Consider the following 72,089-nt stretch of genomic DNA (forward strand, 5'->3'; position numbering starts at 1 on the left):
CAGTGTAAGCATAAAGCTTAGTGAGTTCCCCAAAATACCACTCTAACACATATTAGCCACTCGAGGCTATAACTCTGTCTGAACCTCTGGTCAATGTGTCTCAGTGGGACCCTCCAGTCCTAACTCTTTGTGGGCCCTCTGGCCCAGACTCTATGGACCCAAAGGTCCTAACTCTTTGGACCCACTGGTCCTAACTCTATAAACTCTGAATCATGCATATCACATATCACAATATTCATAACACATAAATAGCATGCAATACATTGGCACCTAACTCTGAAATACACTGTCACATACTCTAGTAAAGTATAGTGAGAAGACTCACCTCAGATGTCTCGGTAAATCTCTGACTCGGTAGAAATACGATCTAGCCTCCGCTTAATCACATAAAGTAAATATTCTCATAAATATAACTCTCGGGACTAGACTCAATCCTCTCTAGGCACCCTCAGCAGGTAAAAGACCATTTTACCCCTCTTTTAGCTCAAAGGCTACATTGTTGACCAAATCCTACAAGTCAACAAAGTCAATGGTCAAACTTTGACCCGACTCGTTGAGTGCACTTGGGCAACTCGGCGAGTCTACACGTGTCCACTAACCCTCTAGTCTCGCTTGGCACGTCGAGTTCCTCCCCTTGCTCGACGAGTCACACCTGGCATGAATCGCGGGGCCACCCCGACTCAACTCGCCGAGTCTCAAGATCAACTCCGCGAGTTCCGCTATGAACTCCAATCCTCTAATCCCCCTCTGACTCACTGAGTTATTCCCCCAACTCGGCAAGTCCACTCACCGAGTGATTTACGGGAAACCCTAACCCTACTCGCCGAGTCTGCCCTTGGAATCGGCGAGTTCATGCCATGCACAAACTCAAATGGTCTCCTGAGGTCAGATCTGTTCCTTGGATCCATAGATCTGACCTTCCCAAGCCTGATACACATGTAAAGTTCGAATCTTCACACTCATGGGACGTCTAGGAGGCTTCTCTTGGTGATTTAGCCCCAAAAGTAACATCCTTAGCTCAACACCTCCATAGCTCAACATAAAGCAAACTGAGATAAGCTCTTTAGACCACTATGGGTCCAGATCTGAAGTCTCAAAGTGAATAGGGGCCATATCCACACAATTTTCTTCCAATAAAGGTCATAAAACTCAACATCTATGGATTCCTTCAACAAAACAGATAAAGGGGCGATATAATACCTCAAAGATGAAGTCTCTTGCTCGAAATCCACAGATGCACAACCTCCTTGGCCTCCTCTAATCTGGAAACACCTCCTTCTTGCAAGAATCAACCACAAAGATCAAGAAATGGCTCCTATCCTCTCACAAACGCTCTAGCTCCTTTAGGGTTTCTCTCTGGGGTTTGGTAGCCGCAAATGACGGCCCTAAGGGCCTTTAAATAGGTCCCAAACCCAGGAAATTAGGGTTTCATTAAATAGCATGGACTCGCCGAGTCCACTCATGAACTCGCCGAGTCCAACCATGAACCCGGATAAGAATCCGCGACCCTACTCAGCGAGTCTAAGCACCAACTCGCCGAGTCCCTTCACATCCTCCAAAAATAAAAGAATAGAATAATATACCTGGGAGTCCGGATGTTACAATTCTCCCCCACTAGAATCAGACTTCACCCTCGAAGTCTTACTCTGCAAACAACTCTGGATGTTGCTCCCGCATCTCTCGCTCCGGCTCCCAAGTCAACTCTGACTTTTTTCGATGCTGCCACTGGACCTGCACCAGAGGCACCTCATTGTTCCTCAAAACCTTGATGTTCCGATCCCTAATCGCCACCGGTCTCTCAACATAGTTCAGGCTCGCATCCACCTGAATATCCTCTAATGGCACCACTGTCGACTCGTCGGCTATACACTTTCTCAGCTACGACCGTGGAAGGTGTCATGAATCTGACCCAACTCTGCAGGTAGCTCCAATAGATAGGCTACCCTTCCTACTCTCACGGTCACCCTGAAAGGTCCAATATATCGGGGCCCCAACTTGCCCCTCTTCCTGAATTGGATCACTCCTTTCCAAGGAGAGACCTTCAGGAGCACAAAGTCGCCGACCTGAAATTCGAGCTCGGACCGGTGCTTGTCCACATAACTCTTCTGGCGACTCTGGGCGGTCAACAACCTTTTTCTGACCTGCTGTATCTACTCTGTCGTCTGAAGCACGATGTCAGTACTACCCATCACACGTTGCCCTACCTCTCCCCAGCAAATGGGGGTCCGACACCTCCTCCCATACAACAACTCAAAGGGTGGCATACCAATGCTCGAATGATGGTTGTTGTTGTTGTAGGAAAACTCTGCCAAGGGCAAGTACGTATCCCAACTCCCGCCGAAATCCAACACACATGCTCGGAGCATATCCTCGAGCGTCTTAATCGTCCGCTCACTCTGCCCGTCAGTCTGTGGGTGGTATGCGGTACTAAAATGTAGCCTCGTACCCAATTCCTCATGAAATTTCTTCCAGAATCTGGAAGTGAAACGCACATCTCGATTTGAGACAATCGAGATCGGCACTCCATGTCACGATACCACCTCTCTCACGTACATCTCTACCAACCTCTCTGCGGAAGAGCTCTCACTGATAGCAAGGAAATGAGTGCTCTTCATCAACCTGTCCACAATCACCGAAATTGCATCGACACCTTTCGCAGTCCTTGGCAATTTGGTGATGAAATCCATGGTAATCTGTTCCCATTTCCACTCGGGAATCTCTAACAGCTGCAGCTTACCATGTGGACGCTGGTGCTCGGCCTTAACCCTGCGACAGGTCAAGCATCTCTCTACAAACCATGCGACATCCTTCTTCATACAGGGCCACCAATACTCCTTCTTCAGGTCCAAATACATCTTAGTGGCCCCGGGATGGATCGAGAACTTCGATCGATGAGCCTCTTCCATCAAAATGGTGCATGTCCCGCCCACAAACGGTACCCATATCCGACCCTGAAATGTCATAAGCCCCCGGCTATCGGTAATGAACTCCGATACCAGCCCGACAACTCGCTCTCTCTTCTGGCTTTCTGGTCTCACGGCCTTAGCCTAGACCCCACGAATGGTGTCCAACACCGGAGTCATCACCGTCAATCTCAAACAAACATCTCACATTGGGGCACCCTCCGCCCTATATCTCAGTGCATCGGCTACAACATTAGCCTTGCCCGGGTGGTACAGGATCTCATAATGGTAATCCTTCACCACATCCAACCATCTCCTCTGGCGCATATTCACATTAGGCTGATCCATTAGATACTTCAGGCTCTTGTGGTCTGTGTATATGGTACACCGAACCCCATACAGATAGTGACGCCGGATCTTGAGGGCGAACACCACTGCCCCCAACCCTAGATCGTAGGTGGGATACCTCATCTCATGAGGCTTCAGCTGCCTCGATGCGTATGCTATCACATGACCCCTCTACATAAGCACCGCTCCCAACCCCGATATCGACGCGTCACAGTACACTATGAAGTCCTCCATCCCTTCCGGAAGGGCTAACACTGGGGCTTCGCATAATCTCTGGCGAAGTGTCTCGAAGGAGGCCTGCTGCTCTGGACCCCATGAAAAAGCAACACCCTTCCGGGTCAACTTGGTGAGTGGCACGACGATCTTGGAGAAATCCATGATAAATCTCCGATAATAACCAGCCAACCCTAGGAAACTCCTGATCTCGGTTGGTGACCTCGGCACCTCCCAACTCATCACTGCCTCAATCTTTGTCGGGTCGACCAATATCCCTTTTTGGTTAACGAGGTGCCCTAGGAACTGGACCTCTCGCAACCAGAAATCACACTTGGAGAATTTGGTATAAAGCCTCTCCGATCTCAGAACTCCGAGGATCTCCCTCAAATGCTCCTCATGTTGCTCTCTGGATCTCGAATACACCAATATGTCGTCGATGAACATGATCACCGAGCGATCCAACATCAGCCTGCACACTCTGTTCATGAGATCTATGAACACCGTCGGTGCGTTGGTGAGTCCGAAAGGCATCACCACGAATTCGTAATGCCCATAACGAGTCCTGAATGCTGTCTTCTGGATGTTGTGACCTCGCACCCTCACCTGATTGTGACATCCCCAAAATCTCGGCCAGAAAAGACCGATTTTCATTTATGCTTTTAAAATATTTTCAGAGTAAATCCTTTTGATTTGAAAGAGTTGCGGAATTTGTTCCAAAAAAAAAACATGATAAAACAATGTTTACCAAAGCATTTCATAAAAGAAATGTATTTTTCATTATATAATCAAAACTCGGGGTGTCATGTTCTGATACAGACCAATAAGCATAAACGATAACATTACAAGTCATTCAACAAATATATACATATACAGACTTGTAAACAAAACAACTTGATGGTTCATCCATCTTATGCCCTCGCGCCACTTCCTGTAATACAAATAAAACTGAGTGGGTCAGGCTTGGGAGCCTGGTGAGCATATAGGGTTTTCAACCCACAATAAATAATTATATTTAATTTCCACCAACCAACAATAACCCAATTACCCATTCCCGTTATTCTCACTTTATGTCCCTAAGACAACTAACATAAGGGACCTAGTCTAAGAATATTTCATCGGGGCGACAACACATGCTTCAGGGGTTCCTCAGCAATATAAGTCAAATAAGGCAACCATGAGGGGGATGGAGTACAGCGAATGAACACCCAAGTTCATTAACACCTACAGGTGGCGAACCTGCTAATGTTTCCACAAGACTGTCTAGAAAAGTCTGTGGTCGTCATCTAAACTCCGCTAGATGACTAAATCAAACAACAACGAGGCCTCTCATCTGTTTATTACACACCAACTATCTACCCATGTTCTACCCAACATATTAGTAGATAAAAATATACATTTTTATACATAGTTTAAAAACCTGTATAGCATGCTTTAATCAATAAATATTCCACATAACAGATGAGGCGCACACACACATAACACGTATTTCATAGAGAATAATCATATCTATGAGATAGAAGAAAGTGAATACACATTCACACATATAAACAACAATATACTTAATACACTCAAACCATACTTGTATTATTATCGTGTTTATGAAAGGTAGTATACACTCACTTGATCAGAAGATGATCGGACAGCACTACGACTTGCAGAAGTAGTAAATGTCAGCAGATCTGGAAGATCTTCACAAAAATCGAACTTCTCGCGGACAGAGCTTCGGCTCGGAAACCGCACTTCTCGGGATCTTCGGGATCTCGGGACTTGCCTCGGGGCTCGAGAATAATACCGGGGCTTCGGGGTATTTCTGGCACGCAAATCGATGCAAAACGAGAGAGAGAAGAGAGAAAATAGCAAAAGAACTCGGCTTCCCTCGCATCCTATTTATAGGAGGCTGGAGCCTCGGAGTACACGGGGCGTACTGGTCCGAATTCGTCACTGCGTTCGTCATCCGAAGCCACTTGCTGCGAGTGTCGACATCTTCAGTGTACGCGGGGCGTACTTCGGATCGGATCGCTGACTCCCCTTCGGATAATGCCGGATTTTCCAATTAAAATTAAATACAAATTATTTAATAAACTTCGGAAGTTCATATCTTCTTCATACGAACTCCGTTTTCGACGTTCTTTATATCCACGCGAAGGTGAGACTACGCTCTACAACTTTCTTTTAGACTCCGTCGGCTAATTTTAACTTTATTTTTATTATTTATTTTTAATAGGCCGGGACAGAAAAACTTCGTTATAAATTCATAACTTCTTCGTTTGACGTCCGTTCTCGCCTAACTTTTCATCGCTTCGAGACCAACAACGAGACCTTCGATCCTCGTTTAGATTGTTTCGACTAAAAACCGCTCGATCTCAAATCGAGTATTTCGGGCTGCACACCGCTAAGCCGAAACTTCGATAAATCATAACTTTCTCATACGAAGTCAGATTTGGGCGTTCTATATATATTTGGAAACCTCGTTTCAACTACTACAACATTAACCAAAGATATCAAGTTTATTTTACACTCAAATTTTGACGCTTATTTTTATTCTTAATTAATCAAACCACATAATTAAGCAATTAAGCACAAAACACATAATACTCAAATAATATACTTCTATTATTTCAAAACGGGTTACAAAGGTTAACCTAGACTATTACATTGGTTAGTCCAAACGACATAACCAAGAACTCGTAGTGTCCATATTGCGTTCTGAATGCAGTCTTCTCTATATCTTGCTCTCTTACTTTTAGCTGATGATATCCTGACCTAAGATCGATCTTCGAGAAATAGCTCGAACCTTGCAATTGATCAAATAGGTCATCAATCCTCAGCAATGGATATCTATTCTTTATTGTTGCCTTGTTCAGCTCTCTGTAATCGATGCACATTCTCATACTTCCATCTTTCTTCTTCACAAATAACACCGGAGCTCCCCAGGGCGATGAACTAGGTCTAATGAAACCTTTGTCCAATAACTCCTGAAGTTGCACCATCAGCTCCTTCATCTCCGTCGGTGCTAATCGATAAGGTGCTTTTGCTATTGGCGTGGTTCCTGGTAACAAGTCTATTCTGAACTCTACTTGTCTATAAGGTGGTAATCCAGGAAGATCTTCGGGAAACACTTTTGGATAATCACACACTACTGGAATACTCTGCATCACCTTCTTTTCCTTCTTAGCATCGATCACGAATGCTAAATATGATGTACATCCCTTGGTCAAACGCTTTCTGGCTTTCATTAGAGAAATGATTCCAGAATTCACTTTGCGTTTGTCCCCATACACCATAAATGAATCCTTCCCAGGCGGGTTTACTTTAACTATCTTCTTCTTGCACAAAATTTCGGCATCATTGGCGCTAAGCCAATCCATTCCCAAAACGATGTCGAAACCATTAAGTTCGATAGGCAATAATTCCTCGTGGAACTTATTCCCATTCAGATCAATTAAGATGTTTTTCATACGATGGCTAACAGGTACAAACTTGCCACTAGCAACTTCGACTAATAAAGCATCATCTAGTCTATCAACAGGCAAAGCTAGTTTTCTACCAAACTCATGCGAAATAAAGGAGTAGTTGGCTCTAGAATCAAACAAAATTTGAGCAGGTAATTTGTTAACAAGAAAGGTACCTGAAGCGACATCAGCTTCATCTTTCGCAGCCTCAAGTGTCATCTGGAAGGCTCTCGCCTTCGGCTTTGGTCGAATGTTGGGCTTTGCTGCCTCCTTCTTCTTCGGACAGTCTTTCAAAATATGCCCCTCTTCATTACAACCAAAACACATCCTTTTGTTGTTCGGACACTCATTGGCAAAATGTCCAACCTTTCCACACTTGTAGCAGGTTACATCCTCGCTACATTTCCCAAAGTGCTTCTTCTTACACTTATCACACCACTTCGCTTCGCCTCCCTTTCCTCCAAACTTTTTTGAATCAGATTTCGAAAATTTGCCCTTCTTACCGGAACCAGATGTTCCCTCAAACTTTCTTTTCTCACCAACCTCAACCTTGTCATTGGTTCTCCCCTTAATCATGTTCTCAACAGACTTGGCAGCCCAGATAGCTGCCTCTAGAGTATGTGCTTGACGTACTGGCACCTCGTACTCCCATGGGAGTCCCTTCGCATACCGGTCCACCTTTGTCAACTCGTCTGGGATGATACACAGGGAAAACTCCATCTTATCGATGAAGTTATTGGTGTATTCATCAACTGACATGCTGCCTTTCGTCAATGTCAGGAACTTGTTCTCTAGTTCCAACAGATTTTGAGCCGAGCAGAACTTGCGCTTGAACTGCACCAAGAACTCTGCCCATGTCAATTGCAGTGGCTCATTAGGGCTCAACGTCTTTCCTAGAGTGTTCCACCAACGAACGGCTCCACCTTGGAATTGTCTCACTGCATAGATAGTCTGCAACTTGCCTATGCAGCCACATGTCATGAAAGCTAACTCCATTTCGGAGATCCAATCCATAACTCCAATCGGATCCTCCTTTCCATTGAAGGTCGATGGTTTGCAAGTTAGAAAGTCTTTGTACTTGCATCCTATTCCATCATTCCTTCCACCATGGTTGTCTTGCCTAACTATCGGTGGGTTGGCTTGACCAACAGACCCACTGAAGTTTCCACCTTCCGAGTGCCCTTCATTTAATTCAGGCTCCTCCACATGAATTGACAGTTCTTCACGATTCTGTTGAAGCAACCGTCTAGTTTAATCCATCTGACAATCCAACATCGTCTGAATCATCGTTTGCACACCAGCCATGGTTATTGGCTCAGGTGCTGCTGCTACGACAGGTATTTGTTCTATCACTGGTGGTTGATTCCTGTTTTCATCAGCATTTCCAACTCCACTTCTTGTTCTCACCATTTTGATCTACACACCGAAAAAGGTGAAATTAGATCCTCAATCACGATAGATATTCAAATCACCCTTATCGCTCCGAAATGTTTACATGCTAGTTCTAATATCGTAGACGTACGCTTAGAATCCTACACACATAAAGTTTCTAGATCCGGTCGGCAACAGACCATAGATCCGAACAAATAATATCATATATGACAACATATAACATTTAGGACATAAAGCATTTTAGGCAACTTTCCTAAAATAAAGTAGTGCTCGTGTCTAAAACATAACAGACACACATCTCAAAACTTCACTTAGCATTCTAAGTTTAAATCTAGAAATCCTACAAATTCCTAGTTCGCTTAAACTAATGCTCTGATACCAATTGTGACATCCCCAAAATCTCGGCCAGAAAAGACCGATTTTCATTTATGCTTTTAAAATATTTTCAGAGTAAATCCTTTTGATTTGAAAGAGTTGCGGAATTTGTTCCCAAAAACGAAACATGATAAAACAATGTTTACCAAAGCATTTCATAAAAGAAATGTATTTTTCATTATATAATCAAAACTCGGGGTGTCATGTTCTGATACAGACCAATAAGCATAAACGATAACATTACAAGTCATTCAACAAATATATACATATACAGACTTGTAAACAAAACAACTTGATGGTTCATCCATCTTATGCCCTCGCGCCACTTCCTGTAATACAAATAAAACTGAGTGGGTCAGGCTTGGGAGCCTGGTGAGCGTATAGGGTTTTCAACCCACAATAAATAATTATATTTAATTTCCACCAACCAACAATAACCCAATTACCCATTCCCGTTATTCTCACTTTATGTCCCTAAGACAACTAACATAAGGGACCTAGTCTAAGAATATTTCATCGGGGCGACAACACATGCTTCGGGGGTTCCTCAGCAATATAAGTCAAATAAGGCAACCATGAGGGGGATGGAGTACAGCGAATGAACACCCAAGTTCATTAACACCTACAGGTGGCGAACCTGCTAATGTTTCCACAAGACTGTCTAGAAAAGTCTGTGGTCGTCATCTAAACTCCGCTAGATGACTAAATCAAACAACAACGAGGCCTCTCATCTGTTTATTACACACCAACTATCTACCCATGTTCTACCCAACATATTAGTAGATAAAAATATACATTTTTATACATAGTTTAAAAACCTGTATAGCATGCTTTAATCAATAAATATTCCACATAACAGATGAGGCGCACACACACATAACACGTATTTCATAGAGAATAATCATATTTATGAGATAGAAGAAAGTGAATACACATTCACACATATAAACAACAATATACTTAATACACTCAAACCATACTTGTATTATTATCGTGTTTATGAAAGGTAGTATACACTCACTTGATCAGAAGATGATCGGACAGCACTACGACTTGCAGAAGTAGTAAATGTCAGCAGATCTGGAAGATCTTCACAAAAATCGAACTTCTCGCGGACAGAGCTTCGGCTCGGAAACCACACTTCTCGGGATCTTCGGGATCTCGGGACTTGCCTCGGGGCTCGAGAATAATACCGGGGCTTCGGGGTATTTCTGGCATGCAAATCGATGCAAAACGAGAGAGAGAAGAGAGAAAATAGCAAAAGAACTCGGCTTCCCTCGCATCCTATTTATAGGAGGCTGGAGCCTCGGAGTACACGGGGCGTACTGGTCCGAATTCGTCACTGCGTTCGTCATCCGAAGCCACTTGCTGCGAGTGTCGACATCTTCAGTGTACGCGGGGCGTACTTCGGATCGGATCGCTGACTCCCCTTCGGATAATGCCGGATTTTCCAATTAAAATTAAATACAAATTATTTAATAAACTTCGGAAGTTCATATCTTCTTCATACGAACTCCATTTTCGACGTTCTTTATATCCACGCGAAGGTGAGACTACGCTCTACAACTTTCTTTTAGACTCCGTCGGCTAATTTTAACTTTATTTTTATTATTTATTTTTAATAGGCCGGGACAGAAAAACTTCGTTATAAATTCATAACTTCTTCGTTTGACGTTCGTTCTCGCCTAACTTTTCATCGCTTCGAGACCAACAACGAGACCTTCGATCCTCGTTTAGATTGTTTCGACTAAAAACCGCTCGATCTCAAATCGAGTATTTCGGGCTGCACACCGCTAAGCCGAAACTTCGATAAATCATAACTTCCTCATACGAAGTCAGATTTGGGCGTTCTATATATATTTGGAAACCTCGTTTCAACTACTACAACATTAACCAAAGATATCAAGTTTATTTTACACTCAAATTTTGACGCTTATTTTTATTCTTAATTAATCAAACCACATAATTAAGCAATTAAGCACAAAACACATAATACTCAAATAATATACTTCTATTATTTCAAAACGGGTTACAAAGGTTAACCTAGACTATTACATTGCTAAAAATGGCAAGCCCGGAAATACAGGCGTTACACTGATGATATCCAGACCTCAAATCGATATTGGAGAACCAAGATGCCCCTTGCAACTGATCGAACAAATCGTCGATCCTCGGCAACGGGTAACGGTTCTTGACCGTTAGCTTGTTCAACTCCCAGTAATCAATGCACATCCGGTGTGAACCATCCTTCTTCTTGACAAAAAGGATAGGCGCTCCCCATGACGAACTGCTCGGCTGAATAAACCCCTTCCCCTATAGCTCCTGAAGCTACGAGGATAACTCCTGCATCTCTGGAGGCGCAAGGCGATAAGGCGCCTTGGCAATAGGCACAGCCCCCAGAACCAAATCGATACGGAACTCTACCTGCCTCTCGGGAGGCACACCCGGAAACTCCTCTGGGAAAACATCCGGGAACTCTCTCACTATTGGAACCTCATCAACTTTCCTCGATCTTTCTGAATCAACCCTCGCATCCAACACATACGCCACAACCCCACTACAGCCCTGCTGTAGACTCTGCCTCGCTCTAGCGGCTGAACAAAATGCCGACCCCGAATGTGTACCCTCGCCGTAGACAATAAGAACTCCCCCACTAGGGTCTCATATGGTAACCAGTTGTCGCTCGCAGTCGATAACCGCTCCTAATCTGCTCAACCAGTCCATGCCCACGATGACACATACATCTCCCATCGCAATAAGAACTAAATCAATCGAGAATTCAACACCAAAAATCTCGAGTACACACCCTCGGATCACCTCTGTGGCATAGACCGCCCTCTCTTCAGCTATGGAAACTCTCAGAGGTCGACTCAATGCCTCTCGACTAACACTGATGTGCTGATTAAAAGCCAAAGATACAAAAGACCGACTCGCACCCGAGTCAAATAACACCAAGGCAGGTACAAAACTTACAAGAAAAGTACCTACTCATAACATAATATAAGCACAATATCTCAACATCAAAATAAATACATGAAAGAATACATACCAGCCACGACACCGGGCGCTGCGCGGACCTCCTCCGCGGTCAACTGAAAGGCTCTCCCTCGTGCCTTTGGTGCCTCGGCCTTCACTGGCCGACTCTCAGTAGCTCTGATAGCAGCAGGGGCAGATCCCTAAGATGCTCCCTGTGCTGATCCCCGCAGCTGTGGACACTCTGCCTTCCGGTGTCCGGTCTGGTTGTAGTGAAAACATACTGCAAACCCCTTGGGGCAATCCTTAGCCATATGCCCCTCCTTGCCATATTTGCAGAAAGACCCTACTCTGCACACCCCATCGTGGCTCTTGCCGTACTTGCCACAAGTGCGACCCCTCTGACTCCTAGATCTCGAATCAGCGGGCTTGGCCTGCTTGGCTGCCGGCTGAGACTGCACCGGTCGCCAATCCCTCCCCTGAGACTCAGCCTCCTCCCTATCCTGGGTCTCCAGCTCTATCTCCCTCTTCCGGGCATTTGCCTGAATCTCAGTAAATGTCCGGTACGTCGAGTTCGCCATGAACTCCTGTATATCCCTCCTTAAAATGCTCAAATATCGGCTCATACGTGCTTGCTCGGAGGACACGTGCTCTGGGCAGAACATCGCCCACTCATGGAACATCCTCGTAATCATTGTAATAGACTCAATACCCTGCTTGAGGTTCAGAAATTCCTGGGCCAAACGCTGCCTCTCCACCTGGGGAACGTACTCATCTCGGAACATAGCAGTGAACCTCTCCCAGGTCACTGCGGCAAGCTCAACAGGCGAATAATGCGCCGTCACAAACTTCCACCAGTCCTTCGCTCCCAAGCGAAGCTGGTTCAACGCGAACCGTACTCTCAAATGCTCTGGAGATGAGCAAGTAAAGAAAACACCTCTATGTCTAAAATCCACCTCATCGCTGCAATCGGGTCCTGGGTCCCATCAAACTCTGGTGGTTTTGTGTTGCTGAACTCCCGGAACAGCAACGCATCACCACCTTGTGGTCTAGCCGCAGCTATAGTTGCAGTGGCCGCAACAACATCAGCATCAGAAAGAGCAGCGCATCTCTCGTCAAATGTCTCTATCAGGGTGGTCTTGATAGACCCAAACATCTCTGAAATCACAGCGTGGATGGCAACAACCACCTCATCATGAATCATCTGGCGGAGCTCCTCGTCGCGCACACCCCCTCCACTAGTCCCTGGTCTGTGGCGCGTCCCCACCATGATGTTTCTCTGAAATACAACACAAGATATTAGAGACTCGCTCGGGTGTACACACACTCGATACTCCCAATTCTACTTGGTATCTGGTACCCTAAGGATTCTTACTTGGGTTGCGCACTAACCCGGTGCCTTCGGTAGTACAAAACCAATACTACCGTCCACACCACATCAGCATTCATCCCAAGTCCTCCTCCTAGAGTCCCAAATCCCATGTACTCTACTCTCTCTACTTATATGCTACTCGCTAGCTGATCTCTCATAAGCTCCTCGCTGCTATCTAAACACTCTCAAGCATCCCTAGCAGCAAGACTCCTAGACTAAGGCATCATATATATTAGGCCACTCTAGTCCTAATAAGGATACCTAGTCTACTCTAGCATGCATAGTATAGCTCATCCGGAACGCGAGATGCGGGAGCAACATCCGGAACTATTTGCAGAGTGAGACTTCGAGGGCGAAGTCTAATCCAAGTGGGGGAGAGTTGTAACAGCCCGAAATCTCAGGTATTGTTTAATTATGTTTTTGGGGTGAGTTAAGAGGGGACTCGACAAGTCGGAGCCTAGACTCGCCGAGTAGGATCGCAGACTTGGTCGCGGGTCCGCGACTGGACTCGACGAGTCCAGATATGGACTCGGCGAGTCGACGCTGTTCAGCAGAAACCCTAACCGTTTGGTTTTGGATCGTATATAATGCTCTTATATGCCGTCATTGTCCGTCTTTAGTCGATTGAGAGGAACCCTAAACGGCTGTGGGCATCTAGAGCAAGATTGGAGGATATTAGGGCTTGAAGAAATTGTTGGGCAAGGAGGAGAAGGGTTTTGGCTAAAGGAACGGCAAGGGATTCGAATTCTGCGGTTTGGAGACACAGAGAGGGCATATTCCAGGTAATATTTCGGATTCCTTTCTGTTTGTTGATGTATGCATGGATTTAGGGTTTATGGAACCCATTTGGGTGATTAGATGAATTAGTGCCTTGTTACCCAACGACTATAATCTTGTATTAGGACCTTAAGGGTCCAGAGGGTCCCATGCTTGTGTATTTCGGGACGAGACTCATCTCAGGAAGCAGTTGATCGACTGCATGGCGTGGACTCGCCGAGTCCGATGAGCAGACTCGGCGAGTAGGTTGGAGAATTACTGGAACTCGTCGAGCTGTTCTTCAGACTCGACGAGTGGAGTCGGGGTGGCCCCGCGATTCTTCCAGGGGTAAATCGTCGGGTCGAGGAGGACACTCGACGAGTAGATAAGGAATCTCAGAAAGTTGGAGGACGTCTAGACTCGCCGAGTCGCCATGGTACTCGCCGAGTCCGGTCGAGTTGACCGTTGACCGTTGACCAGAGTTGACCTAAGTCTGACTTCTTAGGGATAGTCACACTTAGAAGATATGAGTGTTAATGAGATATGTGATGTTATAGGGAGGTTGTAGCTCGTCGGATTGTGCACGAGTCATTTCAGGATTTACTAGCTTTCAGCTTTTACGAGGTGAGTCTTCTCACTATACTGTACCCGGAAGGGTTTGACTGTATGACCGGAAGGTCAGATATGATATGTGATATGTATGATATATGTGATAAGTTATTTGTTATCTGTGAGCTATGTATGTTATGTGGGCCGGAAGGCGATTATGTTATGGGCCGGAAGGCGTTGTGTTAAGGACCGGAAGGTCAGGGCCTGGAAAGGCGTATGTGTGTAATTGTATATTGGGGAACTCACTAAGCATTTATGCTTACAGTTGTTGCGCATGTATTTCAGGTACTAGCGAGGACCGTGGGAAGGCGCCGGCGTGATCGATACACACTGAAGACTGCTTTTATGATCTTGGGATTTTGATTAATTGTATTTGACAGAATACTTAAATTATTTATGCCTTGTTTTGAATGGAAATACTTTATTTTTAAAATGAAAAATTTGTTTGAAAATTTGCGTTGTTACAATTGGTATCAGAGCCTTGGTTTGAGGGATTCGGGTGCACCTTCGGGAGTAACTGAACTCAAACCGAGGATTTGAGGAAAACTTTTTAAATAAAGGCATAAACTTTTGTAAATGGTTTTGTGGTAAGCAAGAAAGAAGCAGTGTGTACGATCAGTCAGCGCCCGAACGGTAAAGATCCCCAAAATACCTTACAATGTTATATGATATGAATTGTTATGCATGCTAGAAGACTAGGTATCCATGATAGGACTAGAGTGGCCTGATTTGTGATGCCTTAGTCTAGGGAAAATTTGCCTATATGGGATGCGTTGCTAGTATGCGGGTAGATAGTGCATATCAGAAGTAGAGTACTCACTATCCGGAGTTTGGGGAGGAAGACTTGGGATGAACGCTGATGCGGTGTGGTCGGTAGTATTGGGCCCGTACTACCGAGGACACCGGGTCAGTGGGAGACCCAAGTAAGAATCCCTAGATATCGGGGACTGAGTAGGGTTGCGTATCGAGTATGATTATACTCGATGGAGTCTCTGATGGTTTTATGTTGTATTTCAGAGACATTATGGTTAGACCACGCCACGGAGCGAGTACGAGCGGTGTGAGCGACGAGGATATTCGTCAGATGATTCACGAGGAGGTGGCGGCAGCGATCCGGGCTGAGATCCCGGAGATGTTTGGGTCTATTAAGACCACCCTGATGGAGACATTCAATGAGCGGTACGCCGCGTTGACTGAGGCTACAACCGCTGCAGCTACCGCAGCTGTGGCCGCTGCTAGGCCACAGGGAGGTGACTCGATGTTGTTCCGAGAGTTCAGCAACACGAAGCCACCGGAGTTCGATGGGACGCAGGATCCGATTGCTGCGATGAGGTGGATCGCGGACATAGAGGGGTGCTTCTACACGTGTTCATGCCCGGAGCACCTGAGGGTACGGTTCGCTTTGAACCAGCTCCGCCTGGGAGCGAAGGACTGGTGGAAGTTCATGACGGCGAACTTCACTTTGGCAGAGACTACAGTGGTGACATGGGAGGGGTTTACTACCATGTTCAGGGATGAGTACGTTCCCCCGGTGGAACGGGAACGATTGGTTCAGGAATTCTTAACCCTCAAGCAGGGTACTGATTCGGTGGCGGCGATCACGCGGAAGTTTCATGAGAGGGCAATGTTTTGCCCCGAGCTGGTGTCCACAGAGTAGGCTCGGATGAGCCGGTACTTGGGTGTCCTGAGGAGGGAGATCCGAGAGTTTGTGTCAAACTCCACTTACCATACTTTTACTGAGCTTCAGGCGAATGCCAGGAAGCGTGAGATCGAGTTGGAGACTCAGGCCAGGGAGGAGGCCGAGTCTCAGCAGGCAGACCGGCGGCCGGCTCAGTCTCAGCCGGCAGCCAAGCGGATCAAGTCTGCCGATTCGAGGACGGGAGGTTCGAAGAGCCGCAGTTGCGGAAAGTGCGGCAAGGGTCACGATGGGGCGTGTCGAGCCGGTGCTTGCTACAAGTGCGGCAAGGAGGGGCACATTGCTAGGGAGTGCCCCAAGGGGTTTATGGTTTGCTTTCATTGCAACCAGACCGGCCATCGGAAGGCCGAGTGCCCTCAGCTTCGTCAGGGATCTGCACCTACTGCCAAGACTACTGAGACTCGACCGGTGAAGGTCGAGGCCCCGAGGGCTCGTGGGAGAGCCTTTCAGCTGACTGCGGAGGAGGTCCGCGCTGCGCCCGATGTCGTGGCAGGTATGTTGTAATTCATGTATTTATTTTAAATGTCGAGATGTTATGCTTATGTTATTATATGCGTAGGTACTTTCCTTGTGAACTCTGTGCCTGCCTTAGTGTTATTTGACTCGGGTGCGAGTAGGTCCTTTGTGTCCTTAGCATTTAGTCAGCATATCAGCGTTAGTCGTGAGTCGTTGAGTCGACCTTTGAGAGTTTCTATAGCTGGCGAGAAAGTGATTTGTGCTACGGAGGTTCTTCGGGGATGTGTACTAGAGATTTTCGGGATTGAATTCCCGATTGACCTGATCCCTATTGCGATGGGTGATGTCTGCGTCATCGTAGGCATGGACTGGTTGAGCCAATTCGGCGCTGTCATCGACTGTGAGCGTCAGCTGGTGACCATACGAGACCATAGTGGGGGAGTTCTTTCGGTGTACGGCGAGGGTACCCGATTGGGATCAACTTTTTGTTCGGCCGCTAGGGCGAGGCAGTGTCTACAGCAGGGCTGTAAGGGTTTTGTGGCGTATGTGATGGATACGCGGGAGGTTTCCGAGAGACCGAAATCAATCGAGGAGGTCCCTGTGGTGCGCGAGTTTCCAGATGTTTTCCCCGAAGAGCTGCCGGGAGTACCTCCTGTGAGGCAAGTAGAGTTTGGTATCGATCTGGTTCCGGGGGCCGCGCCTATTGCTAAGGTGCCTTATCGTCTTGCACCTCCAGAGATGCAAGAGTTGTCCTCACAGCTCCTGGAGCTGTTGGGGAAGGGATTCATTCGGCCGAGCAGCTCGCCGTGGGGAGCACCTATTCTGTTCGTCAAGAAGAAGGATGGTTCACACCGGATGTGTATTGATTACCGGGAGTTGAACAAGTTGACGGTCAAGAACCGTTACCCGTTACCGAGGATCGATGATTTATTCGATCAGTTGCAGGGAGCGTCTTGGTTTTCCAAGATCGATCTGAGGTCAGGGTACCATCAGGTGAGAGTGCGGGACGAGGATGTCCAGAAGACAGCGTTTAGGACGCGATATGGGCATTATGAGTTTGTGGTGATGCCTTTCGGACTCACCAATGCCCCGGCGGTGTTCATGGATCTCATGAACAGGGTATGCAGACCGATGTTGGATCGGTCAGTGATTGTATTCATCGACGACATTCTGGTGTACTCTAGATCTAGAGAGCAACATGAGGAGCATTTGAGGGAGGTCCTTGAGGTATTGAGGTCGGAGAAGCTTTATTGAAAGTTCTCCAAATGTGACTTCTGGCTGCGAGAGGTCCAATTTCTAGGACATGTTGTCAATCAGAAAGGGATATTGGTCGACCCGGCCAAGGTTGAGGCGGTAATGAGTTGGGAGGTGCCGAAGTCACCTTCTGAGATCAGGAGCTTCCTGGGGTTGGCAGGGTATTATCGGAGATTCATCAAGGATTTCTCCAAGATCGTAGTGCCACTCACCAGATTGACCCGGAAGGGTGTTGCATTCTCATGGGGGCCCGAGCAGCAGATCTCCTTTGAGACACTTCGCCAGAGGTTGTGCGAAGCCCCGGTATTAGCTCTTCCAGAAGGGATGGAAGATTTTGTGGTATATTGCGACGCATCGATTTCGGGATTGGGTGCAGTGTTGATGCAGAGGGGTCATGTGATAGCTTATGCGTTGAGGCAGCTGAAGCCTCATGAGGCGAGATACCCTACGCATGATTTAGAGTTGGGAGCAGTAGTGTTCGCTCTCAAGATTTGGCGTCACTACCTGTATGGGGTTCGATGTACGATATATACGGACCATAAGAGCTTGAAGTATTTGATGGATCAGCCCAACCTAAATATGCGTCAGAGGAGGTGGTTGGATGTGGTCAAGGATTACGATTGTGAGATCCTGTACCACCCAGGCAAGGCTAATGTGGTAGCTGACGCGTCGAGCCGCAGGGCGGAGAGCACTCCATTGCGAGATGTATGCTTGAGACTGACTGTGATGACTCCAGTTTTGGATGCTATTCGTGGGGCGCAGGCCGAAGCTGTGCGACCAGAAATGCAGAAGAAAGAGCGGGTCGTGGGATTAATTTCAGAGTTCGTTAAGGATGGGCGAGGGCTTATGACATTTCAGGGTCGGATTTGGGTACCGTTTGTGGGCGGTACGCGTATTACTTTGATGGAAGAGGCTCATAGATCGAAATTCTCGATCCACCCCGGTGCTACGAAGATGTATTTGGACCTGAGGAAAGAGTATTGGTGGCCCTGTATGAAGAGGGACGTTGCATGGTTCGTCGAGCGGTGCTTGACCTGCCGTAGGGTTAAGGCTGAGCACCAGAGACCGCATGGCAAGTTACAGCCATTGGAGATCCCCGAGTGGAAGTGGGAGCAGATCACTATGGATTTCATCACCAAATTGCCGAGGACTGCCAGGGGAGTTGATGCAATTTGGGTGATTGTGGATAGGTTGACGAAGAGTGCACACTTCCTTGCCATCAGCGAGAGTTCTTCAGCAGAGAAGTTAGCAGAGATATATGTGAGAGAAGTGGTATCTCGGCATGGGGTGCCGATCTCGATTGTGTCAAACCGTGATGTGCGTTTCACTTCCAGGTTCTGGAAGAAATTTCATGAGGAGCTGGGTACCAAATTGCATTTTAGTACCGCATACCATCCCCAGACAGACGGTCAGAGCGAGCGGACGATTCAGACACTGGAGGACATGCTTCGAGCGTGTGTGTTAGACTTCGGGGGTAGCTGGGATGCATATTTACCCTTAGCAGAGTTTTCCTACAACAACAGCCATCATTCGAGCATTGGTATGCCACCTTTTGAGCTGTTGTATGGTAGGAGGTGTCGGACCCCCATTTGTTGGGGAGAAGTGGGACAGAGAGTGATGGGTAGCACAGAGATCGTGCTTCAGACGACAGAGCAGATTCAGCAAGTTAGACAGAGGTTATTGACCGCCCAGAGCCGACAGAAGAGTTATGCTGACAGGCGCCGATCCGAGCTTGAGTTTCAAGTCGGCGACTTCGTTCTCCTGAAGGTCTCTCCTTGGAAAGGAGTGATTCGATTCAGGAAGAGGGGCAAATTGGGGCCCCGGTATATTGGGCCGTTTCGTGTGATTGCAAGGATAGGCCGGGTAGCCTATCGGTTGGAGTTGCCAGCGGAGTTGGGTCAGATCCACGACACTTTTCATGTGTCGCAGTTGAGGAAGTGCATAGCCGATGAGTCGGCAGTGGTTCCATTGGAGGATATTCAGGTGGATGCGAGCCTGAATTATGCGGAGAGACCAGTGGCTATCAGAGATCGAAAGATCAAGGTTCTGAGGAACAAGGAGGTACCTCTGGTGTTGGTTCAATGGCAACACCGTAAGGGATCGGAAATGACTTGGGAACCGGAACGCGAGATGCGGGAGCAACATCCGGAACTATTTGCAGAGTGAGACTTCGAGGGCGAAGTCTAATCCAAGTGGGGGAGAGTTGTAACAGCCCGAAATCTCAGGTATTGTTTAATTATGTTTTTGGGGTGAGTTAAGAGGGGACTCGGCGAGTCGGAGCCTAGACTCGCCGAGTAGGATCGCAGACTTGGTCGCGGGTCCGCGACTGGACTCGACGAGTCCAGATATGGACTCGGCGAGTCGACACTGTTCAGCAGAAACCCTAACCGTTCGGTTTTGGATCGTATATAATGCTCTTATATGCCGTCATTGTCCGTCTTTAGTCGATTGAGAGGAACCCTAAACGGTTGTGGGCATCTAGAGCAAGATTGGAGGATATTAGGGCTTGAAGAAATTGTTGGGCAAGGAGGAGAAGGGTTTTGGTTAAAGGAACGGCAAGGGATTCGAATTCTGCGGTTTGGAGACACAGAGAGGGCATATTCCAGGTAATATTTCGGATTCCTTTCTGTTTGTTGATGTATGCATGGATTTAGGGTTTATGGAACCCATTTGGGTGATTAGATGAATTAGTGCCTTGTTACCCAACGACTATAATCTTGTATTAGGACCTTAAGGGTCCAGAGGGTCCCATGCTTGTGTATTTCGGGACGAGACTCATCTCAGGAAGCAGTTGATCGACTGCATGGCGTGGACTCGCCGAGTCCGATGAGCAGACTCGGCGAGTAGGTTGGAGAATTACTGGAACTCGTCGAGCTGTTCTTCAGACTCGACGAGTGGAGTCGGGGTGGCCCCGCGATTCTTCCAGGGGTAACTCGTCGGGTCGAGGAGGACACTCGACGAGTAGATAAGGAATCTCAGAAAGTTGGAGGACGTCTAGACTCGCCGAGTCGCCATGGTACTCGCCGAGTCCGGTCGAGTTGACCGTTGACCGTTGACCAGAGTTGACCTAAGTCTGACTTCTTAGGGATAGTCACACTTAGAAGATATGAGTGTTAATGAGATATGTGATGTTATAGGGAGGTTGTAGCTCGTCGGATTGTGCACGAGTCATTTCAGGATTTACTAGCTTTCAGCTTTTACGAGGTGAGTCTTCTCACTATACTGTACCCGGAAGGGTTTGACTGTATGACCGGAAGGTCAGATATGATATGTGATATGTATGATATATGTGATAAGTTATTTGTTATCTGTGAGCTATGTATATTATGTGGGCCGGAAGGCGATTATGTTATGGGCCGGAAGGCGTTGTGTTAAGGACCGGAAGGTCAGGGCCTGGAAAGGCGTATGTGTGTAATTGTATATTGGGGAACTCACTAAGCATTTATGCTTACAGTTGTTGCGCATGTATTTCAGGTACTAGCGAGGACCGTGGGAAGGCGCCGGCGTGATCGATACACACTGAAGACTGCTTTTATGATCTTGGGATTTTGATTAATTGTATTTGACAGAATACTTAAATTATTTATGCCTTGTTTTGAATGGAAATACTTTATTTTTAAAATGAAAAATTTGTTTGAAAATTTGCGTTGTTACACTGCTTCTTTTAGTTCTCGTTCCCTCTTCTTCCTTTGAAGAGCTTCAGCAATGTTTCACCAACATCACTATCACTGTCATCAACAGTCTGCTTTTCCTTTTCATTTGGACCAGACCCTGAAGCTACATTATCCTTCAGTTCAGTTGGGTGAACAGTCTCTGTTTCAGTTTTCATAGTTACTTTTGGTTGATCACTTTCTGTCTTTACAACCACTTTCGGTTGATCAACACGAACACCTTCTCCCCCTTGTTTCGGAGGTATGAACCTCTCAGAAACACCCTTCATTTCATGGAGCATGGCAAAGACAGGAATCAGTTTGGTGGTAAGATGATTTCTGATGGTGAGAGTTAGGATGGGATCATGAGCACCAAGGAGATTGAGCAACATGTCCTTCACATCACCTGCACAACTTCGAAATACTGCCCTTTCTGTCTTCAACAAAGAAATCTCTTTCTCTGCTTGGGCTAACTGCACCTTCTGGACTTCTATGGTAGAGGCTTGTTTAGCAAGATCAGCCTTCAGTGCACTTTCAGTTGCTAGGTTAGCTTGAAGAAAGGCAAACCGAGAATTCACTGAACTTAAAAATGAAGTGTTCTTGGTTTGAAGAGATGATCTTGTAGCTTCAAACTTGGTGCTTTCTTCCTGAAGGGACTTCGAAAATAAATCCACAGAGGCTTGTATCTTCGCTGCACTTGTATCGACATGATTTTTCAAGGAGTCTAGAAAAATCTGAGTTGTATGAACAACCTCAGTAACATCAGTAAGTGCCTTTTTATAGGAAGAAGTAGACGTATCAATAGCAGAAGTGGATTTTTCAATTGATGAGGTGTATTGTTCATTAGCAGTCTCTAGAAAAGCCTTTTTACTATAGGCCTTGTTGTCTTCAAGCAATCGATCCAGGTTGTCATGAATGCCCTGTAAATGTTGACTGCTGACAGGAGCATCATTATCGTCATCAGAAGGAAGGAGATATGGACTGAAGTATGTAGAGTCATAATCATCATTCTCTCCACCTAGAGTGGCAACGGAATTGGTTGATTTGGTAGGTGAAAGAGGCTTAGTGAAGACAGGAGGTTCGTTTGTAGTAGTGGTGGCCCCCGTATCAGATACGTTGACTCCCACTGTTGGTTCAGGAAGTGTAGGTGTGGTTAATTGTGAAATTATAGGAGGTGGTAATGGTGAAGTGGAAATGGGAATGGTAGTAACTGGTGGAGATTGTGGTAAAGAAATAGGTGGTTGTGAAGTAGTGGGTGGAGGATCACTAGGAACCGAAACTGAAATTGTATGTTTTGGGGATGGAGTGTTGGATTAATGTCTAAGTCCATAACTATATTTGGTATGTACTTGACCCGACCCGGCATGGTCCATTTGGGTTGCACTTCACCGACACAATTTATATGGATAATCTTTTGAGAATAGTATGTTTATGATTAATATTAATATATTATAAGTTCTAATATATTAATATGGAATCATATTATTTAATTAGTAGTGATCAAGAATTAATTTATAATTAATTAAGTGATCAAAAGGAACTAATTAAATATGGACTCTTATATATATGGAGTGTTTAACCCATGGATCATAGGAAATGAAAGGTCATGGGTATTAGGGTTTAACCCTAATCCTCTACACTATATAAAGATGTCCTTGGTTGGTGAAATTGGCACTAGTGTGGTACACTAAGAAGGGCTAGCCAATTTCACTAGAGAGAACCAAGTATCCATATTCTCTAAAGTCTTCCAAGGTGTCTTGGTGATTTGTGATTCCACTTGAGGCTTCCACACTATTGGGGCTAAGCTCTTAAAGCTTGAAGACATCAAGCTACATCAAAAGGTATGTCATCTAACTAGTACTTTGTAGATTAAGAACATCATAATATGCTAGTTAGGATTAAAGCCTTGGAAAGTTCTTATTTGCATGTATAATAGAGAAAACATAGATCCAAGGTTTATAGGGTTGCATGTACACCATAAGAGTGTTAGAATGCTCAAAACCAACAGTGGTATCAGAGCCTAGGCTTGTTTTCTTGTTATACTTGCAAAACTGCTTAAAAAATCGAAATTGTTGCTGTCTGATCATCAAACTCGGCGAGTCCATGCCTAAAAAGTGATCTAATCGATCCAACTCGCCGAGTTGGTTCATGCACTCGACGAGTTGGACCCCCAGACAGCATAAATTCGACTTTTTTGGCTGGAATTGGACTAGGAACATTACCTTAAGATGTTTTTGAACTTATAAACTTGTTTTTGATGTGGTAATGTTCATGCTAATCCAATTTCAAAGATAATTGTCAATAGATTCATGTTTTGTATTAGTTTAAGGTTTAGACTAATTACATGAAAAAGTTTGATTTGAATTATCTTGTTCTTATGAGTTGCTTAGATTAATAGAAAAGTTGAGTGAAATAGTTGTTTTCAATACAAATTAATCTAAGAGTTGATTCTAAAATGTGTTTTTGTAACTTGTCCTCAAGTTATATGAAAAGTCACATTTAAGTTTCATAAAACTCATAAAAGTTGGCAATGGTTACAAAAGATGAAGAGTCTTGTCCTTAAGTTATGGAGGTTCAAGAGTCACTTCATTAATAAATAAATAAATAAAGTGTAACCTTAATTAATTTCATAAGTTATAAAATAAAGAAAAGTTAATTCTTTTATTAGTTTAAAGTCTTCCATAACTTGTCCTCAAGTTATGGAACTTGAAGAGTTTTTGGATTAAAACTACTTTAAACACATAAGTTATGGAATTAATTAGTTTGGAATAGTTTCAAAACTTGCCCTCAAGTTTTGGAATTTGAAAAGTTTTCACTTATGAATACTTTAATTCCAAGTTAGCCCTTAGAATTTTAAAGAGTTAAAATTCAACCCTTATACTTTATAATATTATAAGTTAATAATATATATATATATATATATATATATATATATATATATATATATATATATATATATATATATATATATATATATGTATAAGAGTAAAGTCAGTCTTACCGCTAGTACGCCTCATTCACGAAGCCGGTCTATAAGGTGGGTATAAGGTTGTTGCCTATAAAATGGCAACTTAATGGGTGTCCACTCTCACCCACCGCTTGCTTGACTGGTGGAGGTTCGTTAGCCGAACGGGTTTGACAGGACTAGAATTCTCCCTTCATTAAAAGTATTAATGATAATACTAAGTAACTAAACTCTTAATAATACCCAATCTTAGTTACTTAGGAAAATGTGAATAAGGTGCTAATCCATGAAATTGCACTTTACACTTTGTCAAAGTCGTTAGTGGAGCGTGTGTGGTTAACCGGCACACTAACTTGGACTTAACAAGGTAGGTAAAGGGTGACTTAATATTTATCATAGTATCGATGGAGCGTGTGTGGTTAACCGGCACATCGATTGAGGGGTAATTTATTAAGGGTACCAAGTAATTTGCATGGTTACTTCACACCTTGTTTTGTGATCCTCGACATCCCAGTCACAAAACCTGAAGGGCACACTCGAGATTGAAACATGCCATTGAACAGTTCAATGAATCTCAAAGATCTAGGAGTTTCAAAACCAATTAAAACCTAATAATACATTTCGTTTATCTTGGTGGAAATTGGTGAATCGTCATTCACCTACCTTCAAATATTTTATAGCTTGGATTACGGCATACCTCTTCTAAGTTATAAAATAGTTTGTTGGGTCCTAGCCTTAATATTTCATATTGGGTGTCATATTAAGGACTTTAAAATCAACTATCTTGAATATCTCCCAAAAGATGTCTGGTTTAGACATATATGATCTTCCCAAATCTCTTGAAACAAGCTTTCCTAAATGAAGATGATGTTCCTTGGAAATCATACTTCTTTCACCTTCTCCAATTATTCTCCCTAACCCACAAGTTCTTGAAAAGTTTAAGGTCACTCAAGCCCTATTGGCAAGGCAAGGTCTAGGTGTGGTCACATCTTGGAGATGTAGTCACATATTGACAAGCCGGGAGAGTTGGGTGTCAAAGTCTTGAGAAAGTTGGTGGTTCAATCACTTTCTAAGTCACATAGTGAGTTCCTTTGGGACACCTATGAACCAGACTATGACAAGACCCTTAATGATCTTATCTATTTGCTAAGATCAACTTCCTAAAACTTTATGGACATTGACAATAATAACATTGGATATCCAATAAAGCTCTCTCTTCCCAGTGGAAAGGGATCGGCCATTGTCAACTCGGTTGACCAAATGGTAAAGAGAAAAGCTAAGTCTGTGATAGTCCCGTGTACCATTACCAAAGAGTCCATATGTTAAATTGCCAAAGGAAGGGACATTGGTTGCGAAGCTGCCAAATTTTACCTAAGGATGGAAAAGTCAATAAGTTTGACTTTATTTCGGGTAAAATCCACTATCTAACTCTGCTAAGTTTCTATTATGAGACTCTTGATACATAATGTGACTGGGTCACATGGTGATGTTTTAAGAATCAAAGAAAAGTAAAGAAACTTAAAGAAAGAATATGCTGAATCTGATCACGTAGATGGATTTCTATCGCATAGTTTGAAGATCGGATTCTTGAGCTACTTCTTAGGAGATATGAGCTATTGCTTAGGAATAGATAACAATAAGTTTTCATATGGATTGTAAGGATAATTTTTTCCGCAAAATTTTTAAAATAAAAGGAAAAATGATGATTTTATTTATTTTAAAATATCCTTACAATGGCATTTGAGGAAAAATTGTTGCTTATATGATTCCATTAATAGCAAGAGTGGAAATATGAAATTGATTATTTCATTTGTGGTAATGTCTAAATTTACCAAATAAGGAAAGATTCTCATCACCCAAGTCTCAATTGGACCGGAACTTGGAATCATGCAACTTGTATAGCATGATGAATGAGAACTTTCAAGTTTTGGAAAATTAAGACTAATTACTTGTTCACATGGATGTGTGAGTCAAGTAAAGGACTAAGGGATCGAGTACACATTCTTGTGCACTGATTAAGTCCACCACAAAAGATCGATAAGATTATTCGTCATAATTTACTGTAGCTCAGTAAATATGGTTATACTTACAAGCTTAAGTGTAATTCTGAGACATTGGAAAAGGTTCCAATGTATAGCAGAGCGAATAAGAAGAATCAAATTAGGCAGAAGGATAAAAGTTTCTCAAATCTAAAAAGATGGGAGAGTACTTTAGTATCAGTTCTGTGATCATCTTAATGATTAAGAAACCATAGCACAATTAGTTCTCTAGGGAAATCTTAGTGCATTCTTATGACTAAGAAGAGGAACTTGAATTGTTGAAGTGGTTAAATCAAGAAGATGAGTCATACTTCATTCCAATACAAGTCTTAGAGTCATACTCCAAGATTGTAACTTGAGTGACATGTCTTAAAGAAGGTTTAAAACACTTGTTAAATGTAAGAGTAAAAGTTTTCTACTCTTGTATATTTGAAATTGGTAAGTTGTGATGTTTTGGATAAAACAAAGACCAACTAAGGCCAATTGTGTGAAGTGTTTGTCTTGATTAGAATCCGCACTATCTCTTGGATGTTTGACAAGGAAGTCTTATATGTCAAGAGGACAGTGGGAGTCTTAAAGGTCTTGAAAGTCTCAAGAACTAATCAAGAGTAAAACCTAAAGTTCTTCACTAGCACACGGCTTGAGGTTTATAACCTATCGTGTTGACATAGACTATGCCCATTCCAGTTAAAGTTGGCTTTGCATATGAGTTCTTAGAGTTCTCAATGTGTTGCACAACAACTTGGAAGCAATGGCAGGCCCTTGAGCTGCCAGGTGGCAAGAAGTTAAGATTGAGTTCAATCCATATGAGTTTGGATTTGTCATTATCCTTGTCTTGTGTCTATGGTTTTGACAATTCACATGGATAAGAACACATACACCATTAAATCTAAGTGTCATAGGGTTTCTCTCCGATTCATGAAAATGATGGTGAGGAAACACTTTCACTAAGTAGATTTTAGCTAGATAGCAATTGTGATATTTGCATTCTCAAAGTCGTTAGTGGAGCGTGTGTGGTTAACCGGCACACTAACCTGGACTTGTGAGAAGTGGCAAAAAGGTCTAACCATTATGATTACGGCATCCTTTTTCATAATTGTTTAGACACACAAGTGTGCTATCTAAGGGAAGGTGTATGCTTTTGATTAAGTTTTATCAAAACAATCTAGTATCAGAAATATGAACTTTGGTAAGAAAGTCAGCTGATTTCTGAGTACATGTCAAAGCTAGTGGGAGCATAAGTGTTATGCTAATAATCATCATGTTAGTGGGAGCATGATAATTATGATAAGTATTGCAAGTTAGCAATGTTAATTATAGAAAACAAAAGTTTCAATTGGGAAAGAGTTGTTTTGCTATAATTAAGGGAGAGGAAATTATACTTCATCTCAAATCTATAAGCTTAGATCGTGAGGTTTTAATCATTTAGTCAAGGATATATATGAATTTCATGTTGGAATGGCTCAACATAAGGAAATTTTGTATATGATTCCATTATTTGCGTTCTAAAATTCGATTATGATTACGACATCCCTTTTCATAATCTGAATTATGAGAACTTGGCAAATTGAAATGGAAATGTTATAGCAAAAGACTGGTTTAGTCTTTATGTGAGACATCATGAATCGATTCTCATATGCTTCAGATATAGGATCGATTACATGTGCTATATTCATCCTTTCTAAAATTTTCCAAATGCCTGGGGCATTAAGAAGGGAAAAGGTTTAGCACTGGATATGACTAAAAGGATTAAACAATTGTCGAGGACAATCTAAGGTTTACCAAAGATTGGGTGCTCAAGGACAGTTGGAAGTATAGTGATAATTCTGGAAGGACCATATTGGCATAGTCTGTAAGGAGGCAACTCTTGTTCAAAAGTGATAGTCAAAATGGAATCTGGAAATGTTTCAAAGTTAGAATTTTCAATCTGTTTAAGATTAGGAAACTTAATGCAAGAAGGATGTTTCCAAGGAGTTGATCTCCTTTGGAATACTCTGTAATGATTGTTGTCAAGTCTTTCTGACTTTGTGCATAATCATTACAAGAGGATCAATGCATATAAGTTTAGAATCTAACAGATTTCAGTAAATGGCATGAATTTGGAATTCTTGCATTTGCAGTAAGGATTTGGGAGTGTGAAAAGAGAATCATTGAAGTTATGTTCAATTGATCTAGTTCACAAAGTAAAGATCATAGACAAACATAGTATGCATACTTTGTGTGTGGCATGACTAGAGTTTAGAAAATATAGTGTACATGCTTGGAGCATGGGACAACTATTCTTTTAAATTCAAGAATAAAGTTGATAGCTGAAACAGTATACAATGAATAATGTGTAATCATATGGTGATAAATAAAAGGTATTTTTATTTTTGTTCATAGGTTTTGATACCATATTGGATTCAATTATTATTGTGTTTCACTTTGCATGTTTTGACTTCCCGAATAAACTGGGTTATTCTTCCGGAATGACTAAGTTATTCAAACCATCCACAGTCGGTCATATGTTGGAAGTAGATATGAATTAAGACTGTCATGGGTTGGCTTGTAGAGGTCTAAGGTGTTGGACAAAGGGCTACAACACTCATGAGTGCTCATAAGTTCTGAGTATTGGATTCAACCCGCGCTCATTGGAATCACTTCATGGATTTTATCACGAGTGATCATGAGACGATAATATCTTATATTCTTCAAACCTAGAGATATGAGTTGTTACTATGAGTTGGTTGTACATTGATTGCACGAAAACGCATTTGGTAACTCGGTGCTATAAAACGTGCCTTTGTGTATGATTCAACAAGTAGTAGAACAAGCCATATGAGTCGAAGTTTATCCATTCCTTTTACCTTCGGGATAAAAGTGATATCTGTGGGCCCCTCGATGATTTGATGATGACAAATGGAAGTGCTCGGCCGGGCCAAGACTAATTTGATTTGTTCAATTAGTCAGTCGTCATAAATTGGAAATCGGGAAACAACAAATGGACAGAGAGAATGATTATAATCCATGTCTCAGTCCATATGATATCTAGAATGGAGGAATATATTATCCCTTATCTAATGGACAAGTTCGTTGACAAGATCAGAGTTCGACAGCGGCTTTAAGAGCTACGATTGCCAGTTAGGTTTGAAGTCATACGCAATAATAGTTTTAGACTTATCCAAGTGGGAGACTGTTGGATTAATGTCTAAGTCCATAACTATATTTGGTATGTACTTGACCCGACCCGGCATGGTCCATTTGGGTTGCACTTCACCGACACAATTTATATGGATAATCTTTTGAGAATAGTATGTTTATGATTAATATTAATATATTATAAGTTCTAATATATTAATATGGAATCATATTATTTAATTAGTAGTGATCAAGAATTAATTTATAATTAATTAAGTGATCAAAAGGAACTAATTAAATATGGACTCTTATATATATGGAATGGGCCAAGTTCATTTAGGTTGGGCTAAGCTTTCATGGATAGTCCATGGAGTGTTTAACCCATGGATCCTAGGAAATGAAAGGTCATGGGTATTAGGGTTTAACCCTAATCCTCTACACTATATAAAGATGTCCTTGGTTGGTGAAATTGGCACTAGTGTGGTACACTAAGAAGGGATAGCCAATTTCACTAGAGAGAACCAAGTATCCATATTCTCTAAAGTCTTCCAAGGCGTCTTAGTGATTTGTGATTCCACTTGAGGCTTCCACACTATTGGGGCTAAGCTCTTAAAGCTTGAAGACATCAAGCTACATCAAAAGGTATGTCATCTAACTAGTACTTTGTAGATTAAGAACATCATAATATGCTAGTTAGGATTAAAGCCTTGGAAAGTTCTTATTTGCATGTATAATAGAGAAAACATAGATCCAAGGTTTATAGGGTTGCATGTACACCATAGGAGTGTTAGAATGCTCAAAACCAACATGGAGGTGGTGTTGGAATTTTGGTATGGATGGTTTCGGTTGGAGTTGGGGATCTGGGAGGGGTATTACCTCCAGGGGATTCATGACGAACCTCTTCTTCGTCATCTTCTTTGTTGTTATCTGAACCAGAAGGAGTGGGACTCTTGGATCTTCTCGCCATTTTCTTAAGCTTTTTGGGCTTAGAAGATTCTCCTTTATGAGATTTACGTTTTTGAGACTTGGAGGCTTTAGTATGATCTTCTTCTGTGGACTCCTTCTTAGTATTACGTTTGCCTCGGTTGAAAGGCTTGTCTACTGCATCCAGGGCAGCCTGCTGTTCTAGAGTAAGGACTCGCGGTTCTTTTGGAGGAAGTGTTCTGTATTCTGCCATAACCTTACTTTCTGCTGAGGCACAAGGAAAAATGGATTCAGGAATGGATCCCTTGTGATGAAACTTTGTGGGATCAGAGATGATGATCTTCTTTGTGTGAAACGTAGCAATTGAAGCAACTAGGGCATCCTTTATTACATGAATGTCCAAAGTATTGATGGCCCTCCGTGTAATAAGCGTCTAAAAGCGCCCACATGAAATCTCCGAATGCCTTGTGGAAGTATTGAGACTTTGCACCACTTGAGACCAGATAATCGTCCCATAGTCTAGATTAAGACCACTGTAAAGACCATATAAGAGGGTAAGAAAACCCTTGCTGATGCCATCTGATCCACCACTCCTTTCTGCCAAACTCTTAATGAGAAGGGTTAACAATCCATTCCACTAAGACGGCAAGCATGAGTTCTTAACTTTTGTGACCGTGGTGAGAACATCTGTACATCCCATCTCGTAAAGCATGGAGAACAGCTGTGTAGTTGTGATAAAATATGGTGAAATGACTGAAGAATCAACAGCAAGATTCATCAATGAGCAAAACCTCCCTTTTGAAATCGAAGCCTTCTTGTTATGGATTTAAAAAAAAAATGCGTTCTTTATTCTTGTCATATGAGGCAGTGGAGTAGACCTGTGATAAGAGTGACATTGGAACAACTTCAACTTAAGTTAGGGCAACCACCAGTGGGGAATACTTCAAGCACTCGACCACTTGAAGCATATACGAATCATACAAGAACGGGTTAAGTTCGATGATCATATTCTGATTAGGCTTTATCGTAAGCAATGTGGAAGATGCAGTCTGTTCTTGAACTGAGGAAGAAGTCGCCATTGTTGATCGAAGAATGAAGATGAACAGTTGATGCTTGCTTCGTAATCTTGAGAGAATTTGTTGGTGGTAAAAGACAAATAAAGGAAAATCTCTTTATATACCGTTGCTAGGAGAGAGAATGTAGACGATGATAATGACGTGATCACTAAAACGTCGTGAAAAGCGCGATGTGATAGGTTGGTTACCCAAAGCTAAGCATCAGCACGCGTGGGTATAGGGACCGTTCAAATTCACGCACCCAAATCCTTATCCTCAAACGTCATTTGAAATTCAGTGCGACTTCAAGAAACATAAGTGTCCCAGTTTAAACTAAACTTTGAACGAACAGCTATGAGAGTTGTGAAAATAAAATTTTCGTGCAATAGAGTGACAATCGATAAAGAAACAAAGCAAGTGTATATGGGATGTGAGTGAGGTCTCATTATAAGACCGAAAGCAGATGATCCTGGGCAAGAATCGTTTCCTTCAGAGTCAAGAGAGACTTGAAGTGTTTGTGTGGTTTCCCGAAAAATATGATCAAGTGTTTGTTGAGAAACAATGAAAAGCTTCTTTTAAATGTTAGGCTATGGGTAGCTTATCTTCAACCAAAATTCGAGTCTTAACATAAGACTAAACTTTGGTGGAAGTACTTGTGAGACCAATGTAGTCTATTGAACAAGTAGGTGAGATGTAAGTTGGAGTGACAAATGAAGTAATAGAAATCCAAAAAAAATAAATTGGATCTTTTTGGGAAGAAATGCCTTGGTTTTAGACAATTTCATAAAGACCACGCAAAAATAAAAAAGGATTTCATTGGGTAACCAGTAAGTTCTTGAATTTAATAATTCACCATCAATTCTTTATTGGTGTTGGATTACGGGTTTCACTCAACACGTGGTATACGTATCCAAGATCACAAACACAGAATTTGTGCAACCATAAACCTCAGTGGTAAGAACCAAGAGTCTCAAGGGTTACATTGGTGAAATGAAAGTCGATGGAGAATATAAGAAGGTGGTTTAAGAACCGAAAGTACCTTCTGCTGTAAAAATATGAACAAGCAGTTTAACTCTTGACTCATATGAGAAGAGTAAGGTAGCTCTAGACTGAGTTGATGTAGACGGCCTTATTAGGAAGAAATGATAGGTATAGATCGAATCATTAAGGCCTGCTCGAAATCATAGAGGCTTTGGTCAACATGCATCAGCATGCTTCTAGGGACCCTTAACTAGTTCGTATAGAAATAATTGTAACTGTCGTAACTCCAAATTCTGTGGTTCTGGAACCCTTGGGACCTAATTGAAGTAAGAAGAAACAAACACACCACACAAACAGAACAAACAAAACGAAAAATATTTTGAAGTATTGAGTTTTCTTAAAAAATAATTAAAATAACGGAAATAGAGAATATTTTGGATTTTTTTTGATGTTTTCTGAAAAAAAAAATTAAAAACAGAAATAGAAAATATTTTTGGATTTTTGAAGTTTTCTGAAAAAAAAATTAAAAATTAAAAAAAAAAAACAGAAAGCAGATAAGCATAGACCATATTAAGAGTAGAGAAGTAATTTACACAGTATACAACCGAAACCTTATCTCAACTGAGTGAAGCAAAATAGACCGAGTGATCGGTTCATTTCGTTTCTTAAAATTTTCAGAGCCGAAATAGACTGAGCGTTCGGTTCATTTCGGTTCCCAAAAATTTTAGAGCCGAAATAGACTGAGCGTTCGGTTCATTTCGGTTCCCAAAAAATATGGAGCCGAAATAGACCGAACGTTCGCTCCATTTCGCTTGTCTAATTATAGTGAGAGATTTGAGTGTTCGGTACCGACTCTGCTTCCATCATACCCAAGCCTTGTAAGATTTTGTTAAATAGTGCTTCAGGTAATGCCTTAGTGAATATGTCGGCCAGTTGATCAGTAGATCGAACAAAATGTACTTCCACGTTCCCATCTTTTACACGATCCTTGATGAAATGATATATAAGTGCAATGTAATTTGTTTTTGAATGTTGCACTGGATTGTAACAAATCCTTATTGCACTTTCTGAGTCACAATATAGAGGAATCTTCTTCATACTTAGCCCGTAATCTCTTAGTTGACTTTGAATCCATATTAGTTGTGAAGTGCAAGATGCTGCAGCGATATATTCAACTTCGGTTGTGGATAGTGATACACAGGTTTGCTTTTTGGACTGCCAACTAACAAGTTTTCCATCAAGAAATTGACATCCACCGGTAGTGCTCTTTCTGTCCAGTCCACATCCTCCTAAATCAGCATCAGAAAAAGATTGAATGAAGAATACAGATCTTGCCGGATACTAGAGACCAAGAGAAGAGGTTCGCTTCAGGTAACGAAATATATTCTTCACTGCCACCATGTGAGGTTCTCTTGGATTAGCTTGAAACCTAGCACAATAACAAACAGAATACATAATATCCGGTCTACTAGCTGTTAGATACATAAGGGACCCTATAATTTGATGATACAGTGTTATGTCGACAACATGTTTCTCCAGAGATGGTGTTAACTTAGTGTCAAATGCCATTGGAACCTTCACTTTTGAGTCGCCCGTCATACTGAATTTCGTCAGTAAGTTCTTTGTATAGGCCTCCTGGTTGATGAATATACCTTCTGTTCCCTGTCTAATATTTAAACCAAGAAAAAAGTTAATTGGACCCATTATGCTCATTTCAAATTTAGTCTCCATCAACTTTCTGAATTCAGCTGTTAGGCTAGGATTCGTAGAGCCAAAGATGATATCATCAACATAAATCTGAACAATCATAAGATGTTCGCCTTCTTTCTTTCGGAAGAAGGTTGGGTCAACCGAACCTTGTTTAAATTTTGACATTTTAAAGAAGCAAGTTAAGGTTTCATACCAGGCCTCTCGGTGCTTGCTTTAATACATAAACTGCTTTGTCCAATATATAACAATGATCAAGGAATTTCTCATTCAGAAACCCTAGTGGTTGCTCGACATAGACAGTTTCTTCTAATTCTCCATTCAAAAAGGCACATTTGACGTCCATTTGGAAAACTTCAAAGTTTTTATGAGCAGCGTACGCCAAGAAGATTCTAATTGATTCCAACCTAGCTACTGGAGCGCAGGTTTCCTCATAGTCTATACCTTCCTCTTGACAATATCCTTTCACCACCAACCGAGCCTTGTTGCGAATGACATTCCCTTCTTTGTCTACCTTGTTTCTGAAGACCCATTTCAAGCCTACCACTGACGCATCCTTTGGTGTAGGTATCAGCCTCCAAACTCTGTTACGTTCAAACTCATGAAGCTCATCTTGCATTGCTTGGAACCAATCAGAATGATCAAGTGCAACTTTTACAGTTTTTGGTTCAATCTTGGAAACAAACGAATTAAACATACAAAATTCAACTTTAGAGAATAATGTAGTTTGTTTCGCTTTTAATTGAGAAGGAGTAAGAACTTTTTCTGAAGTTTCACCAATAATCTGTGCTATGGGATGGTCTTTGGTCCATTTCACTAATGGAGGATACCTTGAGTCATATGCTGGATCTAATTCAGCATTCACTTCTATTTCAACTTCTGATAGATCACCCTTGCCTTCATCAGTTGTACTTTCACTTTCTTTTTCCCCCTCGACTGGCGAAGTGTAATCTGTGGCAGCAACAGATTTGGCACCCTCTATGGGAGGTGTATTCTCCCCCTCGATCGAACTATTACTTGGTGGTTTTGGATCAGTACATTCTCCTTCTACTGATCCTTTATTAGATGGAGACGGAATGGGATTCTCCCCCTCGAAAGATGCTCTGTTTGATGTTGAAGCGGTTGAACTTTCCCCTTGTAATGGTGGATTCCTCTTAGCGGTAGGAGGTTCACTTTCCATCTCTTTGGCAGCTTCATCTATAATTTTCTTGAGACTATCAATTGTATTATCTGCGGCTTTCGCTTCTAAGTGTTCTACTTTCTCTGGTTCATCAAACAAGCACATGTATTCTTCAAACAAGTTGGCTATTGGAACCGAAACCTGTCCAGATTCTGGAAAAATTTCTCCTAAGTCACTTTCACTTCTTTGAACTTTCTTCATGTAATTATCGTCGAAGGTAACATAATAGGTTTCTTCAATGCGTTTTGAGCGTTTATTCAACACTCTATATGCCTTTGATGTTAGTGAATAACCCAGAAAAATTCCTTCATCGACTTTGACATCAAACTTATTACGGTTCTCTTTAGAATTGAAAATAAAACACCTTGAACTGAATATGTGAAAAAATTTGACATTTGGCCGGTTGTTTAAGATCTCATATGGAGTTATAGAGAATCTCTTATTTAGTAAGGACCGATTTTGAGTATAGCAAGCTAGTGCAACAACATCAACCCAAAAGTATAACAGAAGTGAAGCGAAACTGAGTATCGTTCTTGTTGCCTCACATAAAGAACGGTTTCGTCTTTCAACAATCCCATTCTGTTGTGGTGTATAAGGGGCCGAAAAATTATGAGTTATGCCCTTGTTAGCCAGAAAGCTCTCAAAATCATTATTCTTGAATTCCAGACCATTGTCACTTCTGATATTCCTTACCATTTTCCTCAGTTGCACTTCCACTTGCTTGATGAATGTCTTCAACTTGTGAGTAGCATCTGATTTCTGTTTAAGAAAGAAAACCTAGGTGAAGCGTGAAAAGTCATCTACAATTACAAGAATATACTTACTACCACCGCAACTTTCAATAGCAGAAGGTCCACATAAGTCAATGTGTAAGAGTTCAAGAGCTTCAACTATCTTTGTATTGATTCTTGTAGGGTGGCTTTTTCTGCTTTGTTTGCCCATTTCACATGCTGCACACAGATGTTCCTTGTTGAACTTGAGAAGAGGGAGTCATCGAACATGATCACCAAGCACCAACTTGTTGATGTCTTTGAAGTTCAGGTGCGATAATCGTCGATGCCACAACCAACTTTCATCTGTATTTGCCTTTGATAGCAAACATATTGCTGGTTTTCCTCGTATAGGGTTGAGATTTAAAGGGTACATCTCTCCCTTACGTTCAGATTTCAACAGAATCTTCTTGGATTGTTTATCAATTATTTCAGAACCCTCATCATCAAATGATACTTTTAGACCAGTGCCCACAACTAATTGTGACACACTAATGAGGTTATGCTGCAATCCTTCCACATATGCCACTTTTCGAATCGAGAAATCTCGATTTGTTATCATATCGTAGCCCTTGATTGTGCCATAAGAGTTATTTCCATATTTCACACACCCACCATCTTTCAGGGACCGAAACTCCCTTAGCTCTTCATTCCTTCCTGTCATGTGACGCGAGCAGCCACTATCTATATATCATTCCTCATCGAACTGCTCGTCACTGATTACCTGCAAATTCAAGCAGATTTAGGAACCCAAAGTCGCTTGGGTCCTTGTGAGTTTTTCACAGAAAACGGAATTGTAGTGGAAATATCAACCAAATATGTTCTTTTTACTAGAGTCGTTGTGATCTTTTCTTTTAATTGTATACACTTTGATTTTAGTTTTATCTTGTTTAAACTTAAGTGCATTGGTTGGTTTGTTAGATGGTATTGGCATTTGATTTTTCTTTTGAGATCTAGGGTTAGTTGATTGTTTCTTATTGTGGAACTTAGAATCTGAAGTGAGTTTTCCCTTTCCTTTGATGTCCTTCAAAGAATTTGCCTTGCCTTGGTTTTGAGACTTGGATGGACCAAAAGTGGGTTTAGGACCGAAACTGGGTTTAGGGCCAAAACTGGGTTTAGGACCGAATGTTGACTTTCGGTTCTGATACTTGGAATAGTAGGAACTTGGACTGAAAATTTCCTTTCCTTTATCCAATGATGCTTTCTTAAAAAGGACATGATTTAGATATTGAGATTACCAGTAACTTTTTCGCTCATTTAGATTCTTTGCATATCTTTGATTTCTTAGGCGTTTCTGTTCAGCTAGCTCATTTTGTGTTTTGTGGATGTTGAAGCTGACCTTTGGCTTCTCCTCTTGAGTTTTGGTTGTTTTGACCGGAACTCTCTGTTCTTCCTTTGGTTCTTTAGGGATATCTTTGGTTCAAATTATGCTTGGTTTGTCAAAACTTGAAGGTTTATTTATAGGTTCAGCTACGTATCTTCCTTTGACCCTACAAGAGGTCTGCTTAGACAAACCTACCGTTTCGTATGCATTATCAATAGGAGCTGACCAGAAGTAGTCATCACATCCTTCAGCATTATCATTTTCGACCATGATTCTTAATTCTGACGTCTGCTTAGGAGTGACTCCTGTAACTGCATAAACCTGATTTGGCACAGTCTGAACTTTTTGATAAATCATAGCCTTTTCTTTGAGTTTCTTTTCCTTATCTTTTGCCAGTCGAGCAAATTCAACTGAATTTTCTGAGATTAATGGTTTCTCTTTCTCAGTTTCGTTCTTCATAAACTCAGAGCAATCAACTACGTATTCTACATATATTTCACTCATCTCACTTTCTTCATCAAATTCATACGTATTTTCTAAGTCTATTTTATTATCAGAAGCTAATTTGGCATTGGATTGGTCAAATGAGTGAATAGTGTCTGACTTAATCTTCAACCTATCATTTTCATCTAAGATATCTTTTAGCATACATTTTTGTTCCTTTGAATCAATGAAGGTTTCAATTTTGTCCAGTCTAATTTTGTAGGACATGGATGTCTCTTCTGATGATACTTTTGGTTCACATTTAGCTATGACATCGTCTTCCTTATATTCAAGAAATGGCAAAATCATCTTATGAATTTTCTTTCCTATCTCACAACTTAGATGCAATTGAGGTATATTGGTATATAAACGCTTAGCAATTAAACAAAAAACATTCCTTTGTTTCAAAAACTTTAGATTGTCTCTTTGCAAATAAATACTTTCATCCCTAGCCCTAACTAACTCATTCTCCTTCAGCTCTATCCACATTCTTCTCTCCTCACTCTTCGTTGTCACCCTGCTAATTTGGTCAGTTAGGTTAGAATTTGTTAACCAAGTTTGCATGAGACTACCACTTAGATTTGAAAATTTAAGTTTTAACTCATTTAATTCTTCTTCATATTCTGTTATTGGAACATTAAGAGAATCTAGGGTAGTGTGTACCTTTTTGATCAAACGATCGTAGTCGTTGATCTGCTCACTAACTGGCTTTGATGAAAAGCATTTGTTTTCAGTCAGGTTTGGTTCCTCACTTGCACTTGCAGTTGATGAACTAGATGTGACAATCAAGCACTTTCCAGCCGAACCTACTTCCTTTTCCACACAAGCTTTTCCATGAGTAGGCTTTCTCACCTCTTCGTCTTCAGAATCGGTTGACTAAACTTCGACACCACCGAACTCGTCTTCATCTGCATTCTCCTGCACAATCAAAGCATTCATAGAACTGTTAGTTGCTTTCTTTTTCTTGATCTCTTCCAACTTGCGCATATAGTATGCCTCATCATCTTCTCCGTCTCTTTTCTCTGCCAATTTCCTTAGCATGCAATCTTTGGCAAAGTGGTTCTTGCTGTGGCAGTAATTGCAGTCCTATCCTGAGTCTCCTCCAAGCTTGCTCTCCTTCTTTTCTTCATCCTTTTGAGAGGTGATCTTTGCTTCATCCTTTACTTTCTTAGAGCTGTAACTTCCCTTCCAGTTTCGGTTCTTGTTGACAAGAAATTTTCTCCTTGCGAACTTCTTTGGATTGGTGACCATCATAGCATACTCCTCGCTTGTGAGGTCACACTCCGACATATCAGCTTCTTCGTCTTCTGCAATACCTTTTCCTTTAGAGACAAGAGCCAGCGGTCCTACACCAGAAAACACTTTCGCTTCTTTGGTTACTACACTCTCATGGGACTTAAGTATTCCCACAAGTTTCGCTAGCAAGTAAGACTTAAACTATTCATGCGCTTTTACTGTAGAAACAGCAGCCATCCATTCTGGTTTGAGCCCGTTCATGAAAGTCACTTTTTGCTCAATCAGTTTCCTCTCTATTCCATGCTTAATCATCTTGCTTAGGAGATGATTGAACCGATCGAAAGTCTGTATGAGCTTTTCGTCAGGTTTCTATTCAAATACTCCAAATTATGACAGTAGCAAGGTTTGAATGGAGTGTTCTAGATCTTCATCAGTCGAATAAAGTTCTTTCAACCTATCCCATATTTCTTTGGCCGTCGTGCAATAACCAACCAACCGAAAGGTGTCAGATTGTAAGGCGAATCTGATCATCCTCATGGCCTTCACATTACATAGCAATTTGTCTTTCTCGTCCTGCGGCATCTTGTCTACATCCGCTACCAGCTTGTTACATTCCTTTTGGGATTTAACAGTAGTGTTCATTCTTGAGTGAACAAACGGCCCAAGTGTGATAGCTTCCCAGATAAGATAGCCATTATCTTCAAATCCGATCACGTAGTCTTCGAAGTGATGTGCCCATACTTCGTAGTCTTGAGTGTAGAGAATGGGTATCCTGGTTGTAGATCCAATGCTGTTTGAGATGTTGATTTGGTTTGTTTGCGAATCATCGTGAGACATGGTGAGCTGCTAGAATCAAACCTGTAAACCTGAGATTAGGGTTTTATCTAAAACTGAGTTGCCGTCGAAACAAAGAAGACGACTTCTTATTTATACGATAAAAGTGGAAACCATAAGGAATTTTGAATACAGAAGGAATGTGTATTGATCACACATTCTCCTGCTCTGATACAAATTGTTAGAACAACGTTCTATCAGGATCGATAGATTCTAGTGTTGCAGAAATCGGCCTTGGCGGCCGATTAATCGGCAATTAATCGTTTGGCGGCCTTAGACTGATTATGATTAGGGTGCTTGGCGGAAATTGGTCAAAATCGGTCAAAGTCGGCCTTGGCGGTCCTTGGCGGTGGTCATAGGCGGGAATTTTTTAAAAAATTCAAAAATTTTAATTTTCAAATATTACACCAAAATTTTAAATTTTCAAATCTTAAGCTTTCAAATTTTAAAATATTAAACTAAAATTTTCAAAATTTTAAATTTTTAAAATTTTAAAATTTCAAATACTTAGTTTTCTAAGGAATATATTTTTTTTTAATAATTTATTAATAATTAAGGGTCTCCGATTAATCCCCGCCTCGTTCGATTAATCGCTTATCGCCAGTCGACCGCCGAGCTACCATCGAGCGATTTTTACAACCTTGATAGATTCTAAGCAAGTTAATAATTAATAACGTAATAAAGAACACGAGTATGGCTTTGAATAAGTCGTATGATTAATACTTAAACACCTCAGAAGAGCTCGACTAAGAACTTTGACTGTAGAGGTGTTCTAGGGTTACAAAATAAGAACGTGATAATCAACTCTATATAATGCATACATGCATGCATATATATATATATATATATATATATATATATATATATATATATATATATATATATATATATATATAACAACCCTACTAACTAATCTAGAAAATCACGGATGGACAGGCCCAATCCAGATACAAAAACATAAGGCCCAAGACGCAACACAAACGGACTCAACAACTTTGATGAAGAATTGGCAATTGACATCATCATTCACTCCTTGCCTCCTTGCTACAACCAGTTCCGCATGACCTACCACATGAACAAGGAGGAGGTCACCTTGAGGAAGCTTCAAGGATTGTTGAGGACTGCTGAGGGCAACCTCAAAGATAAATCTGTTGCATCATCTTCAACTCCTACTATTGCTCTAGTCTTGGCAATTGGGCAAGGGAAGGGTAAGAAGAGGAAGGCTCCTTCAAAGAGCCACCATAAGGGAAAGTCCCAAAATGGCTCCTCTTCTAGTGGAACCAAGGCTGGTTCTGCTAGACCCAACTCCAACCCCAAGGAGGCGGAGTGCCACCACTACCATAAAACAGGGCATTGGAAACGAAGCTACCCAAAGTATCTGCAAGATATTAAGGATGGAAAGATCAAGCCGTCCTACGTAGGTATTTACACTATTAAATCTAATGATTCATCACTTGCTATTTCTTGGGTACTTGATACAGGATGTGGTTTTCACATTTGTTCTGATTTGTAGGGCCTAAGAAGAAATAAAGATGTGGAGCATAGGAAGATAAATTTGACCATGGGGAACAGTAGATCGTCGCCTGTCACCAAGATCAGAGTTTACTCTTTAGTGCTCAGTAGTGGATTAGGACTAGATTTAAATAATTGTTTCTATTCGCCAGCTATGGCAAGAAACATGATTTCTTTTCATGGCTTATATAGACAAGGTTTTAGATATTCATTTGATAATGAAAAGGGTTCTATTAATGCTTATCTTAATGGTGTTTTCTATTTTGAAGCATTGCCTTGTAATGAAATATATGAAACTGTGATGGTTATAGACAATTTAAGAAATGATGTGTTGTGTATTGATTCCTCCAATGGTTTGTGTAACGCCCGTAGATCAGGGCTAGTCAATTTAGAGACAATAAGAGTCAAAAATGACTTTTTGATAGAAGATTATTTAGGATGAATAATCCTAACTAATTTGTAGTATATGTTACAAGGTTTCCGTACATATAAAGAACGCCAAAATCCGAGTTATAACGAAGAAGTTATGACCTGTCGAAGTTTCGCGACAAAACCGGCACGACACAGCGCGACGTAAAAAGTGAATTTACGTAAGAGCGATATTTAGCCTTAGCAATCTAAACGAGAATCGAAGATCTCGTTGTTGGTATCGAAGCGATAAAAAGTTAGGCGAGAACGGACGTCAAACGAAGAAGTTATGAATTTATAACGAAGTTTTCTGTCGCGGCCTATTAAAAATAAATAATAAAAATAAAAGTCAAAATTAGCCGACGGAGTCTAAACGAAAGATGTAGAGCGTAGTCTCACCTTCGTGTGGATATAAAGAACGTCGAAAACGGAGTTCGTATGAAGAAGATATGAATTTCCGAAGTTTATTAATCAATTTGTATTTAAATTTAAAAGGAAATTCGGAAGCATTATCCGAAGGAGTCACCGGTCTGATCCGAGGTACGCGCCGCGTACTCGAGTACGCCCCGCGTACTCCGAAGTGTCGACATTCGCAGCAAGTGGCTTCGGATGACGCACGCAGTGACGTTTTTCGGACCAGTACGCCCCGCGTACTGGCGTACGCCCCGTGTACTCCGAGGCTCCAGCCTCCTATAAATAGGATGCGAGGGCAGCCGACCCAATTGCCAATTTCTTCTCTTCTCTCTCCCGTTTTGCATCGTTTTGCGTGCCAGAAATACCCCGACGCCCCGGTATTATTCTCTAGCCCCGAGGCAAGTCCCGAGATCCCGAAGATCCCGAGAAGTGCGGTTCCCGAGCCGAAGCTCTGCCCGCGAGAAGTTCGATTTTTGTGGAGATCTTCCAGATCTGCGGTGGATTACTACTTCTGCAAGTCGTAGTGCTGTCCGATCATCTTCTGATCAAGTGAGTGTATACTACCTTTCATAAACACGATAATAATACAAGTATGGTTTGAGTGTATTAAGTATATTGTTGTTTATATGTGTGGGTGTGTAGTTGATTTCTTCTAACACATCAATATGAAGTATTTGTTATGAAATACGTGCTATGTGTTTATATGTTATTTGTCTATTTGAGATGGACATGGAAATTGGAGTTTTATACAGGTGTTAAATGATTTAAACTGTGTAAGTATTTATATCTACAAAATTGTTGGGTAGAACAAGGGTAGATGGGATAGTTGGTGACTATGGAGTTAGCGCCTACTGTTAGATAAACCTTGGTGACTATGGAGTTAGCGCCTGCCGTTAGATAAACCTTGGTGACTATGGAGTTAGCGCCTATTATTAGATAAACCTTGGTGACTATGGAGTTAGCGCCTATTGTATAAACCTTGGCGACGATGTGACTTCGTGCCTATTTGATGAACCTTGGCGACTATGGAGTTAGCGCTTGTTAAGTGAACCTTGGTGACTATGGAGTTAGCGCCGCTTGAGTAAACCCCGACGACTATGGAGTTAGCGTCTGATAACTATGGATTTAGTACTCGATAGATAAACTTTGGCAGCAATGGATTTCGTGCCGATTCCTTAGGAATAAGTGAATGAAGGATAGTTGGTTCTTAGGGTGAAACCTTAAGAAGATAATGGGGATGGGTATTTGGGTTGATTGTTTGATAATTGAATATAACAAATGTATTATTGTGGGTTGAAAACCCTATATGCTCACCAGGCTCCCAAGCCTGACCCACTCAGTTTTCTTTTCATTACAGGTAATGACACAAGAGTATAAGTCGGCGGACTTGACGAGAGATTTTGGATTATAGATCAGTAGTTGAATAACTATTGTAAGGTCTATTTTATGTTGTTTATGCTTTTGGTCTGTAACGAACATGACATCCCGAGGTGTTATTATTTAATAAAAATACATTCTTTTCGAGAAATGTTTTGATAAAATGGTTATCATATTTTATTTTGGGAACAAATTCCGCAACCGTTTTCTTTAAATGATCACTCTGATTTTGAAAACAAAGCATAAACAAATCGGTCTTTTCTGGCCGTGAAATTGGGGATGTCACAGTTGGTATCAGAGCATTAGTTTAAGCGAACTAGGAATTTGTAGGATTTCTAGACTTAAACTTAGAATGCTAAGCAATGATTGCGAGTTGAGTGTGTCCATTATATTTTAGGTAGTACACCTAAATTGACACAGGCACTATTTTATTTTAGGAAAATTGCCTAAAATGCTTTTACGTGCTAAATGTTTTGTGTGATAGCTATATTGATGCTATTATTTGTTCGGATCTATGGTCTGTTGCCGACCGGATCTGGAAACCTTATGTGTATAGGATTCTAAGCGTACGTCTACGATATTAGAACTGGCATATAAACGTTTCGGAGTGATAAGGATGATTTGAATATCTATCGTGATTAAGGATCTAATTTCACCATATTCGGTGTATAGATCAAAAATGGTGAGAACGAGGAGTGGAGATGGAAATGCTGATGAGAACAGGAATCAAGTACCAGTAATTGAACAAATACCTGTTGTGGCAGCAGCGCCTGAACCAATGACAATGGCCGGAGTTCAAGTGATGATCCAGGCAATGTTGAATAATCAGATGGAAGAAACTAGACGTCTGATCAGACAAAATTGCGAGGAATTGTCAATTCGAGTAGAAGAGCCCGAAGTAAATGGAGGGCATTCTGAAGGAGGAAACTATAGTGGGACCGTTGGTCAAGCCAACCCACCAATAGTTCGCCAAAACAACCAGGATAGAGGAAATGATGGACGTGGATGCAAGTACAAGGATTTCATGGCATCCAAACCACCATGTCTTTCTGGGAGCCCGACACCGGTGCAAGTCATGGACTGGATCTCCGAAATGGAGACAATGTTTGAAAGTTGCGAGTGTAGCAACAGACAGAAGACCGCTCTTGCAATCCCTCTGTTAAAATCTGGAGTATTGAGCTGGTGGAAGTTACTGGCTGGTTCAATGCCCAAGGGGGAAGCTAGCAAGATGTCTTGGGAAGAGTTCGTGGAGCAAATGAAGATGCAATACTGCTCTGAGCAGGATCTTCTGGAAATCAACAATGAGTTCCAGAATCTGAAGAAAGGAAAATTGAGCGTTACTGAATACGCTACGAGCTTTACGGAGAAGATGAAGCTTATTCCATACCTAATACCGACTGAACTTTCCAAGGTCAACAAATTTGCTAATGGATTACCAGCGGACTTTGGTCCGATAGTCAAACAAGCAACCACTCTGAAAGCCGCCATCTGGGCAGCCAAAAATGTTGAGACCCAAATAAAAGAAAAGGGTCTGGAAAGGGCTGAAGTTGGAGAGAAAAGGAAGCGTGAAGGATCTTCAATAATCGATAAAGAAAGTAAATTCTCGAAAACTGGAGGAAGAGATGAGGCTAAGTGGTGTGAGAAGTGTAAGAAGAAACACTTCGGGAAATGTAGCGAGGAGATGACTTGCTACAAATGTGGGAAGACAGGGCACTATGCCAACAAGTGCGCACCTAACAAGAAGATGTGCTATAGGTGTAATGAAGAAGGTCATATTTCTAAAGACTGCCCACAGAAAAACACACCTCCACAGCCAAGGGCATTCAACATGTTCCTCAACGAAGCAGAAAGGGATGGGAGGGTTAAAGGATGAAGACTTCATATTAATATATAAAGTCGGTAAAGTCTGTATTAGGAAGCATAGCCTGTTAGAGGCATAGTATAGGGTGAACTTGAACTTTTGTGTAATAGTTTCAAGAATTAATATAAATCCTAGTTTTGTTATCTGATGTGTTGAATGATTATATGATTTATGTATGGTGACTTGGTTAACTGCGAGACAATACTTGGGACGAGTATGAGTAGGTGTGAATGGTAGTAGAGATCTATACTACCGGAAGCACAGGACTCACGCTTGGATCAGGGGAAGTCACAAGGTTATCAAGAGGCTAGTAATTGATTCCGTTTTATTCAAGTATGTCATTACCATTGTTTCGGTAATGTCTAGTAAGATAGTTGTTATTCCGACCCTAGGGGTCATATCAATTGAGTCCGACTATGATGAGAGGTCATCGGGACACGACCCATCAAGGTTACTACTTAGAATGGAGAGATGACTAATGGAGTCAGTATGCGAATCCGATTTCGTTGATGATTCCGGGACGTAATCATCCTAAGGGGGAGATAATTGTAACGCCCGTAGATCAGGGCTAGTCAATTTAGAGACAATAAGAGTCAAAAATAACTTTTTGATAGAAGATTATTTAGGATGAATAATCCTAACTAATTTGTAGTATATGTTACAAGGTTTCCGTACATATAAAGAACGCCAAAATCCGAGTTATAACGAAGAAGTTATGACCTGTCGAAGTTTCGCGACAAAACCGGCACGACACAGCGCGACGTAAAAAGTGAATTTACGTAAGAGCGATATTTAGCCTTAGCAATCTAAACGAGAATCGAAGATCTCGTTGTTGGTATCGAAGCGATAAAAAGTTAGGCGAGAACGGACGTCAAACGAAGAAGTTATGAATTTATAACGAAGTTTTCTGTCGCGGCCTATTAAAAATAAATAATAAAAATAAAAGTCAAAATTAGCCGACGGAGTCTAAACGAAAGATGTAGAGCGTAGTCTCACCTTCGTGTGGATATAAAGAACGTCGAAAACGGAGTTCGTATGAAGAAGATATGAATTTCCGAAGTTTATTAATCAATTTGTATTTAAATTTAAAAGGAAATTCGGAAGCATTATCCGAAGGAGTCACCGGTCTGATCCGAGGTACGCGCCGCGTACTCGAGTACGCCCCGCGTACTCCGAAGTGTCGACATTCGCAGCAAGTGGCTTCGGATGACGCACGCAGTGACGTTTTTCGGACCAGTACGCCCCGCGTACTGGCGTACGCCCCGTGTACTCCGAGGCTCCAGCCTCCTATAAATAGGATGCGAGGGCAGCCGACCCAATTGCCAATTTCTTCTCTTCTCTCTCCCGTTTTGCATCGTTTTGCGTGCCAGAAATACCCCGACGCCCCGGTATTATTCTCTAGCCCCGAGGCAAGTCCCGAGATCCCGAAGATCCCGAGAAGTGCGGTTCCCGAGCCGAAGCTCTGCCCGCGAGAAGTTCGATTTTTGTGGAGATCTTCCAGATCTGCGGTGGATTACTACTTCTGCAAGTCGTAGTGCTGTCCGATCATCTTCTGATCAAGTGAGTGTATACTACCTTTCATAAACACGATAATAATACAAGTATGGTTTGAGTGTATTAAGTATATTGTTGTTTATATGTGTGGGTGTGTAGTTGATTTCTTCTAACACATCAATATGAAGTATTTGTTATGAAATACGTGCTATGTGTTTATATGTTATTTGTCTATTTGAGATGGACATGGAAATTGGAGTTTTATACAGGTGTTAAATGATTTAAACTGTGTAAGTATTTATATCTACAAAATTGTTGGGTAGAACAAGGGTAGATGGGATAGTTGGTGACTATGGAGTTAGCGCCTACTGTTAGATAAACCTTGGTGACTATGGAGTTAGCGCCTGCCGTTAGATAAACCTTGGTGACTATGGAGTTAGCGCCTATTATTAGATAAACCTTGGTGACTATGGAGTTAGCGCCTATTGTATAAACCTTGGCGACGATGTGACTTCGTGCCTATTTGATGAACCTTGGCGACTATGGAGTTAGCGCTTGTTAAGTGAACCTTGGTGACTATGGAGTTAGCGCCGCTTGAGTAAACCCCGACGACTATGGAGTTAGCGTCTGATAACTATGGATTTAGTACTCGATAGATAAACTTTGGCAGCAATGGATTTCGTGCCGATTCCTTAGGAATAAGTGAATGAAGGATAGTTGGTTCTTAGGGTGAAACCTTAAGAAGATAATGGGGATGGGTATTTGGGTTGATTGTTTGATAATTGAATATAACAAATGTATTATTGTGGGTTGAAAACCCTATATGCTCACCAGGCTCCCAAGCCTGACCCACTCAGTTTTCTTTTCATTACAGGTAATGACACAAGAGTATAAGTCGGCGGACTTGACGAGAGATTTTGGATTATAGATCAGTAGTTGAATAACTATTGTAAGGTCTATTTTATGTTGTTTATGCTTTTGGTCTGTAACGAACATGACATCCCGAGGTGTTATTATTTAATAAAAATACATTCTTTTCGAGAAATGTTTTGATAAAATGGTTATCATATTTTATTTTGGGAACAAATTCCGCAACCGTTTTCTTTAAATGATCACTCTGATTTTGAAAACAAAGCATAAACAAATCGGTCTTTTCTGGCCGTGAAATTAGGGATGTCACAGTTTGGATAAAGCATGCTTGTGGCATTATCGTCTTGGACATGTCAACAAGAAACGCATAGCCCAACTCCAAAAGGATGGAGTGTTGGAGACATTCGACCTCAGGGACGATGACGTGTGTGGGTCTTGTTTACTTGGAAAGATGGCCAAGTAACCCTTCACTGGCACTTATGCGAGGGGTGAGGGTTTATTGGATCTCATACACACCGATGTGTGTGGGCCCTTTAGATCCACCACAAGAGATGCGAACCGCTTCTATGTGACTTTCACCGATGATTATAGCAGATATGGGTATATCTACTTAATCAAGCACAAGTCAGAAACCTTTGAAAAGTTCAAAGAGTTTAAACAAGAAGTGGAGAATCAGTTGGGCAGGAAAATCAAGATGCTTCGATCCGATCGAGGTGGAGAGTACCTAAGTCTTGAATTCCACGACTACCTCAAGGAATGCAGAATCGTTTTGCAATTGACGCCACCTAGGACACCGTAGTTGAATGGTGTGGCTAAGAGGCATAATCGAACCTTGCTAGACATGGTTCGTTCCATTATGAGTCGTGCCTCGCTACCTATCTCATTCTGGAGGTATGCCTTAGAGACTGCCGCCCATATCCTTAACTTAGTCCCCACAAAGAAGGTTGCCAAAACACCTCATGAAATGTGGACAGGGAAAGCTCCCACGTTAGTACATATCAAGGTTTGGGGTTGCGAGGCTTTCATAAGACGAGAAACTCACAAAAAGCTCGATCCTCATAGTGAGCGGTGTATTTTCAACGGCTACCCACAGAAGTCCATTGTATATCTCTTTTATAGACCGAGTAACAATGTTGTCTTCGTTACGAGGAGAGGGGTTTTCCGAGAGCGAGAACTCATAAGCCAAGGGGACAGTAGGAGGCAAATCGATCTTGAAGAGCTTCAAGAGTCGGGCGATGAAGGAACCTCTACCGCTGGCGCTGAACCCAAAGAGAAAACTCCGGTTGAACCGATTGACGAATCCTTAACCCTTAGACATTCTAGTAGAGTTAGAGTTCCGCCTGTGTTGTATGGTTTTTATATAACAAGTGATGGTGATACGTTTATTAGTGATGGTATAGTAATAAATTTGGATGAACCTAATAGCTACAAGGAAGCCATGGCAGGCCCAGAGTCTGCAAAATGGAAGGAGGCTATAGACAGCGAGATTTAGTCCATGTATGACAACCAAGTTTAGAATTTGGTTGACAATCTGTCAGGTCGTAATATGGTCAGGTGCAAGTGGATCTTCAAGAAGACCGACATGGATGAGAAGGTACACACCTATAAGGCGCGATTAGTTGTGAAGGATTTACTCAAACTCCCGGATTTGACTATGATGAGACCTTCTCACCGGCTGTGAAGATAAAATCTATTAGGGTGATGCTAGCCATTGCTGCATTTCATGACTATGAGATATGACAGATGGATGCCAAAACCGCTTTCCTTAATGGGAAGTTGGCTGAGGATGTTTACATGAATCAGCCATATGGTTTTGTCGATGCGAAGCACCCCAATAGAGTGTGTAAGCTTGAGAAATACATTTATGGATAGAAACAAGCGTCTCGCAGATGGAATCTTTGTTTCGATGAGAAAGTCAAAGAGTTTGGTTTTCTGCGAAGCGAGGATGAATCATGTGTATATGTCAAAGCCAGTGGGTGTATAGTTAGCTTCCTCATATTGTATGTCGATGACATACTGCTCATAGGAAATGACATCACGACCCTGCAGGAAGTCAAGTACTGGCTTGGAAGTGTTTCGCTTTGAAGGCCCTCGGAGAGGCTGCCTATATTCTAGGAATAAGGATAGTGAGAAACAGGAGTAAAATGCTAATAGGACTTAGTCAGAATACTTACTTGGACAAAGTACTAAAGCGTTTTAGTATGGAGAATTCTAAGAAGGGGGAGTTACCAATCCAAAGTAATGCCAATTTGAGTAAGAATCAAAGCCCGAGTACCAAAGTCGAGATAGCATAAATGAGCCGGGTACCATAGGCTTCCACAGTTGGCTCGATTATGTATGTTATGACTTGTACTCACCCTGATGTGGCCTTCGCTTTGAGCATGGTCAGCAAATATCAAGGGAACCTTGGCAAAGAACATTGGACTGCGGTCAAGAATATTCTTAAGTACCTTTGGAGGACCAAGGAATGGTTTCTAGTCCTCGGTGGGAGTGATGGCTTAAGGGTGCGAGGGTATAGTGATGCCAGTTTTCAGACCGACAAGGACAACTACTGTTTGCAGTTGGGCTGGATCTTTACTCTAAATGGAGGAGCATTGACTTGGAAAAGTTCCAAGCAGGAGACCGTAGCTGATTCAACGTGCGAATCAGAGTATATAGCGGCGAGCGAAGCGTCAAAGGAGGTGATATGGTTGAAGAACTTCATCGGAGACCTTGGAGTTGTCCCAGCCATAAAGGATCCCATGGAAATTTTATGTGATAATGAAGGAGCGTTTGCCTTGACTAAGGAACCGAGGGATCATGGAAGATCTCGACACATCGACAGAAAATATCACTTTATTCAACATCGGGTGGAAGAAGGACTCCTCGTAGTGAAGAGGGTATCGTCGGAGGATAACCCAGTAGATCCGCTTATGAAAGGACTGAGTAGGGTTAAACAATTGCAACATGCTAGGAGCATCAGACTGAAGGACGATATTAGTTTAGATTAGATAGTTTCGAAACGTGTAATAGATAAATGTAATTGACATTTGATGATTAAATAAAAGAGTACTATTTATTAGTAATGTTACTGTCTTATGTTGATTATTTACCTATTGTTTCATTTTGCATGTTTTGACTTCCTGAATAATAAGATTATTCGAATTTTCCACAGTCACTCACACTTCGGGAGTAGGTATGAAAGAAGATTGTCATGAATTGGCGTGTAGATTCTCTAAAGTGTATTAGACATAGCAAAGGTTTGCTGCAACGTTCATGAGTGCTTATGAACTTGTTTTGAGCATGGAATTAAACCCACACTTGCTGGAATCACTTCATGGAATTTGTCTCGAGTGATCGAAAGACGATAATATCATATGGTCTTAAAACCTAGATATTGTTGGAATAGTGTCTAAGGCTGCAACTATATTAGGCAAGTATTTGACCCGATTGTGCATGGTCCTTTTGGGTTGCCTTCACCATAGCAACTTGATAGGATGATTTATTATGGGAGAATAAATATTATTAATATATAATATATGGAATCATAATATTGTTATTTGATTAATATAAGTCATAGATTAATTAGTATTAATTTGGTGACTTAAGGAGATTAATTAAATAAGAGGGTATAAACTGTCAATTGTTTGATAGTTACACTTTGGGCTGTAAATCCTTCTTGGATAGAGGTTGGACGAATTCTAGGGCTTGGGATAGCCTCAAATTCATCCAAGGCTTATCTTTGGAAAGGATTTGGATTGCGATAAGGAAAGATTATCCAGCTAGGGTTTAAAGGTGAAACCCTAGGAGTCTACAAGTATAAATAGACCCCTTGAGCAAGGGAAATCGACATCTCATCTAAAGTAGAGTACCCCTGGCCGATTTCTTCCCTAATCTCTCTCTCAAATCATCCTCCTTGCTAGTTGGTGTTTGTAAGCCATTAGAGGAGTGACAATTGTGACTCTAGAGCTCCAAGACAACAAGATCAAACAAGAGATTCGAAGGTAAACTTCTAGATCTGATTTTGTATTGTTCTCATACCTAATTAGTTATTAGAAGTCTTGGATTCAAAGCATGTTTAATTAGAAAGCCTAGATCCAAGCATTAGGGTTTTGCATGCGCACATAGGAAAGTTCTTATGGCTAAAACCCACCAGTGGTATCAGAGCCTAGATTGGTTTCTATTAAATTGTTGCTTGTTTGTTTCAATCTTATTTGCAAAATTCAATTTTTGTGTTTCTGAGTCATGGACTCGGCGAGTTCCATAGTGGACTCGGCGAGTTGGCCTGACTCGGCGAGTCCAGAATGGGTACTCGGCGAGTCCGAGCGTTAGGAAAGGCCATATTCGGGATTTTTTGATGATTATCTTATGGAAACTTACCTTAATCATATTAGATCAACCCTAATCCGATTGTTTGATATATATGACTATAATCTTGATCTAATTAAAGATATTTATCAACTAATAAAATATTTAATTTCCTTATATGATAATTAATTAATTATTTTGATTAAATTGGTAATTATCTTACAAGAAATCTTGAATAAATCAAATATGGATAATTATGGAATTAATTGTTAATTAAAATTATTTGTTATTTGATCCTCCATGTTTTAAATGTTTAAAAAACTTGTCCTCAAGTTTTGAAATTTATGTTTTGTGATTAATAGTTTTAATTTAGACAATTTAAATTTCAAACCCTAGATTTTAAAAGTTTAAAATACAACCCTATACTAATATAATATTACAAGATTAATATATATATATATATATATATATATATATATATATATATATATATATATATGTATAACTAAAATGTTAGTCTTACCGTTAGTAGGCCTCATTCACGAAGCCGATCGATAAGGTGAGTATAAGGTTGCGGCCTATAAAATGGCGCTTAATGGGTGTACACTCACACCCACCGCTTGCTTGATCGGTGGAGGGTCGTTAGCCGAACGGGTAGGATAGGGCAACCTCATCCTCTCATTAAAAGTATAATATGAAATACAAAGTAAGTACATGTTTTTAAAATTTCCCAATCTTAGTTACTTTAGGAAAAGTGAATTGATGCAATCCCATGAAATTGCACTTTGCACCCTTGCTAAGAAGTTAGTGGAGCATGTGTTGTTTACCGGCACACTAATTGGTTCTAAGCAAAGGTGGCAAAGGGTGATTCATTGTTTATCATAGTTCGATGGAGCGTGTGTGGTTTACCGACACATCGAATAGGTGATCGTTACAATGAAGGCACCATCTGAATTTGCATGGTAATTCACACCCGCTTTGTGATCCTCGGTATCCCAGTCACAAACTAGAGGGGCATATCGAGATTTAAACATGCCATTGAATAGTTTCAATGAATCTCATCCGAACCTAGGAATTCTCAATACATTTAGGACTTAAAGTTATGTTTTTGTGGTGGAGAATTAGTGAATCGTCATTCACTTACCTTCATATTATTTGCATGTTGGATTACGGCATCCCTTTTCTAATATGTAAATATTGTTGTTGGATCCTAGCCCTAATTTTTCTTATTGGGTGATAATTAGGGATTCATATTCTAATCTATCTTTGTCCTTTCTATTTATAGATGTCGAAAACGAACAACGCTGCTGCTAGTTCTTTCAGATTGATGAGCCTTTGTCAAAAGGTCACTTTCGATGGGGTGAACTTTAGCGAATGGATAAGATACATTCGCACCATTGCTCGCTATGAGGATAAGGAGTATGTACTCGATGAGAAGCTCGAGAAGATTAACCCTGAAATCGCTACTCCGGCTGAAATGACCGTTTTTGAAACTCATGAGCGCGATGCAACGAAGGTACATTGCATCATGATAGCCACCATGAACTCCGAATTCCAAAAGTCCTATGAGGACATGTACCCGTACGAGATGCATCAAGACTTATTGGAGAGATACCACCAAAACGCGAGACAATAGCGTTATGAGATTTTCACTAACATGATTTCCGCTAAGATGGGTCATGGAGAGTCTCTTACCGTGCACCTGCAAAAGATGCAAAGGTATGTCGACCACCTTCGCAAGTTGAATGTTGACTTTGGGGAAGACTTGGCGATCGACATGGTGCTTCAATCTTTGCCTCCAAGCTATAATCAATTTAGGATGACCTACCACATGAACAAAGAAGAGGTCACCCTAAGCAAACTCCAAGGTCTCTTGAGGGTCGCTGAGAGCAACTTCAAGGACAAGTCTATTGCACCAACTCCCAATCAACCCGCTGCTTCTGTCTTGGCTATTGGACAAGGAAAGGGAAAGAAGAGGAAGGCTTCGTCTAAGAACTATCGCAAGGTTAAAGCCCTAGATGGTGCCTCTTCTAGTGGGACCAAAGTTGATCCTGCTAAGCCCTGCCCTAACCCAAAGGAGGCAGAGTGCCACCACTGCCACAAGATAGGACATTGGAAGAGAAGCTGCCCAGAGTACCTGCAAGCCATCAAGGAAGGAAAGATCAAGCCGTCTTTCGCAGGTATATACACAATTAAATCTAACGATTCATCTCATGCTATTTCTTGGGTTCTTGATACCGGTTGTGGTTACCACATTTGTTCTAATGTGCACGGACTAAGAAGAAATTGGGATGTGGAGGCTAGAAGAATAAATCTAATCATGGGGAACAGAAGATCGTCGCCTGTGACCAAGATTGGAGTGTATTCTTTAGTGCTTAGGAATGGTTTAAGTTTAGATTTGAACAATTGTTGCTATTCGCCAGAAATGGCTAGAAACATCATTTCATTTCATGGTTTGTTTAGACAAGGTTTTAGATTTTCTTTTAATAATGAGAATGGTTCTATTTTAGCTTATCTAAATGGTGTCTTTTATTTTGAAGCTATACCATGTAATGGAATATATGAAACTGTTATGATTGTTGATAACTTAGGAAATGATGTTTTGAACATAGATTCTTCCAATAGTATGGATAGAGCATCCTTGTGGCATTGTCGTCTTGGACATGTCAACAAGAAGCACATAGCCCAACTCCAAAAGGATGGAGTGTTGGAGTCATTCGACCTTAGGGAAGATGACACGTGCGAGTCTTGTTTACTTGGAAAGATGACTAAGTCACCCTTCACAAGTACGTGTGAAAGGGGAGAGGGTCTATTGGACCTAATACATACCGATGTATGTGGACCATTTAGATCAACCACGAAGGATGGGAACCGCTTCTATGTGACTTTTACCGACGACTATAGTAGATATGGGTATATCTAATTAATCAAGCAAAAGTCAGAAACTTTTGAAAAGTTCAAAGAGTTCAAGAATGAAGTGGAGAATCAATTGGGCAGGAAAATCAAGATGCTTCGATCCGATCGACGAGGAGAATACCTAAGTCTTGAATTCCATGATTATCTCAAGGAGTGTGGAATAGTTTCACAATTGACGCCACCTAGCACACTACAATTGAATGGTGTGGCAGAAAGGCGTAATCAAACCTTATTGGATATGGTTCGCTCTATGATGAGTCGTGCTTCACTATCAATCTCTTTCTAGGGGTATGCCTTAGAGACTGACGCCCATATCCTTAACCGATTCCCTACTAAGAAGGTTGCCAAAACACCTCATGAGATGTGGACAGGGAAAGCTCCCTCGTTGGCACATATCAAGGTTTGGGGTTGCGAGGCTTTCGTAAGACGAGATACTCACGACAAGCTCGAACCTCGTAGTGAGCGATGTATTTTCATCGGCTACTCGCAGAAATCCTTTGGATATCTCTTCTATAGACCGAAGGATAATGTTGTCTTTGTTGCGAGGAGAGGAGTTTTCCGAGAGCGAGAACTCATAAGCCAAGGAGACAGTGGGAGGCAAATTGAGCTTGAAGAGATTCAAGAGTCGATAGATGAAGGACCCTCTACCGCTGGCACTCAACCCGAGGAGGAAAATCCGGTTGAACCGATTGACGAATCCTTACCTCTTAGACGCTCCAAAAGAGTTAGAGTTCAACCATAGTTTTATGGTTTTCATATTACTACCGAAGGGGACACGTATATTAGTGATGGTACACTAATAAACCTTGATGAACCTAATAGCTATAAGGAAGCCATGGCAGGCCCGGAGTCTGCGAAATGGAAAGAGGCAATGGATAGCAAGATCCAATCCATGTATGATAACCAAGTTTGGAATTTGGTTGATAATGTGCCCGGACGTAAGACCGTTGGGTGCAAATGGATCTTCAAGAAGAAGACCGACGTGGATGGAAACGTACACACATATAAAGCGCGATTGGTTGCGAAGGGCTTTACTCAAACTCCCAGAATTGACTATGATGAGACCTTCTCACCAGTTGCAAAGATAAAATCTATTAGAGTGATGCTAGCTATTGCCGCATTTCATGATTATGAGATTTGGCAAATGGATGTCAAGACCGTTTTCCTTAACGGAAAGTTGGCTGAGGATGTTTACATGGCTCAGCCAGAGGGGTTTGTGGATCCGAAGCATCCGAATAGAGTGTGTAAGCATGAGAAGTGCATTTATGGACTTAAGCAAGCGTCTCGCAGATGGAATCTTTGCTTCGATGAGAAAGTCAAAGAGTTTGGATTTATACGAAGCGAAGATGAACTGTGTGTATATGTCAAAGCCAGTGGGAGTATAGTAAGCTTCCTCGTTCTATATGTCGATGACATATTACTCATAGGAAATGACATCCCGACTTTGCAGGAAGTTAAGTCCTAGCTCGGGAAGTGCTTCGCTATGAAGGACCTCGGAGAGTTTTTCTATATTTTGGGAATAAGGATAGTAAGGGAGAGAAGTAAGAGACTAATAGGACTTAGTCAGAACACTTACTTAGAGAAGGTACTAAAACTTCTTAGTATGGAAAACTCGAAGAAGGGAGAATTACCGATACAAAGTAATGCCAAGTTGAGTAAGACTCAAAGTTTGAGTACCGAAGCTGAAATAGCAGAAATCAGCCGAGTACCATACGCTTCCGCAATTGGCTCAATCATGTACGCTATGACTTGTACTCGCCCTGATGTAGCCTTTGCTTTGAGCATGGTTAGTAGATATCAAGGGAATCCTGGCAGAGCCCATTGGATTGCGGTTAAGAATATCCTTAAGTACCTTCGGAGGATGAAGGAATGGTTCTTAGTCCTCGGAGGGAGTGATGACTTGAAGGCGCGAGGGTATAGTGACGCCGGCTTTCAGACCGACAGGGACAACTACCGTTCGCAGTCAGGCTGGGTCTTTACCTTAAATGGAGGGGCAGTGAATTAGAAAAGTTCCAAGCAGGAAACCGTAGCTGATTCAACTTGCGAATTAGAGTACATTGCAGCGAGCGAAGCGTCGAAGGAGGCGATATGGTTGAAGAACTTCATCGGTGATCTTGGAGTTGTACCCGCCATAAAGGAGCCCATGGAGATTTTCTGTGATAATGAAGGAGCGGTTGCCTTGACCAAGGAACCGAGAGACCATGGTAGATCTCGACACATCGATAGAAAATATCACTTTATTAGACATCGTGTAGAAGAAGGACAACTCGTAGTGAAGAGGATATCATCAGAAGATAACCCAACAGATCCGCTTATGAAGGGACTGAGTAGGGTTAAGCACTTGCAGCATGCTAGGATTATTGGGCTGAAGGATGATATTAGCATAGATTAGATAGTAGTAGAAACGTGTAACAGATAAATGTAATTAACATTTGATGATTAAATAAAAGGAGTATTATTTATGAGTAATGTTACTGTCTTATGTTAATTGTTTAACTATTGTTTCATTTTGCATGTTTTGACTTCCAGAATAATTGAGTTTATTAAGAATAATCGAATTATTCAAATTGTCCACAATCGTTCATATGTTGGAAGTAGATATGAATGAAGATTGTCATGAATTGGTATGTAGATTGTCTAAATGGTATTAGACATAGAAAAGGGTTGCTGCAACGTTCATGAGCGCTTATGAACTGGTTTTGAGCATTGGAACAAACCCGCGCTTGCTGGAGTCACCTTATGGAACATGATATAAAAGGGTGATCGCAAGACGATAATATCATATAGTCTTAAAACCTAGATATATGGTTTGTTGTTTGTTAATTGATTGTACATTGATAATGCGAAAACGCATCAGTAACTCGGTGTTATAAAACGCATTGTTGTGTATAGTTGATTAATGAATAAGTAAATGCATATAAGTCGAAGTTTATCTGTAACTTTTATCCTGAGAAGGTAAAAGCGATATCTCGGCCGCTCGATGATTTGATTTGACTTATGTGCCACGGCCGGTCAGAACTGAATTGATGTGTTCGATTAAGTTCTATGTCAAATAAATCAGATATCGAGAAACCTAAATGCTTGAATAATCATTCCATAGAATTGTCAGCATGATATCTAACAGAGGACTGTAAGATCCCTTATCTAAAGGACAAGATTGATTAGATCAGAGTTTGACAGCGTCTTTGAGAGTTACGATTGCAAATCAGATTGTACTTGTGCGTATAGTTACTAGACTTATCCAAGTGGGAGACTGTTGGAATAGTGTCTAAGGCTGCAACTATATTAGGCAAGTATTTGACCCGATTGTGCATGGTCCTTTTGGGTTGCCTTCACCATAGCAACTTGATAGGATGATTTATTATGGGAGAATAAATATTATTAATATATAATATATGGAATCATAATATTGTTATTTGATTAATATAAGTCATAGATTAATTAGTATTAATTTGGTGACTTAAGGAGATTAATTAAATAAGAGGGTATAAACTGTCAATTGTTTGATAGTTACACTTTGGGCTGTAAATCCTTCTTGGATAGAGGTTGGACGAATTCTAGGGCTTGGGATAGCCTCAAATTCATCCAAGGCTTATCTTTGGAAAGGATTTGGATTGCGATAAGGAAAGATTATCCAGCTAGGGTTTAAAGGTGAAACCCTAGGAGTCTACAAGTATAAATAGACCCCTTGAGCAAGGGAAATCGACATCTCATCTAAAGTAGAGTACCCCTGGCCGATTTCTTCCCTAATCTCTCTCTCAAATCATCCTCCTTGCTAGTTGGTGTTTGTAAGCCATTAGAGGAGTGACAATTGTGACTCTAGAGCTCCAAGACAACAAGATCAAACAAGAGATTCAAAGGTAAACTTCTAGATCTGATTTTGTATTGTTCTCATACCTAATTAGTTATTAGAAGTCTTGGATTCCAAGCATGTTTAATTAGAAAGCCTAGATCCAAGCATTAGGGTTTTGCATGCGCACATAGGAAAGTTCTTATGGCTAAAACCCATCAGATATATGGTTTATTGTTTGCTAATTGGTTTTGCATTGATAATGCGTAAACGCATTAGTAACTTGATGCTATAAAACGCATTGTTTTGTATCATAATTTACTTTATAACTTGATAAATTTTGTATGATTTAATTAGTGAATAGTAAATGCATATAAGTCGAAGTTTATCTATTCCTTTTATCCTAATAGGGTAAAAGCGATATCAAGGCCCCTCGATGATTTGGTTTGACTTATATGTTGGGCCCGATCAGGACTGGATTGATGTGTTCAGTTGAGTTCTATGTCAGACGAATCAGAGATCGAGAAACAAACTGCTAGAAAATAAGTATGACTATGTTCCATGTAATTGTCCCCACGATATCTAGAACGGAGGACTATACGATCCCTTATCTAAAGGACAGGTTTATGATAAGACCAGAGTTCGACAACATCTTTGACAGCTACGATTGCTAATCGGATTCTGAAGTCATACTTATAGTTACTAGACTTATCCAAGTGGGAGACTGTTGGATTAGTGTCTAATCCTGTAACTATATTTGGTATGTACGTGACCCGATTGTGCATGGTCCTTTTGGGTTGCCTTCACCAAAGCAACTTGACAGGATGATTTATGGAGAGAGAGAGAGAGAGAGAGAGAGGTTATTATGGTTTATTAATATATTATATGAATAATATACTAAAAGAGAAATCATATAGTTTAATTAATATTGGACAAGAATTAGTTAAGAATTAATTCTGTGGCAAAAAGAGATTAATTAAATAAAGGGGACTGGAACTGTCAATTGTGTGATAGTTGGTTTTGGGCTGTGGATCTTCCTAGACATATGGGGGACGAAATTAGGAGTGGAAGCCCACTCTAATTTCGGCCAAGGAGGCCTTATTCCAGAAGTTTCTCAAGCTGCTTAGGGCCTAAGTCATCAAATTAGGGTGTAACAGCCCGGATTCCTAGGTATTATTCATTTATTATTTTTGGTAATTTGTGAGGAGACTCGGTGAGTTGAAACCTAGACTCGCCAAGTATGATCGCGGATTTGGACGCGGGTTCGCGTCCGTACTCGGCGAGTCCACGCTGTTTAATGAAACCCTAATTTCCCGGCCCTAAGCCCTATTTAAAGGACCTTATAACCCTTCATTGCGGCTACCTTCGACCTTGAGAGCACCAGAGCATCTGAGAGTCCTTGTGAGTGAGAAAAGAGGCCATTATTCACCATCCTTGTGTGTGTTAGCAAGAAGGAAAGAGGAAGGCCAAGCTAGAAGAGTTGGGGAGCTTGGATCTACTTCCATTACGGCAGAGGAAGCTATTTGAGGTAATATTCAGAGCTTATTCTCGTGTTTTTATTGATATGGTCAAATCTAGGGTTTCTTCATGCATTGTTTACCTTATAATTGGAGTGTGAGAGGTCCCTTGGGGAATTGGTACCTAGATCTGGAGCTTAGTAGGTCTAGAGAGTCCCAAATGCTCTGCTTTATGCCTTTCCTTTTGAGTTATGGACTGAGGTTACCATTTTAGATGTCATTTCACCAAAAGAAGCCTTGTAGGCGTAGCATGATAGCCAACATTGTAACTTTACGTGATAAATGTGCTTGGAAGGACTGGATCTATGAGTTACTGGAACGGATCTGACCTCAGGAGTGAGTTTGAGTTCATGCATGGCTTAGACTCACCGAGTCCGAAGAAAAGACTCGGCGAGTAGCATGAAGATTGTCCTTAACCACTCAGCAAGTGGTCTTGCCGAGTTAAGGGGTTGACTCAGTGAGTCATAGAGGGTTGTCGAGTGGACTGAGTCAAGCTGGAACTCGCCGAGTTGTTCTTGAGACTCGGCGAGTTGAGTCGTGGTGGCCCCGCGATTCATGCCAGGTGGAACTCGTCGAGTTAGGGAAGTACTCGACGTGTCAAGAGAGGATCCTAGGAAGTTAGTGAACACGTATAGACTCGCCGAGTCGCTCTAGTGCACTCGCCGAGTCCGGTCAAAGTTGACCGTTGACCGTTGACCAGAGTTGACCAGTGTTGACTTAATAGGGGTAGTCAACCTTAGTTGTGAAAGTGTTAATTAGAGGTATATGGTGTTATAGGAGGATTATAGCTCGGAGGATCGAGCGCGAGTGATACCCGAGATTTGCGAGTTATCGAGATACACGAGGTGAGTCTTCTCACTATACTTTACCTTGAGTAGGTAATCAGAGTTATGTGGCAGAGTATTTGTATGCTATATGTATGTTATGTGTTGTACTGCATTATTTCTATGTGATTTATGATGTGCATGTTTATAGAGTTGGAACCGGAAGGTTCCCAGAGTTAGAACCAGAGGGTTCACAGAGTAGGGTCCACGGACCCACAGAGTTATAGCCTCGAGTGGCTAACATGAGTTATGTGTGGTATTTTGGGGAACTCACTAAGCTTTGTGCTTATAGTGTTGGTGTTATTTGTTTCAGGTACTAGCGATGACCGTGGGAAGGCGCCGACTTGATCAGTACACACACATGGGACTTTTATGATATGTGATCTTGGGATTCATTGTATGACATTGATTGGAGTTTCACACACTGATGTTTTATGAAAAATTGAATGAATATGTTTTTATATTATTTAAAAAAAATTATTTTGAAATTCACGGTGTTACAAGTTGGTATCAGAGCCTTGGTTTGAGGGATTCGAGTACACCTTCGGGCGTATTTGAACTCAAACTGAGGATTTGAGAAGTATTTTCAAAAAAAGAATAAAAGATTTTTGGAAGAACGCAGACCAGAGTCGTGTGTACGATCAGTCCGCGCCCGAACGGTGATTTCCCAAAATACCCTCATGTTATGTGATATTGATATTGATATGATGTATTCTCATGCTAGAGTAGGCTAGGTACTCCTATTAGGACTAGAGTGGCCTGATTTGTGATGCCTTAGCCTAGGGAGAGGTGAGCTGCTATGAGATGCTTGAGAGTGAGTAGGTAGCAGCGAGGGGCTTATGAGAGATTTGTTAGAGAGTGGATTGTGCATGATAGAGTACTTGTAATTTGGGATCCGAAGAGGAGGACTTGGGGTGTATTCTGATAAGGGGCGGACAGTAGTATTGGGCCCGTACTACTGAAAGCACTGGAGCGGTATACAACCCAAGTAGGAATCTTTGGAATACCAAGGATCAAGGAGGGATGAGTTGTCGAGTGTGAGTATGCTCGAATGGATTCTAATTTATCGTATGTTGTATTTCAAAGGTAGATCATGGTGAGAACATATCTGATGCCTGAGAGCAGTGAGACCAGTGATGAGGAGATCCGCCGGATCATCCATGAGGAGGTGGCTGCAGCCATCAGGGCAGAGATACCAGAGATGTTCGTGTCTATTAAGACCACGTTGATTGAGACCTTCGACGAGCGTTATGCCGCTCTTTCTGAGGCTGCTGTTGCAGCGGCTACCGCAGCTATTGCTGCCACGAGGCCGCAGGGTGGTAATGCGTTGCTGTTCCGAGAGTTCAGCAACACAAAACCACTAGAGTTTGATGGGACCCAGGACCCGGTGGCGGCTATGAGATGGATTTATGACATAGAGGGGTGTTTCTTCACTTGCTCAAATCCTAAGCATTTGAAGGTTCGGTTCGCACTGAACCAGCTTCGCTTAGGAGCGAAGGACTGGTGGAAGTTTGTGACGGCGCACTTTACGCCTATTGAGCTTGCGACAGTGACCTGGGAGAGGTTCACTGCCATGTTCCGAGATGAGTACGTTCCCCAGGTGGAGAGGGAGCGTTTGGCCCAGGAGTTTCTGACCCTCAAGCAGGGTACTGAGTCTGTTACGGTGATTACCAGGATGTTCCATGAGAGGGCAATGTTCTGCCCTGAGCACGTGTCCCTGGAGCAGGCACGTATGAGCCGATATTTGAGTATCTTGAGGCGATACATTCGGGAGTTCGCGGAGAACTCCTCGTACCGGACATTTTCCGAGCTTCAGGCAAATGCCCGGAAGAGGGAGATTGAGCTAGAGACTCAGGCCAGGGAGGAGGCAGAGTCTTAGGGGAGGGATCGGCGACCGGTACAATCTCAGCCGGCAGCCAAGCGGGCCAAGCCCGCTGATCCCAAACCAGTGAGCCAGAAGGGCCGCACTTGTGGGAAGTGTGGCAAGGGTCATGATGGAGTCTGTAGAGCGGGATCTTGCTACAAGTGTGGCAAGGAGGGGCACATGGCCAAAGACTGCCCCAAGGTGTTTGCGGTGTGTTTTCACTGCAACCAGACCGGACACCGGAAGGCAGAGTGTCCGCAACTGCGAGAATGATCTCAGGGAGCACCTCAGGGATCTTCCCCTGCCGCCATCAGAGCTACCGAGAGTCGGCCAGTGAAGGCCGAGGCGCCGAGAGCACGAGGGAGAGATTTTCAGTTGACCGCGGAGGAGGTCCGCGCAGCACCCGATGTCGTGGCTGGTATGTATTCTTTCGTGTATTTATTTTGATGTTGTGATATTATGCTTATATTATGTTATGCGTAGGTACTTTTCTTGTGAATTTTGTACCTGCCTTGGTGTTATTTGACTTGGGTGTGAGTCGGTCTTTTGTATCTTTGGCTTTTAGTCAACATATCAGTGTTAGTCGTGACGCGTTGAGTCGGCCTCTAAGAGTTTCCATAGCTGAAGAGAGGGTGATATATGCCACGAAGGTTCTCCGAGGGTGCGTAGTCGAGATTTTCGGTGTTGAGTTCCCGATTGATCTGGTTCCTATTGCGATGGGTGATGTCTGTGTCATTGTGGGCATGGACTGGTTGAGCAGATTCGGTGCAGTTATCGACTGCGAGCGATAGCTGCTGACCATACGAGACCCTAGTGGGGGATTTCTTACGGTGTACGGTGAGGGTACACGTTTTGGATCAGCGTTTTGTTCGGCCGCTAGGGCAAGGCAGTGTCTACAGCAGGGCTGTAAGGGTTTTGTGGCGTATGTGATGGATACGCGGGCAGATTCTGAGAGACCGAGGTCTGTTGAGGAGGTTCCGGTAGTGCGTGCGTTCCCTGATGTATTTCCTGAGGAGTTGCAGGGTGTGCCTCCTGTGAGGCAAGTGGAGTTCAGTATCGATTTGGTTCCGGGGGCCGCGCCTATCGCTAAGGTGCCTTATCGCCTTGCACCTCCAGAGATGCAAGAGTTATCCTCGCAGCTTCAGGAGCTGCTGTGGAAGGGGTTTATTCGGCCGAGCAGCTCGCCGTGGGGAGCGCCTATCCTGTTCGTCAAGAAGAAGGATGGTTCACACCGGATGTGCATTGATTACTGGGAGTTGAACAAGCTGACGGTCAAGAACCGTTACCCGTTGCCGAGGATCGACGATTTGTTCGACCAGTTGCAGGGAGCATCTTGGTTCTCCAAGATCGATTTGAGGTCTGGATATCATCAGGTGAGGGTGCGGGATGAGGACGTCCAGAAGACAGCGTTCAGGACGCGTTATGGGCATTACAAGTTTGTGGTGATGCCTTTCAGGCTCACCAATGCCCCGACAATGTTCATGGATCTCATGAGCCGAGTGTGTAGGCCGATGCTGGATCGGCCGGTGATTGTATTTATCGATGACACTTTGGTATATTCGAGATCTAGAGAGCAACATGAGGAGCATTTGAGAGAGGTTCTCAGAGTTCTGAGATCGAAGAGGCTTTATGCCAAATTCTCCAAGTGTGATTTCTGGTTGCGGGAGGTCCAGTTCTTAGGACATCTCGTTAACCAGAAGGGGATATTGGTCGACCCGGCCAAAGTTGAGGCGGTGATGAGTTGGGAGGTGCCGAGGTCACCCTCCGAGATCGGGATTTTCCTAGGGTTGGCAGGGTATTATCGGAGATTTATCAAGGATTTCTCTAAAATCGCAGTGCCACTCACCAGGTTGACCCGGAAGGGTGTTGCTTTTTCATGGGGCCCCGAGCAGCAGGCCTCCTTTGAGACACTTCGCCAAAGGTTATGCGAAGCCCCGGTGTTAGCCCTCCCGGAAGGGATGGAGGACTTTGTGGTATACTGTGACGCATCGATTTTAGGGTTGGGGGCGGTGTTGATGCAGAGAGGGCATGTGATAGCATATGCATTGAGGCAGCTGAAGCCTCATGAGATGAGATATCCCACCCATGATCTAGAGTTGGGGGCAGTGGTGTTCGCCCTCAAGATTTGGCATCACTACCTGTATGGGGTTCGGTGTACGATATACACGGACCATAAGAGTTTGAAATATTTGATGGATCAGCCCAACCTAAAAATGCGACAGAGAAGGTGGTTGGATGTGGTCAAGGATTATGATTGTGAGATCCTGTACCACCCGGGAAAGGCTAATGTTGTAGCCGATGCACTGAGCCGCAGGGCGGAGAGCACCCCGCTGCGGGATGTATGTTTGAGATTGACCGTGGTAGCTCCAGTGTTGGACGCCATTCGTGGGGCACAGGCCGAGGCTGTGCAACCTGATATGCAGAAGAAAGATCGGGTTGTTGGTTTGGTTTCAGAGTTCGTTACCGATGGTCGGGGGCTTATGACATTTCAGGGGCGTATCTGGGTGCCGTACATGGGAGGAAAGCGTACAATTTTGATGGAAGAGGCTCATCGGTCGAAATTTTCGATCCATCCTGGGGCCACTAAGATGTATTTGGACCTGAGGAAGGAGTATTGGTGGCCCTATATGAAGAGGGATGTTGCGTGGTTTGTTGAGAGGTGCTTGACCTGTCGTAGGGTTAAGGCCGAGCACCAGAGGCCGCATGGTAAGTTGCAACCGTTGGAGGTTCCCGAATGGAAGTGGGAACAGATCACCATGGATTTTATCACCAAATTGCCAAGGACTGCCAGGGGAGTTGATGCAATTTGGGTGATTGTGGATAGGTTGACGAAGAGCACTCACTTTCTTGATATTAGCAAGAGTTCTTCAGCAGAGAAATTGGCAGAGGTGTACATGAGGGAAGTGGTATCTCGGCATGGGGTGCCGATCTCGATTGTTTCAGACCGAGATGTGCGTTTCACTTCCAGGTTCTGGAAGAAGTTTCATGAGGAGTTGGGTACTAGGCTGCATTTTAGTACCGCATATCATCCCCAGACAGACGGTCGGAGTGAGCGGACGATTCAGACGCTCGAGGACATGCTCCGGGCATGTGTGTTGGATTTCGGGGGTAGTTGGGATGCATACTTGCCCTTGGCAGAGTTTTCCTACAACAACAGCCATCATTCGAGCATTGGTATGCCGCCCTTTGAGCTGTTGTATGGGAGGAGGTGTCGGACCCCCATTTGTTGGGGAGAGGTTGGACAGCGTGTGATGGGCAGTACAGAGATCGTGCTTCAGACGACAGAGCAGATCTAGCAGGTCAGACAGAGGTTGTTGACCGCTCAGAGTTGTCAGAAGAGCTATGCAGACAGAAGCCGGTCCGAGCTTGAGTTTCAGGTCTACGACCTTGTACTCTTGAAGGTCTCTCCTTGGAAAGGAGTGATTCGATTCAGAAAGAGGGGCAAGTTGGGGCCCCGATATATTGGTCCTTTCCGAGTGATCGCGAGGGTAGGCCGGGTAGCCTATCGTTTGGATTTGCCAGCAGAGTTGGGGCAGATTCATGACACTTTTCATGTGTCGCAGCTGAGGAAGTGTATAGCCGATGAGTCGGCAGTGGTCCCATTTGAGGATATTCAAGTGGATGCGAGCCTGAATTATGCTGAGAGACCAATGGCAATCAGAGATAGGAAAATCAAGGTTTTGAGGAACAAGGAGGTACCCCTGTTTTTGGTTCAGTGGCAGCATCGGAAGGGGTCCGAGATGACTTGGGAACCGGAGCGTGAGATGCGTGAGCTGCATCCAGAGTTATTTGCAGAGCAAGACTTCGAGGGCGAAGTCTAGTTCTAGTGGGGGAGAATTGTAACAGCCCGGATTCCCAGGTATTATTCATTTATTTATTTTTGGTAATTTGTGAGGAGACTCGGTGAGTTGGAACCTAGACTCGCCGAGTATGATCGCGGATTTGGACGCGGGTTCGCGTCCAGACTCGGCGAGTCCACGCTGTTTAATGAAACCCTAATTTCCTGATCCTAAGCCCTATTTAAAGGACCTTATAACCCTTCATTGCGGCTACCTTCGACCTTGAGAGCACCAGAGCATCTGAGAGTCCTTGTGAGTGAGAAAAGAGGCCATTATTCACCATCCATGTGTGTGTTAGCAAGAAGGAAAGAGGAAAGCCAAGCTAGAAGAGTTGGGGAGCTTGGATCTACTTCCATTTTGGTAGAGGAAGCTATTTGAGGTAATATTCAGAGCTTATTCTCGTGTTTTTATTGATATGGTGAAATCTAGGGTTTCTTCATGCATTGTTTACCTTGTAATTGGAGTGTGAGAGGTCCCTTGGGGAATTGGTACCTAGATCTGGACCTTAGTAGGTCCAGAGAGTCCCAAATGCTCTGCTTTATGCCTTTCCTTTTGAGTTATGGACTTAGGTTACCATTTTAGATGTCATTTCACCAAAAGAAGCCTTGTAGGCGTAGCATGGTAGCCAAGATTGTAACTTTACGTGATAAATATGCTTGGAAGGACTGGATCTATGAGTTACTGGAACGGATCTGACCTTAGGAGTGAGTTTGAGTTCATGCATGGCTTAGACTCGCCGAGTCCGAAGAACAAACTCGGCAAGTAGCATGAAGATTGTCCTTAACCACTCAGCGAGTGGTCTTGCCGAGTTAAGGGGTTGACTCAGTGAGTCAAAGAGGGTTGTCGAGTGGACTGAGTCAAGCTGGAACTCGCCGATTTGTTCTTGAGACTCGACGAGTTGAGTCGTGGTGGCCCCGCGATTCATTCCAAGTGGAACTCGTCGAGTCAGGGAAGTACTCGACGTGTCAAGAGAGGATCCTAGGAAGTCAGTGAACACGTGTAGACTCGCCGAGTCACTCTAGTGCACTCGCCGAGTCCGGTCAAAGTTGACCGTTGACCGTTGACTAGAGTTGACCAGTGTTGACTTAATAGGGTTAGTCAACCTTAGTTGTGAAAGTGTTAATTAGAGGTATATGGTGTTATAGGAGGATTATAGCTCGGAGGATCGAGCGCGAGTGATACCCGGGATTTGCGAGTTATCAAGATAGACGAGGTGAGTCTTCTCACTATACTTTACCTTGAGTAGGTAATCAGAGTTATGTGACAGAGTATTTGTATGCTATATGTATGTTATGTGTTGTACTGCATTATTTCTATGTGATTTATGTTGTGCATGTTTATAGAGTTGGAACCGGAAGGTTCCCAGAGTTAGAACCAGAGGGTTCACAGAGTAGGGTCCACGAACCTACAGAGTTATAGCCTCAAGTGGCTAACATGAGTTATGTGTGGTATTTTGGGGAACTCACTAAGCTTTGTGCTTACAGTGTTGGTGTTATTTGTTTCAGGTACTTGTGATGACCGTGGGAAGGCGCCGACTTGATCAGTACACACACATGGGACTTTTATGATATGTGATCTTGGGATTCATTGTATGACATTGATTGGAGTTTCAAACACTGATGTTTTATGAAAAATTGAATGAATATGTTTTTATATTATTTTAAAAAAAATTATTTTGAAATTCACAGTGTTACATAGGGTTTTAACTGAAACCCTAGCAGCTCAGCTTATAAGGAACCCCAGGGCTTTAGTTTCGGTTACACCAAGGAACCCTAGAAGAGTTCCAAGCCAAAATTGTTCCATACCCTCTCTCTCAATTAGCATCCTCTTTCTTGTGGTGTTTGTAAGCCATTAGAGGAGTGACACTTGTGACTCTAAGCTCCAAGGACAAGAAGATTCAAGATTTGAAGAAGAGGTAATCATCTAGATCTGATTTCTTGTATCAATTTCGAAATATATACACTAGATCTAGGGTTTGTAAGTCTTGGATGAATCACATGTACAATAGAGAAACCTAGATGCAAGCATTAGGGTTTGCATGAGCACATATGATGTTCTTTTGGCTAAAACCCATCACCTACATAGTATAGTGAGAAGACTCACCTTACAAACGCAATCGATAGCTACAAGCTCACATAATCGAAAAGTGGGTGCTACATACCTCCCAATGAATCATAAAAGGTAAACCCTTACTCTACCTTCTAAAACTAGCAAGTTGACTAAAAAGCAACCAATTCAAAAAGTCAACGATCAACGGTCAAAGTCAATGGTCAGCTTTAGATGGTCACCATGTTGTGGCCTACCTATGGTCATGTCGTGGCTATTCAACACAATCACGATCAATTCTGCTACCATGTCGTGGCAAACATGCCACCACGCCATAGCAACATCCTAAAAAAACAGCCATGAAACCATATCCACCATGTTGTGGCGAGTATCGTGTCACGTCGTGGTTTCAAACTAAAAACAATTTACTTGCTTAAGCTCTTATTTTAAAAGCCCTTTGCTTAAACTTTCAGGAGGCTTCTAGGGACCTTATGTAACATCCATAAAATTCACAAAAAATTTAAAACTTTTTCAAGCATCCAAAACCATTACTTATTATAAAATGTTTTCAAAATAGTTTCATATCAGAGTATCCCAGAAATAAAAATCATAAAATGTGAGGAGGTGCATGATCAAGCCTTCACCTTCCCGCGATCATCCGAAGTACCTGAAACAAAATCCAAAACTGTAAGCCCGAAGCTTAGTAAGTTTCCCCCAAAATACTCATACAACAAGCAACACACATATAATAACATCATACTATGGTCCCAATCAACCATCAGGTTGGAATGCCCCAGGCCCTCAACCATCGGGTTAGAATACCAAGATACTATGGGTCCAATCATCCTCGGGACGGTATACCCCCGACCCAAAACCATTGGGTTGGAATGCCCACATACTATGAGTCCAATCATCCTCAGGATGGAATACTCTTGTGTAACACCCGATTTATTTATTACATAAATAAACGAAATAATAAATGAATGATAACTCTAAAATAAATAATTATATATAAAAGGATGGTCTCGAAGAGCTAATTGCCGCAATTTTAGAGTTCTGGGGTTAAAGGTGTAAGTTTCGGACTCAGCTTATAAATATTTATGAAGACAAGGACTCGATGATAATTATTGGGATTTAATTTAAAAAGATTTGAAGGCTTAGGGGGCTGAATGGTAATTTCGGGACCTATTATGAAGAGATTTTTGAAGTCAGGGACTGTATGGAATATATTGGGTTTAACTGAAAAGATTTTTGTAAGCATGGGGCTATTTTGTAAAATGAAAACTTATTTTGAAAAGGATTAAAGGGGCAGGGTTCAAATGGTAGTTTATGGGTTCATTTTGTAAGGAATTATTAAAGGGAGGGCTTAAAGGGTAAAATATTGGATCTATCTCGAAATAAAAGGAAGCTGGAGGGACCATTTTGGTCATCATGGCAAACTATACTAAGAGCCGGTATATAAAGGTTAGGAACCCTAATCCTAATCGCCCCTTCTTATAGCTGCAACTCCTCTCATCCTCATCTCTCACGACCTCTGGTGCCGCTATTTCTCCCTCCGCCGTAGATGTAGGAAACCCAAGGAGCTGTCGTGTTGTTTGGCCGACGTGAAGACGTCCGTTTTACTGTTTCATTGCTACCGAGCCACCATATAGCACCGTCGGCATACCCTCTGCTGATGATGGCAAAGATCTTCAATGGGCTCCGTCCCTCTGTCACAACCTTTCTCTCCTCAGGTCCCTTCTTTGTTTCTTCAGCGCAACACCCCAAGCCGCCTGTCATCGCTGCTACTTCCACCTTTAACTGCCCAGTGGCTCGAAAATGCTGCAACTACTGTCGTACTACCCTTCTATGCCGCCATGGACCACTGTGAAAGGTGTTTGTGGGCGTGTCATAGTATGTGTGTTCGTGTGTTGTGAGGGTATTAGGCTGTAGGAGGTCTTTTGGCCGGAGAAGTCACGGTGGTGGCTGTCGTCCTAAAATGCTTGTTGTCGCTGCCATGGACCACCAGGAGGGTGGCTGGGGTGCACGTCGCAGATTAGAAGCAAGTATAGATGGTTGTGTTTATGTTTTCTTTGGCTGCCACCATAGGTTGGTGTGTTTTCTTTAGTGTGTGTGTGTGTGTGTGTGTGTGTGTGATTGCGGATCTTGAGTTGTAAATTGTAACATGAGTGGTATAATGAAAAGAAATTGAAAACCACCACCTTACGGTGGTGGCTGCCGCCTCCTGCCGCCACCGGCCGCCGTGTCGGGTGGCGGTGCGCTTTGCCTCTCGTGATAGATTTGTTTGGGGTGCTTGAAACCCTAATGGGCTCAAAGGAACTCTAATGGGCCCAATGAAGCTTAATGGACTCTAATGGACCCAATAAAACCCTAATGGGCTTAATAATATTTTAGTGGGCTTGATAGGCCCAATAAAGCCCTAATTGACATAAAAGACCAACAAATTGATAAATGGGCTTAATAAAACCATAATGGACCCTAATAAAACCCTTATGGGCTTAATGATATTCTAGTGGGATTAATAGGCCCAATAAAGCCCTAATTGATCTAAAAGCCCAACAAATTAATTAATGGACTAGTATTGGGTTGGAAACCCTAATTAGGGTTTGGAAAACCCTAATGCCAATAAAACCTTAATTTAGGGAAATTAATCGGGACACACGAGAATTATTTAATAACTGGAGATATTAAATAATAATCATTGTCAAAGACTAATCTAAGCAATATGGGATTTAATGGATTAAGTCCTTAAGGGATTAAGTGCTTAATGGGTTAAGTAGGAACCTTAACCCTAATCATCATTTTATGTGAAACCCTAATTTCACTTGGGTTTATTGTTAGGCCTTTCTATTGGCCCTTGATGATTTAGGTTATTAAATGGACTATCCAAGATCAAGCAAATGGTCTAGAGTAATTTAATGGACCTAGGGTAAGGCCCAGGTAAGAGGCTTGGGCCCAATTTGGAAAATTTGGCCATAGATGGGCCAAGGTTTGGGCCTTAAT

This window comes from Lactuca sativa, chromosome 4, assembly GCF_002870075.4.
Source record: "Lactuca sativa cultivar Salinas chromosome 4, Lsat_Salinas_v11, whole genome shotgun sequence".
Taxonomy (NCBI): domain Eukaryota; kingdom Viridiplantae; phylum Streptophyta; class Magnoliopsida; order Asterales; family Asteraceae; genus Lactuca; species Lactuca sativa.